The sequence below is a fragment of the Manacus vitellinus genome, unplaced genomic scaffold (genome assembly GCF_001715985.3).
Source record: "Manacus vitellinus isolate BGI_N305 unplaced genomic scaffold, ASM171598v3 scaffold_19_pilon, whole genome shotgun sequence".
NCBI classification, from domain to species: domain Eukaryota; kingdom Metazoa; phylum Chordata; class Aves; order Passeriformes; family Pipridae; genus Manacus; species Manacus vitellinus.
The window spans coordinates 1852689-1923125 of NW_021939395.1; the positions used below are offsets into that span (position 1 = coordinate 1852689).

At 49.4% G+C, this 70437-nt stretch overlaps 1 protein-coding gene across 1 annotated transcript; it reads left to right on the forward strand.

The window, feature by feature from the left end:
- Window positions 1-1741: 1741 nt before the first annotated feature.
- On the forward strand, window positions 1742-60260 carry GABRA3 (gamma-aminobutyric acid type A receptor alpha3 subunit). The gene is made up of 9 exons (XM_008934892.4): window positions 1742-1841; window positions 5898-6019; window positions 30174-30241; window positions 33887-34107; window positions 42037-42119; window positions 45499-45642; window positions 46857-47009; window positions 49708-49919; window positions 57563-60260. Exons 1-9 carry the CDS (start codon window positions 1759-1761, stop codon window positions 57890-57892), a joined length of 1416 nt encoding a protein of 471 aa, XP_008933140.2. The 5' UTR covers window positions 1742-1758; the 3' UTR covers window positions 57893-60260.
- The last annotated feature ends 10177 nt before the right edge of the window (window positions 60261-70437 follow it).

A 70437-nucleotide genomic window follows, 5' to 3' on the forward strand; every position in this document is an offset into this window, starting at 1 on the left:
AGATGTGTAGCTGTGTCTATGCCAGAGGCTCCTGCAGCCTCCTTTGGTGGGAAGGCTGAGCTTCCCTTGGTAGCATCCTGATTAAATAAGGCCTAAGCACACTGGGCCTAAATTGATCCCTGCATTGATATTTGCAGGGATTTTAAATGGGTGGTGGGGAGGAAGATACAGGTGACTGGTGCCCCGTGCTATTTTTCCCCCCTGTGCCTGCTGTTAGTGAATTATCTTGCCAGAAAAAAAGCTGAGGTGGGTGGTAAGGACTGGTAGTGTCTGGCTCTTACCTTCTGCCTGCCTGGCACCTCATGTCCTCCTAGAGCTAAAAAGCAAGGACCAGGCATAGCATGCAGGGAGACTTTAGGGCCAAAATGCTGTGGGGTGGCTGGGGACAGAGATTTAGGCTCTTCTCAATGCAGAAATGTGACATAACACATGGCCCAGCCTGGTCTTGTCACCCTTCTCCTCTTCCAGTTGTCTGTGGCAGGGGTAGCCAGATACACATTTCTGCATAAAGATGACATTTCAGGTATTTCCCTCCTGCTTGGCTGAGCTCCCTCTGCATGGGATTTCTGCTGGGAGTTCCTGTCTCTCATGTCCCTGTGCAGAAACCCCTGCTTCTTGGTGGCACTCACATAGTTCACCTGCCCTCTGCATCCTGGGGCACCCTCCACCAGCTGAGAATTGCCATTCACATGCTGAGGGGGTTGGCTTTCAACCCAGCATCTCCTTCCTTCAGTGCTGGAGGGAGCTGCCCGAGGCTCTGCAATGCTGGTGCCCGTTGAGTGGAGAGATCCAGAGGTCAGATTTGACTGGCACAACGGCATCTTGCCCTGGTTTTCTGCATGCTGGGATTGAAGTTAGCCTCCACTGATGGCTTTGGGGGCCCCCACTGGCCATTTGTGCCTGTCTGGCACAGAGCTGAGCCTCTGCTGGGCTGAATCCCCCCCGTGCCAACAGGAGGTGTCGGGATGGGGAGACGTCACGACAAGCTGTATTTATACAGGCTGTTGCTTGGCAGTGCTGCTCCAAGGTGCATCAACATAATGACATACATAAAAGGGGAAGGCAGTTAAATGTGCAATAACATCACAATAAAAGTAAAACTGAGCATTAATGAAAAATCTGAGCGCACTAAGTGTAGTACAGTCGAACGTTCCCACCACCTTGGGCCGCGGTGCTCAAACTTAATAATAATTTCTGGCAGTGTCATTACCAGAATTAAATGAGGGCCTAACTGTCTAGAAAAATATGTTTGGGGGGAAAAAAAAAACAGGTCTCGAGAGTCTGCAGGTGGCTCTGCTGCATGGATTTCCCCAAGGTAGCACAGGTACCAGGGAACTGGGAACTGCTGCGAGGGGCAGGTGGTGACTGAGACTATAGGGTGAGGTGCAGGAAGGAAAGATTGGAAGAAGAGCCAGTGTGGTCATTTTGGGAGTGGAGCTATGCACCTGGGGAGCTGCTGGATCTGCTGTGAAGGTGGGGTGAGGGTTTGTTTGTGTATTTACAGGCTTGGTTCTGACCTCATGATGTGACTTCCCCAGGGCCAGCAGTGCTCCAGGGGATGCTGCTGCCATTTGTCCCTGGGGTGGTTCTCTGGGATTTCAAACACAGGCCTCCAGAAATACTGCTGGCTAACATGAATGAACTGATGTGAAAAACTGAACTAACAGGATTGCTTTTCCCTAGTAAATAAAATCTCTTTTCTCTCCTCTCCTTCCCCTCTGTGCCTTCCCTGGCAGGTTTTGGAGGCTCACTGGCACCATGGCGCTGAGGCTCCCAGGGGCGGGGTCCTTCTCTCTCGTTGGAGTCCTAGTCCTGGTTCTGGCTCTCCCTGCTGATGCTGGGTAAGGTGGTGAGTGCTGAGGCTGTTGGCCAAGGCTGCAGTCCTCTTGCTGATCTTAAATATGCCGGGGTCAGGACCTGCATGGAGTAGTCCAGGGCAAAGCACTAAAAAGCGTCTCTGCTGTGTTTGACCCTCCCCTTGTCCCTGTCCCTGAGCTTTTCACCCGGGGACTGTTCAGTCCCTCGTGGCTGACATTAGCACTATTTGAGGCACTCTCACTGAGGACAGTTGTCAGCATTTTTTGCAACAAAACCTATTTTCAGATTTGGCCTCTGCACAATTCAGTCTGGGCAGGGACTTGGCTTGCATGAGTTTTAACACGGAAGAGAGATTCTCCCCCCTCCCCAGTTTCATTTTTTAACACTATTTAAAAGAAGAGAAAACTAATCTGCTTCAGCTGTTTGGTTGCTTGGGGTGTAATGACCCATGGGCAGCACACCTGATCCACTGGAGCACTGGGGTTCTCTGCCAGCTCTCCTGGGTTTGCTGCTCTCCCTCTGCCCAGGTTAGTGTTCCGGGATGTGCAGGCTCCAGCTGTCCTGGCACAGGGAATGCTGTTGCCAGCCTCACCTTCCCAGCCTCTGGGAGCTGACAGGAGACAAATCCTGTTAGTCTGTGACAGGCTCTGCAGCCCTCCTCTGCATCCCACCAGAGCCTTTGCTTCGTGAGCTTGGGGAAGCCTTTGAGAAAGGGAGGCAGAGATGCCACCAGCCATGGGGAGGGAGGAGCTCTGCACAGAGGGAGAGAAGTGCAAATAATACATGACTGCTATAAAACATTTAGAAAAGCCTTTAGAGTGCCAGGTATGGACACTGAAGTGATGTTTGCTGAGTTACAAGTCCAGCAGTGATCAAGGATCTTCATGCATGAGATGTCACTGCTGCTGCTCCTCCAGCATCCACACACCCCTCCCACCCTGTCCTGCCTGTTTTGCTTTGCCTGCTTGGATCTGACTTCCCAGAGGCATCCTGAGCGTGCCTTGCCCTGTAAATGCTGACCCTGCCCTGCCTGCAGAGGCACAGACAGCCCTGGGCACCTCCTGCCCCCTGTCCAGCTACTGGGGCTGGGGCTCCCTCCCCATGATGGTTGGGGGGTGTCAGCAGCCCCTGTGCCTCCAGCCCTGCCTCTGCCTTCCTCACTGCTGCTCTTTTCCTTCCCATCACATACTCACTGAAGCCACTGCCATGCTCCCTCACCACCTGCCCCAAGGGGATTGCTCAGAATATTGGTCCACAGGAGGATTTGTTTCCTAAACTGTGTGTGAGGGGACCCTTGTGCAGAGGTTGCTGTGCTGATGTGGCACAGCTCCCCAAAGAGCACGTGCACAGGTGGCAAGGTAATGACTTTTCCTCAAGCCTGTCTTAATTAAATTTGCTGTAAACCTCTGTCCTCCCTGCCTAAAGGCTTTTAATTATTTTAAAACCTTGATCCCCATCCCTCTTTGCAGTTCCTTTATGCCTTGCTAAAGGGCAGCCTTAGCTTTACATTAAGGCCAGTTGAGCCTGCCCAGACCTTGGCTGGAGCGGGGAATTAGCCCAGATCAGGTGCCAGGCAGAGATGCTGCTGCCTCTCCCCTGCCTGCACCTTCCCTCACTCTGCCTGCACCTTCCCTCACTCTGCCTGCACCTTCCCTCACCCTGCCTGCACTGCTCTTTCCCCAGCATCTCCCAAGTGAATCCCACACTGCTCACGTTGAAGTCAAACCCTCAAATGTCAGGCTAAGTAAAACAGCTTTGAAATTTGTAAACTCATTTTTCCCATCACCGCGGAGCCTCCACCAGGAGTTCCTTCACAAAAATCGGTCTTCTCGCTCTTTATATTATGGGTAATTTTTAAAGATAGCCTATAAAACATTAATGAATGAGCTTTCATGAGCATGCTAGCTGTTCATAACTTATAGATGGTTATATACTCATCAGCAGACACTGGTACAGATTACTTTTAACCATGACATCTATTGAAAGCTGGTACAATTGGAACCCCACTAATTACAGTAGTCATTTTTTAAATTTCTCAAAATTCTGCTTACCTGCAGGGAGTTCCAAGTCCAGATGAAAAGCCAAAGTCAGTGCTTTGATTCAAATGGAAATGGGAAGTCTCGAAGGTTGTGGTGCAGTTTGTGCCATCGGGGTGGTTTGATGTTTTGGACCTGACAGGGTGCATTAGGGCAGGGCCAAGTGTTATCCCGACCATGCCTCACCCCCACATCCTCTGGGAACTGCAGTTTAAGCACTGATACCCTCTTTGGGCTCCTGTAGGCTGAGCTTCCTGGCTTGACCATTTCTCCCAGGATAGCAGCTCTTGCTTTGCTAAAAACAGAGGCTGGGTGGTCTTGTGAGAGGTGGGACCCAGCCCCTGGGGAAGTGAACCCCAAACACTTGAAATGCAGTTTCCCTGAGTGTTTGGTCATTGAAGGCAACAAAAATTAGTGTGAGAATTGCCCCAAATGGAATATTTCAATTAACTGCAGCATACTAAATAGTATTGGTTCAACCTGGCTCTAAAAATACCCATATCCTACTCTCAATTCTTCCTGTTTTGCTAGAAAATACCTTTTGCTCTTTTATGTTACAATCTGGGTTTTCTGTTGGGTGAACACTTTGACAGAAAACTCCAAGCCAGCTCTGCTACTTACCACCCACTCTACTGATCCTACACAGTGTATTTACAAATGGACCAGCAGTGTCAAGGGTAACTAGTCCAACCAGATGGGATACAGCAGGACTGAGCTTTGAGCTCCTTAAATTATATTCCTTTTTCTGTTGGTTTTTTTTCCCCCAATTACTTCCTCATGCATGCTTAAACCAGTGGCTGCAAAGAGCAACTGGAACAAAAGGAAATAAGGCTGAGGTGGAGAAGGAAAGGGGCAAACCCCTTAGAAAGCAACTATTTAGGGGCTTCTCTTCCCCCAGCTGTGGGGAGCAGGGCACTGCTCCCTCCACTCCAGCAGCCTTTTCTCCCCTGCCTGGCTGGGCATCCTCAGCCATCCTGCTGCCTCTCTGTGCCTCTTAATCTTTTTTTGGCCTCAGTGGTCTCTCTCTTATTTCCTCTTCCATCTTCCTTGCAATCTCTTCATTTTTATAGATTTTTTTTTTCTTTTGGTTTTCTGTTACTTAATCTTCTGCCTTTCCATTTGTTTGGTCCTAACAGCTATTTCTGCTGGGGAAAGCTGTACTTGAATCCACAGCACTGGTACTCTGTGTTGTCTGAAATCTCTTTTAAAGGCAGGTGGTTTCAGAAGGATTCACAGGCTCTTTTTCTGTTGATTGAAAGGCAGACACAAAACGCAAATGTATTATTTGAGCCCCTTGTGTTTGCAAAACTGCATTGAAGATTTTGTTCAGCAAGATGAGCTTTGTTTGGGAAATTTACTACTTGTTTTATTCCACCTGGGGCAGAATATGTTCTGAGGAAATCATCTTGTTTGGGGACTTCCAGGCTTCTTGTGTTGAGCAGATCTGGGAACGTGAAAAATCATTTGTTTTTATAAATAGGGAAAGTTCAAGAAACTGCAGAAAAGGTTCGTGAGGTGTTTTAATGATGGACTCAGGCTTCAAGCCTGCCTGACGGAATTCCTACTTTTCTGCCTCCCTTCCCTTTTCCCGGGGGCAGAAAACACTGAAATGGCAAATAACTGGCATCACTCCTTCCGTGCTGCCTGCAGGGAGATACTGGCACTTGAATAACTGCGGTGCCCCCAGCCTCTGTTCATCAAATGGCCATGCCTGGGGCAGGGATGGATGCTGGGGCGGGGGAAGGCTCCCTGTTAAAACGGGGCTCCTGAACCACTGTCCATGGTGCTGCTGGCCCTGAGCATGGAAAGGTGGGCAGGGAGCAGCGCGGGTGCCTCAGTGCTGAAGTGTTGATTAGAGATGCCCTGTGGGGCGTCCTGGAAGCACATCACTCTGCCAACAAGTGTGCCCCGTCCTGCAGTTCAGGCTGGAGCAGGAACCAGCATCCCTTCGTTCCCTGGAACTGTTCAGAGCACATCCTCTGAAGGTAGGTTTCTCTTCTGATGATGTCTTTTCCTTTTTTTTTTTCCCCTCCCCCTTGCCAGGCTCTCTCAGAAGCACGTTTCAGACGTCGTTGATGACAGCAAAGATAACATCACCATTTTCACCCGCATCCTGGACAGGCTGTTGGATGGCTACGACAACCGCCTGAGACCTGGACTTGGAGGTCAGTTGGGTGGAGAGATGATGCTTCCCACAGCTGTGCAGCTCTAGAAAGGAGAGGCAGTGCAGATGACTTATTGAAAAGTCTGGTGCTGTCAGGAGGAGAGGCTGGTTCAGTGCCAGAGTCAGTCTGTGGCTGGTTTCCCTCTTTTGAGTCGGTGCTATTTTGTTGGGTTTTATCTTGTGGGATGGGAAGTGCCAGTCTCTGAGTGCTGGGGTCACCTGTGACATTGCAGTGACAGGCCTGTAGATGGAGCAGCTATGAATAAACTTATTGCTACTATTTTCTAGGCATTAGCATTTCAGAAATGCTGATACATTCAGGAATTAAAGAAAGGCATTGAGGTGCTGGAGCTGGTCCAGAGGAAGGGCAATTTCTTCACATAAAGGGTTGTAAAGCACCAGAACAGGCTGCCCAGGAAAATGGTAGAGCCACCATCCCTGCAAGTGTTCAAAAACATCTGGATGTGGCACTTGAGGACATGGTGGTGCTGGGTTGGCAGTTGGACTTGATTCTCCTAAAGGTCTTTTCCAGTGTGAGTGATTCTATGATTCCATACCACCAGTTTGCAGGACCTCCAGCTCGTGTTGGTTTTGCTTTCCAGTCAGTTTGCTTTGCTACAGAGCCTCTATCTTGACACCTGCTCAGTTATTTTTTTATTGTAGCTGTCACCTGGCAAGCTCTTCCCTGTGTGCTGCTCTGGAGATCAGGCAGTCACCCGGGCTTTGCTGCCTCCTGAGCTGCATTTAACACTGCTGCTATCACTGCTGCTGCTGCTGAGGTTCTCTCCAAGCACCTGCAGTTGTTTAAGGGGCTTCAGAAAGCAAAATAATAGTAGCCACCTTCCCACCTAATGCTTATGCCTTCAGTTAGTGTGATATAAGGAGGCAGAAAAAATGGGGAGATGTGTGAGGAAGACAGATGTGAGCTGGGCTGAGGGAGATGTAGACCTGGGTGGTTTATTGGTGTGTTGCTGTGGCAGAGTTGACCCCTCTCAGATGCTGACAGCTCTGTGTCACTGGGGCCTCTGAGGAGATGTCCCTGCCCTGCTCTGAGCTCTCCTGTTTGGCTGCAAAGGTGTGCTGCTGGACTACAATTTCCACCCAAAGCTGGAGTCACCATGTGCTCTCCTGTTTTCCGAAGGTCCCACTGCCAAGGGAGGTTGGGAACAAGCTTTCCTGGGCTCTTGCATGCTAATGGGGGCTCTGGTGTTATAATGCTAGCCTGGAATTGCACTCTCCCTTGCTCAGAGCAGCTTTGTTGTCCCTTCCCAGCCCCATGCTCACCTCTGTGCCACAGCCCTCTGCCCTGCACCTGTCCAGGAGTACTTTGATCCCAAGCAGAGACCATGCAAAGCCTGGGGAAGAAGGGCTTCTGCAGTGAGCATCCTCATCTCTGATGCTCTGCCACACTGCAGGACCCAGGCAGGAAAGAGTTACTGTGTCTGCATAAGCAATCCATCAGTTTTATTGCTTTTGTTGCTTGTTTCTTTCCCCCAGAATTAACTGTGGTCCCACTAATAGCTTTGCTTCCTCAAGTTTCCCCGATGGCTGTATTGATTTAACTGAAATGAGTTCTGAAAGGGGACTGAGGGGGCATTTATGTTCACCGTAGGCTCAATTGCAGACAAACCCATGCAAAGCATTAACAAGAGGACTCCCAGGAGCCCCTTGCTGGGAAAGTTAAAACCTTTCTTGGAACATCTTTCCTCTGTTGCTTTAGATCCTTTAACAACGTGCTTAACATAATAAATTGCCTTTGCCTGAACCAGCCACCGTATGTTTAAAGACTGCTTTCACCTCTGGTTTCCCCTGGCAGAGCAGTCCTGTGGGCCCAGATGGGAGGTTTTGACAAGGGCTAGAGGTTTTGGGAGCTGTTGGCTGGCAATGAGTTGTGTTTGCATACAGGGCAGCCTGGTGAGCCAGGCTCTCCCCACTTTTAGCTGGACCTGTTTTCCCCAAGGCCAAACTTTTGGAGATCTCTCAGGAACAGAAGGACCTTCCCCACTGCTGCTGGTGGCCAGAGAAGCAGAAATGGTCCTGCTGCAGCCTCCACACCTGGGGGCTAATGGAAGAGCCTGGGGAGATAATCAGCAAGAGGTGGGCTCCTGCTGTCCAAGGCTGTGTGAGATCTGGGAGAGGGATTGCTTTGCTCCAAATTAGCAGCTGTGCTGCTCGGTGACTGACAAGGTACATTGGCTTTCCTGTGAGACAGCACTGGGCAGTCCCTGCAGACAGACCCAGCACTGGCTCTCCCCATTTCCCTCAGGAATATCTTCCACTTGCTTTTCTGAAGATGTCAGGTAATGGCATCCATTAGTAGCACTAAAGTCCTGCTTTGGTGCCCGTGGACAGGGCAGCTGTGGTGTCGCTGTGTCCACACACGGGCTGATGGAGAGATGAACTGGCCAAAGCAGGACATGCAACATCCCTCCTTGGCTGGTTTCCCTGCTCTGCATGAGACAGATCCCCCTGCAAAGGGCTGGGACAGGCAGGGCTGGGAGTGCTGCAGCCCCTCTCAGGGCTGTGTGCTCAGTGCCTGTCCCCCACGCTTCCCGTGCGCCAGGAACAGAGCAATGTTTGTTTAGACTTCGGGAAAAGACACTGTGTAAGCAACAGAGTGTTAATGTGGTGACTTCTCCCCTCAAGATAGCCTCTTTGTATTTATTTTCTTATCCCCTCTGTTTTCACCATCTGCTGCCACCCACTCTGATAGCTCCCATGCCAGAGCTCCTCTTCCTACCAGGATGCTGCAGACACAGATTAAAGCAAACCAGTGCTGAGGCTGCCTGGGACTTCCTGGTGCTGCAGAGCCAGGTCCAGGTGAGGGTAATCCTGGGCCCTGCTGCTGCTCCTGCCTCCAGGGGCTGGCTCAGGGCATCCTCTCTAGCTCAGAGTCCTTGCTGTCTTGAGGCAAGTGGAGGTTTATGAGCATAGTCCAGGCTGGCTTAGAAGAGGAAAGGAGGGGGTCAGGGGAAAGAAAGTGATTGTCAGACCCCTCTTTTTGCAACAGCACCCTGTAGCACTGGGGACACAATCACTGGTGTCCCAGAGAAGTCTTCTGTGGCTGGTAGAAGGTTTCTCTCTGTCTCTGCCAGCTGAGCCAGGGCTGGATTCCTCTTAGGAGCAGAGCTGAGCCTTTCCTTTGGCCTCATGACCACTGAAAGACAGTCTGGGCTTGGGGAAGGGGTAGCTACATAAAGGGTTGATGTTATAGGACTCAGAGTGGGGGAGGAGAGGAAGGAACTATCAGCAGACAACCTGTGTTTCCCCTGGGAAAACACGGGGCAGATTGGTTATTAAGTCAGAAGAGGAACAGAAGTGGACCCTGAGGGGATGCAGACATCTGTTGCCATGGCCAACCTTGTAGGATAAGAAAATGTCCCATGGAGAGAGCTTCTGTGGACAGCACTGGCCTCTGCTCCTGCTCTGGAGCTGTGCAGGCACACAGCTCCCAGCCCCGAGGGGCTGCAGTGGGAAGCATCTATTTACAGCTCTCAGGTTCTTCTTGCTGGGGCTCCTGCAGAGCTGGCACACAGGGAGCTGTGCACCTGGAGCTTGCAAGAGTAGGAGAGGGCAGATGTGGCCAGGAAAAAGAGGTAGAACTGGCTGACAAAGGGAGAGACATCCTACACCCCAAAGGAAGAGGTGTTCGAGGAGTGGGATGTAAGTGGTGAGACCATGAGTGATCCTCCAAGACTGGCTGATGAACTAAAATACCCTGTGTGTCCTGGTGCTGCGAGGAGTGATGGAAGTTCTGCAGTCCTTACACAACCAGTGTGATGTCCAGCACAGTGAACACGAGGGGGGATGTGGTGGTTGAGGGTTTGAGGGTCAGTGATGCTCCCTGTGCAGCTGTGCCTCCTGTACCTTATTTCCTAACTGATGAAATTTGGGCCCATTGTGCTGCAACTGAAACAGAGATCTGTGAACTTCTGGGAAGGGACAGGAAGGGACATTTCCAGGCTTTTCCTTCCTTACAGTCTCAAGAATCCTTTTAATATTTGGCAATTGAAAGTTAACAGGGAGCTTGGGGAGGTGTGCGGGACCTTTCCACAGCTGTTTGAAAATCAGGGTAGGGTTTTCTTCCAGCTCAGCCAGAGACTGCCTGCTTCAGAGGGCTGGGGATTCACCTGAGGTACACTTGGTGTAAGGATGAGGAAGCCAGAGGACATCTGGAGCAGTGGTGGACAAAGTCTCTGCACTGGGTGATCAGGAAACCTGCACTCCAGAAAACTGTTGGCCTTTTCCATGTGCTGCCAGGAGGAAAAGGTTTTACCCCAAGGAAGAGGAGGCTAGAGTAGGCTGCTCAGTTTTCTAGAGGATGAGCTGTAAACTTCCTAGATAAGCCGATTTCTCCGACTGCAATTAAAAAGTAATTTGTACCGTGTTAAGCAGGTGGGCTGAGATCGATCTGTGTTATCCCTCCTGGATGCAGTGTTGCTTACAAGGCTCCTCTTCCTCTCCTCCACTGCACTGCTCTTTGTGGCTTGGTGTCAGCATCTCCCTGCCCACACTGGGCTCAGTACAGACAGCCTTGGGGTCGAGCAGGATCTGGTGCAGTCAGGGTCTGCTGCTCACAAAAGGACTCAGCTCAGGGTTGCCTGACATGGGCCTATAGTGCCTTTTATCTGGCCTCACTATGTCAGCTCTGTCTTGCTGATGGTTTTGATCTATAGCCACCTGTTAATATTTATCCTGCTGTCATATTCCCTTTATTCTTCTGTAAGTGAAGAGCACCTCGGTTGAAGCTGTTCTTGTCTCTCCTTTCTGCGGTGCAGTGTTTCTTCCTGCTTTTTTTAATGATGGTGTAGTTTGGCAGGATGGCTTCTGAGCAAGTAAGAAACATCTGTATCCCTGTCTTGCCACCTCTATCTCACCAGTTCAAGTGCTGATGAGCCAGAAGTTTTGGACTTTGGTTCAGAGAGGCTCCCTTTAGGTTGAGACTTTCTGGGGCAATGCCTGCTGTGTTGCACCTCAGTGCATGTGTCACTGTGTCCTGAGCTCCTCCTTGTTTGCTGCTGTGTGAGCATTAAAGCAGAGGGGCTGAAATATTCACAGTAATAAATTCTAGAATTGCCTGTCTGTTCCTGGTCTCTGGGCAGAAGCATTGGGCACTGCCTGTGCTGTGGGGACACCTGAGTGGCAGAGGCAGAATCCTGTCCCACTCCCTGCTGCAGCAGAGCTGGTCCTCAGGTGTCCCTGCCTCGGGCTGCTCTTGAGATCTTCATTTTTTTTCACCTGTGCCTGATGAAGCTGCCTGCAGTCTGTCATAAACATTACCTAGATCTACTGTTTGTGTGAGACAAACATTAGATGACAAACCCAGTGGTCCTTTGTGGTTTGTTATGATTTCTAGGGTTTCAGGACTGTGTTTCATCTGTTATTCTGTCTTAGTGTTCCACTTCTCCCAACTTCTCATCTCTTTTCTCTGATCTGACTTCATTGATTACTCCAGGGAGGAATTTGATCCTTAGAAAAAAAAATAAATCCATAGTCTTATCTCAGATTTTTGTCTTTGTCTGAGATTCCTTGATGAGTTTTAATTTGGAGCTGAGGCATTGCCTGAACAGCATTTTCTTCTATTTACCTTTCTGGGGCAACAGGGACCCTGCTCTGTCTCGTCAGACTTCTGAAGTTATCTGTGAACAAATTAAAAAAAGGTTGTCTTCCCCTCGGGGGCAGCTCTCCAAAGGCAGCTTTGCCATGGATTTGCACAGCCCCGGTGCTCTCGTCTCTGATGCAGAACTCCCAGGTGTGTTGCTGGTTAAACCCGTGGTGCAGAGCCAGAGGAAGCTCCGTGTGGAAAGGCTGGCACACGTCAGGAGGCTCGGCTGCTGTGCCTAAGGGGGAAAGTCTTCTCTTCAATAAGTGATGAATGTGCTTGGGGCAACGAGCCCGTATCAAAGCTTCAGGGATATCACAAACACTCCAGAGGGGTCAGGAATGCACTGTGTAGAGAGATTGATAGCTTTGGGTGTGAAACCAGCCCCTGGGCTTCGGGTCAGCACCGGGTCCCTCGGGGGCACTGCAGTGCCACCGCAGGGCTGTGAGTGGGGCACCACGGTGGGTCCCTGCCCGACCACCCTCCCATGGGCCAGTTGTGTGGCCAAAGTCCATCACCTGCTGTCCTTGTGCCGCTCCTGGGCTCTCCAGAGAGGCCCAACCAAGCCCCCAGGCCGCAGGGTTGTGAAGGGGAAGGTGTTTTTCGTGCTACCTTGGATGCCTTTTATCAGCTGGCACCTTCGTTTGCTGAGTGTGCTCCCAGTGAGGAGCCCCCCCAGCTGCTGAACCAGCCCTGTATCCACACATGTAGGCAAGAAGATTTTTCCCCAAAGGGTGAGAAATTCTTCTAGGAAAGTGAAGCCATCTGGAGGAATTTTTGCCCCAGTAACTTCTACTGGAGTGACACCTCGGAGGTTCAGTGCTTGCTCAGACACCTGCAGTGAACCAGTGCAAATGTTGGGCAGCTGATCCTGCCCGAGGGGAAGCTGGTGGGTGCGTGCTGATGTTTGTTTATAATGACTTTGGAAGGGGAGAGCTGATGTTTCAGCGTGTTGAACATGTGTTAGATGGTTTTAAGAACATTAGTAGATGATGTTATAGATGGCTATAAACTGCTTGTGAGGATGTCTTTATTGATCTGTTGGACTATGGCAGCTACTCATTTATTAGAGTTTCCATTTGTTTAGTCCCACGTAAAGGATTTATAATGTGTCTTTGATATGGATTGTGAAATAAGATTTTTTTTTTTTATTGGGCATTTTAGAGTTTGAAAACAACTTTAATTGGTTTATTCTGGGAAGCTGATGGTGAAACAACTGGTCAAATATTGAGGAAACAGCAGTTCTTTTATTCCTTGAGCTAGAGGATAAAATGTTTGCAGCAGTTTGTGTAGTAATACAGAGGCACTGATTATGTCTGATGAGGCAAAGTCATTGATCGTGTTGGTGCTGAATTTCAGCCCTGATCCATCTGGAAGAAGCAATCACATCTATCTGAGCCCCCTGTGGAGGGGGGATTAATGCTGCTGATTCAGACCTGTTAGCTTGTTAATGCTGTTCCATTTGTTTAAAGGTTATTGTTTGATTAAATAAAAATATTGGAGTGTTCGTGAGGCTCTGGAAGATGCATGGGGCTTTGGGGAGTGAGCTGCTGCAAGACTCTGAGGCTAAATTGTGCAGTCCCTTAACCAATTACTATTAAAAGTCAGGGAGAAATACTCATCTTGTTGCAGTAAATGGCAAAACTCTCACCTGATGGGGCAGGAGTTTCATGTAATGATTTCTTGGTGTACTCACCTGCAGCTTTTTTTAAAGCCTCTGAATGATGTACTGCTAATATTTATTAAAAAAAAAAAAAAAGAGTGCTTCTGGAGTACTGGCAATTGTAGGCACAGAGTATAGCCTAGAGAGAGCTTTTAATCTGCAATTTGCATTGTGAGAAAAGGACACCCCGTTCACTTTACCTTCTGGAAGAACATAATTCAAACCAAACTGTTGAGAACAACAGGCATGGAAAAAGAATATGACTCTTTTTTTTTTTTTTTCTTCCCCTGAAATCTGCTGGAAAATCCTGTTGATGACAAAGCTCAGACTGCATTAGTGGCTGGAATGATTCATGACTGGAGCAAAATAATAAATTGTGTCTCAGGAGTCGAGATGCTATTTCAGCATCGCAAAAACCATTTCAGACGGCCCTGGTTTGGAAGGATCGGTTCTGACACAAATGACTTTGTTCAGGAAAGGATCTGAGGACCAAAATAACGTCCCCCAAACCACAGCCATTTGGTGTGTGCAGCACCAGAGGCTCTGTACAAGGCTCTCTGCATCCTCCTGGGCTCTTGCTGAGGGAATTGTTTGTATCCATACAGGCCAGATCAGATTTCTTGCAGTCCTGCTTACTCACCTGAAGACATATCTCTTGAAAGCTGTGGATGTCACTTTGGCCAGTTAAGGCCACTGTCTTGCAAAAAAGAAAAAAAAAAAAAGGGGAAGGTGCAAAATCTTCCTTCCACAAGTTGTGTTTTCTGTAAAGGGTCTGTGCACATGTGGGAATTGAATTACAGGCTTTTGTGCATGAAAGATTAGAGCTCTTCCCTTTGGAGAGATGCACCTGGTCTCACCTGAGATTTTGAAAGAGCCTTTTCCTAGAAAAGGCAGGACAAAAGTCTTGTCTGCTTTTATGAGGAAGGGTTAAAGAACAAAAGCATGAAATCTCCTTTCTTCTTTCTCGACCAATCTAGCCATCATTATGAGAGAAGCTCTCTGATAGCTTCTCTTTGTCATGTAATGTTAATACCATTAAGTCCACTTTGGCAAGGAAAGTGATGTATAATTAATTTGCAAATCAGTAAAGTGGATGTGATTTTTATACAAAAGAGAAGGTCTTTGACAGCAGCAGGCATTGTGTGGGCACGGCCATGCTCGGGTGGGACCCCTCCTCTGGAGCATCCCCCTGCCAGCAGTGACCTGGCACCCCCAGGTCCCAGGCTGGGCTTGTTCCCCTGTGTGTGTCCTTCTGTGCACACACCTTTAGTGGGTCCCCTTTACTGCCAGCCAGAAAAGGGACTGAATTTAACAACTAAGAGGGGAACCACGTTAGGCAGAGGGGTTTAGGAGTATGAAAGTGCCACTGGATATCTCCAGAGCAAGTTGGTTGAGCCAGCTGAAAATATCTGTAAGCCTCTGCCTCCATCCACTGGTTTTGGTGGTGGTGGTTTGGTAATTTTATTTTTTTTTAAAGCCTTAGGTCTATAGGAATTATTATTATTTTGATGCAGAATGCATTAAAAAGGGAAAAGGAAAAAAATCCAAACACTATCTGGACTGATTTGTTCCCAGAAAGATGTTCAATTTTGTATGTATAATTGAAAGAGTCTAAATATAGCTGTATTAATATTTATGGGCCTTATGTTGGAGTCAATACAAGAGTTGCTGTTCGAGGCAATTAAGCTTTACCTTTTCACATGTAGGATTTCAGCTTTTGGAGATGACATTAGTGGTGTGACCTGCATCCAAGAGAGAAAAAACTAAAAGCATGCCATTATCTGTCAAATATGATACCCTGTATTTAATGCTGTTTGCTGACAGGCAGTTTGTCTCCAGCAAGGGTGATCTCTCTGGAGAATGGCTGCTGTCTTAATAGGGGGGAAATCAGAGGAGTCAGTAGTCTTGGAGGCTTGCAGGAGAACTGTCCCTGCAGTGGATGCTGTGTTTGGGGAGGAACGGGTGACTAGACTGCCTCATGACATCAGAAAGTGGGGATTGCCCACCTCTGCTGCATCAGTAGCTGCTGGGGATGAGGAGAAAATTATTATGGTGACACTTCATGGATTCCTTTTGTCTTCACACCACCCACACCCTGGGGCTGGGACACGAGAGGGAGTGCACAGGGCAGGGAGGGCTGCTCGTGCCCTGCTCCTGGGCTGGGGCTATCTGTGCCTGTCTGCAGGGCCAGTCACAACCTTCATGTCATTAAAGCACGGGGAGAGCAAAGCCTGTCCAGAGATCTGAGCTGCTGTGGGGAGAGCGTGTGCACGGGGAATTAGGTCGAGGCTGTAACGACGAAAACAAGTCGCTTTGCGTTAATAACAAAGGCAAAACGATGATGTGCTTGATTTCTAAAGCTCTGCCTTTCAAGAGCAGGGTATCACTGGGAGAACATGACAGCAATCCTGGCGCTGGGTGAATTGCCCTGCATTGCTGCTTTTTGGAAGCCGCAGCTCCTCGCTGCTCCAGTGAACAAAGAGCTGTTAGATGCTATAAAACCTCTCACTGATAGGGACTGTCTGAACCCCGCCTTCCTCCTAAATTTGATCAATGTGTCAGGTTTTTCCTTCCATCTGGACTCTGATGACTGCCTTTGGGCAGGAGGACAGCAGCAAGGAGCCTCGGCTGGGGCTGCTCCTCAGTCTCCCCGGGGAGCAGGGGGTCAACCTGCCCTCCCCAGGGCTGCAGAGGGAGGTTGTCTCAGTGAGGCTGAGCTTGGTGCTCATCCCTTCTCTGAGGACTCACCAATTTTGAGTGGGTGTGTTTCTGTTCTTTCACTGGTGTGTTGTGTATTTTGGTAGCTTGGAAGCCTTTTAACCCCCTTCAATGAGCACCAGGGGGATGCATTTTCCCAGGGCTTTCGTTAGCTTTGGCTGTTGGAGCACAGTGGCTGCTTGAACGGGGAGAGAACAGCGGATATCAAACAGCACACGTGCCAAGGTAAAAATGGTGGCCACGCTCTTAGTGGTTGAAAATGAGTTTTCAACTCCAAATGGTCCTTTTGAATCCTGTCTGGGGATTTGCTCCAGGCAATGCTGACCCCAGCAGACTGGTATTTCCAATTATGGATGACATTATCCTTGCCCAAAGGTGCTGGCTCAACAGCAAAGGAGTGTTCCTTGGTGTGCCAGCACAGGGCTGAGTCCCACCTCGTCTCTATTCCTGAACAAGGGCAGGCCAAGATATATATTAAGAAAAAAGGAAATTGCACCGTTTAAATTTAAAAAACTCATTTAGCTAAAGCAGTGTAAGCGCCCATGAATATTTATCCGATGCTATGGAAGCGTGTGGACTCCCACCTACTTTATTAAATTGATTTTCAATAAAAATGCAAGTGGAAGACGTTTGATTAATGGCTGGTGGGGCGGTACAATTAATGTGAAGTCTGGAGTCAGCAAGAAGTGTCCCCTGAGCCCGTGTGTCCCTGCTCGAGGCTGGGCTAAGGAAACGTTTGTAAACTTCTCTGAGGGACACCAGCAGTGTTTACCCGTGTGGTTTCCCAGCCGGGGTGAACAGGAGCTGCTGTTTGGTTGCTGCATGGCTTTGCTGAGGGCCACTGTCCTGACCTTGAAGCTGGTGTGTGGTGTTTGCTCCCAGTGTTCTGCCTTCTCCTCTGCTTTTCACACCCCCCGAGCAGGCTGCACCTGAGAATTAAGCACAGCAGGGAGCTCCAGAGATCCTGTCGGGTGTGAGTGAGGCTCCCTGGGTCTTTGCATTTAAACATGCCTGGGATTAGCTCCATCAGCCTCCGGATCTGCTCAGCTCCTACCGATTTACCTGCTCGGATTTGTCTGCTGGAGGAAGGCAATTTGGAGCTGTAATGTTACAGCTCTATTAAAGATCTCCAGCGTGGTTTCCCGCCGGGACCCTCGCTGGGGCTGGTACCGCCTCCTTCCCGGGAGCTGTCGGGAGCTGGGAGATGCTGATCGTGGTGCCGGGGAGGGTCGAGGGCTTTGTGGTACCCGGGGTCCTGCTGGGTGGGGGAGCCTGGGCATCCCTGCAGGCTGCAGGGGCCTCCCTGTTCTCTCCACGCCTGCAGCCTGAAATAGAAACTCTCCCCGCGGGTCCTGTTAAAAAACCTTTGGAAGCTGCCGTGGGTGGGATGTTACATCTCGCTGCGGGGGATTTCTGAGCCAGGGGCGGAGGTTTTTGGGCTGTGATGGTTAGGCAGGGGCTGTGTGGGAGCAGGGGCAGGCAGCATGCCTTGGTGTGGCAGAGAAGGCAGGAGTCAGGCAGGGACACAGCTCCATCTCAGCATCCCTCAGCTCCTGGAGCCCAGAGAGGTACCACAATGCTGTGAGCCACTGAAATGAGGGTGCCCAAATGACACCAGGTAACACCTGGGGCGTGAATCCTTCCCCTAGCCAGGGTGGGAGCCCCAGGCCCAGGCTCCTGTGCTGGGGGCAGGATCAGAGCTGTGATGTGCTCACCCCTTCCCAGAGGGCTCGTGGTGCCCACGGGCTGCAGCCAGATGGCACAGGGAGAGTATCCAGGGGCAGAGATGGTGCAGATGCTCCTGATGCTGCCCTCTGAGAATGGAGAGGCTCTTGCAGTGATGTCTCTTTTGCAATACTTTGGGGGCTTCTCTGCGTGCAAATGTATAATGAGGCTCTCTGCCTACAGGAGAAGGGGGCCTGTGCCAGCAGGCAGGGGATGGGTGCAGATACTTTTGGCATGTGCTGTGTTGGTTGGGCACACCCCTGCTGTGCTTGCACTGCTGGGGAGCTGGGCATGGGCAAGAGTGATGGGAACAGAAAGGAATTAAAGAAAAAAAAGGAGCAGGTGTTGGCTAATATGTATGTGGCAGAAAAAGAGAGGAGACTTCTGGTTGAAAACAGAAGCTGAGAAAAGACAGATTGGCAGGCAGCATATTTCTGGAGACAGCTTTCTCCTCTGTAGGCTGAGTCACCTAAGAAACGTGTCAATAAAACACACTTGCAGGCAGTGTCTCTAATAAATATATATTTAAGAGAGACATTTCTTCAAAACTTCTGCTAGGAGACGTTGAATTCTGAAGGGATGGCATGAGAAATGACATCTCCAGTGGAAGCACGGGGTTGCCATGGGAACTGGAACGCTTTGAACACACATCACTAAAACAAGAAAACATTTTCCCCAGCAAAGGAAATTAAAAACTACATACATCTGGAGGCATCTGCCCTCTGCTTGTCTCTGATGGGAGCATCAGAGTATCATGCAGCATATCGTAATTCATGTAGTGGGCAGGTCTGACAATTCCATGTTGGTTGCTGAATCTTCGTGAGTGACGGTGATAAAAAAGCCTTCCTGTCCCTAGGACAGATAATGCTGGCTGGGGAAGAGGAGATTTAGAGCCATAAAGGAATTTCCTCTGAAATGGTTTTGCTCCCTGGGGGATGAAACAACAGCCTGAGTGCACGACTAAGCTCCTCTTGCCTTGTGGGGAAACCCTGCTCCCAGGGTTTGCTGGCAGCCAGGCACTTCCCTGGGCAGCCTGGGGAAGGCAGGTGAGAGGGATGGAGGGGCACGGGATGTGTTTGGGGATTTATCCTGTGCTTTGGAGACTCTCAGTTTATCCATGCAAGTCTGGGACAGCAAACCCAGGAGGAGTTATTTGCACGTGCCAGTCCATGCATTTCTTTCTTTTCTTTCTTTTCCACATTTATTTGCTTTCCTTTCTTTTCCAGTGCCTTTCCCGGTGCGTGGCAGCCCCGTGGGCAGAGGTGGCAGAGGGGGAGCCCAGGCAGGGAGGAGAGTTTGTCGTGGCACACGACAGCCCTCCAGCATCAGGGGAAATGCTAAATTGCCCGGTGCAAGGCACTGTGAATGAGATCAGTTTATTTGTGCTCTGTATTGGCATTGCTGAGGAGTAAATGAGCACTGACCATGCAGCCAGTGACCCGTGCATGACAGGGGACAGACAGCTCGGAGGAGAGCCGGGCTCTGGCACAGCTCAGCAGCCACACAGGCAGAGAGACCACGTTGGGGTGCATGAAGAAGGGAAAGTGTCTGTGGAGGTGAAGGATGCCAGAAGCATCACCGGAGGCACACTGTCTGAGGAGCTGATTAAGTTCTCCACTGAAGGAAATGCCAGCCAGGAGCTAATGGATAAGGGAACCAGAGTGCAAATTACTCTGTTGCTCCCTGCTATGGTATTCTGTATTCTTGTATCTTTGTCTCAGTACCTGGCGTTGGCCTTAGGGGACAGGCTTGAAAATTAAATGGGCCCTTCCTCTGAGCTGTACAGCAAGCCCCAGGAGTCACTTTCTTTTTCTTTTTTTTTCTTCCCCTTCCCTTTTTTGCACACTACAGTCCATCACGTGGCCCAGCAATCCTCAGCCTGCAAAGCAACCTGGAACAAGATATAGCCAGAGGCACAGGAAGGCAGTGCTGGGGCTAAAAGGCAGATGGGGAAACTTAGGCACAGCAGAACTGCATTCTTTGCATGCTCAGTGCCACGGTGCAGTGGTGGGGCTGGGGCTCAGACCTCAGCCTGCAAATCTCGTGCACTTGGTTGAGACACCTTGTTTATTCTTTCTCCCTCTGCAATGACATAAAATTAATGCAATGCAATGCAGTGTGGCTCGTTTGATTTGGTTGATACTGTGTTCAGTTTTGGGCCTCTGATGACAGGAAAGGTATTGAGGGGCTGGAGTGTGTCAGGAGAAGGGCAGCGGAGCTGGGGAAGGTTCTGGAGCACAAGTGTGATGAGGAGAAGCTGGGGGGGCTCAGCCTGGAGAAAAGGAGGCTCATGGGGGACCTTCTCACTCTCTACAGGGGGGTTGTGCGTCGGGGGGGGTCGGGCTCTGCTCCCAGTTAACAAGTGGCAGGCTGACAGTAAATGGCCTCAAGTTGTGCCAGGGGAGGTTTAGATTGGGTATTAAGGAAAATTTCTTCACTGGAAGGGTGGTCAGGCTTTGGAACAGGCTGCCCAGTGAAGTGGTAGAGTCACCACCCTGAAAGTGTTCAGAAAATGTGTGGATGTGGCACTTGTGGACGTGGCTTAGTGGTGAACACTGGTGGTGGTGCTGGACTGACAGTTGGACTTGATGATCTTTTCCAACCTGAATGCTTTTATGATTTTTCTTTGCAGTTGTTTTCTCCATATCAGTGATTCTCAGGTTGGCAGTAGCAGCTTTGTATTGCACCTTTGTGCTTATCTTCTTCCTGGGGATCTGCCTTGAGCTCTGATGAATTACAGAGCTCAGTAATTGCTTTATAAATGCTTTGGATGTTACTGGCACCGATCTGAAGTTTTTGCAGCTCCTCTTAAAGAAACTGTGGTCTGTTGGGAGGTGATTTCTGTTGAAGAAAGACTTGCTGAGAATGAGTTAACGAAAGGTTCAGTGATTTATTTGTTTTTAAGAGAGGAAGTAAGTGAAAACCTTCCAGGGCCAGTCTGCAATCTCCCTGAGGAAGAAGCTTCAGGGATGCAGTGTCCATGCAGGCTCTGGATAAGCCTGGTCTAATGACTGGCTCTCCCAGCTGAGTCATACACACGTGATGGGATAGAGCAAAGGCAGGAGTCCTGTGGCTGCTTTGTTCTGGTGCCTCATCTCATCTGTGTTTGCAACCTCAGCCACAGCACAGGGGCACGGAACTGGAGTGATTTGCCTGATGCTGAGGTGGCAGTCTGGTGGTTTTGCCCTAATCTCATTGGTGTCTCCAGTGCATACAGCCATGCAGACATCCTGCAGGCCTGTGGTCAGGAAAGTTCTCCTGGCTTTGGTTTTATTGGGGCCACAGCTGTGTGAACCACCTGGCAACACAGTGCTCTCTGAATGCCCTTCCCCTGTCCACAGGGACCAGCAGGGATTCCCTTCCCTGACTGCCTCTGGCTTAGCCATCAAGGACAGTCTTTAAGACTGAATAATGTTAAATTATGCATGCCAATTTACATTCACACATTTTCTCATTGTATTTATAATATATAACAAACATGTTTATGTGGTGTCTCTCTTCCATTACCACAGGGTCTCAAAGCACTGTGGAACCTCTAAAAGCATGCTCCTACATACATATTCCTCCTCTGTCTTTATGGCATCTGAGGGTGTCCTGAGTCCTTAAAATAGTAACAACAGTAGCTTTGTTCATTCTGTCTTAGTTCTGTCTGTAGCAAAAATAGCACAGCTAATTTGTAGTCTCTGTTTGTAGTCTGTATGTGTGAGAATGAGGGGTGTGTGTAAAGCCTTCATGACTGCACACCCTCCAGCAGCTGCTGCTTCTGACTCTTTCTTCTATTCCGCCTGGACTTGATATCAAGAACTTGCACCACATCCTGATTCTAACCTCTGGATGTGGATTTTATGTCACTTAATGTGGTGATAAGAGTATGTGCATGTGGATGCCTGCACGGGGCCATGAGGGAGAGCTAAATTAAGCTGCATGTGCCAAATGCATCATTCTACTGAGTCTCGTAATAGGAGCCCTGGCTAAAAACCTGATGGTGTAAGGCTTATCAGATCCATCTTTCTGCCTTTTGTCTTCTGTAAGCTTTAGAGCCTGTTGGCTGACAGAAGGGTAGATATCTCAGAGATTTTAAGTCCCTGCAAGATTTGTGGAATTATGCAGCTGAGTGGAAAAAGACCCAAAGTAGAGAGAGGTAACTAGGTGGGATCAACTGGTGTTAGGCATCAGAAAAACAGGGAGGAAAAGCTGATCTGCAGGAAGCAGGGTGTGTTGGCCCCACTGCTGGTAAAACAGCATCTCTCCTAAGCTGTTCTGCTGGATAGAGCTCTAACCTGCACCCCCTGCTCTTGACAAATGTGAGAAAATGCCTTTCACCAGCATGGAGGGTGTGTGAAAGCCCTATAGCACCTTCTCCAGCAACATGTGGATTTACCTACTGTGCCAGGTACATCTGGAGCCCCCTTACTCCTCGTGTGTTGAGGCAAAGGGACAGTGCAGCCTGCTCAGTGCAGCAAGGTCAGACCAGAAAATTGGGCTACCCTGGGCTGTTATTGCCAGGGAATAACAGCCTGTGCTAGGGAGGGAATGCAGTTTCTCACCCAAAAGGCACAAGCAGATGCCCTGTGTGCCTCTTGGCACTGTGCTGGAAGCAAGGAGGAACAAGGTGTGTCTGACTCCTCTGCTTCAAGCAGTAGTTGTGCCTTGATCCAAACTCCATAACCAACGTGTTGTGTGGGTGTAGGGAGAGCTCAGACCTGGATCAGAGCCACGAGCACAGGTACAGCACGTTGGCAGACTCCTTAGGGATTTCTCTTCCAAGAACTGAGCTGATCTTCCCTATGGAACCCAAGGAGTTTGAGCCTAGGAATTAGACATCCATCAGTGCATGACAGTGTGCCACAGATCCTAGACAGCCATACTCCAGTGGTGACTGGGTCACTTCTTGGTGCTGCACCCAGTTCCTGCAGAGGACATGGGATGCAGTCATATTAGCACACTGCCTCTGCAGCATGCTGTGTGAGACAGGGAATAAATCTCTCCATTGTTTCAGCTCTCTGTGGCCCTGCTAAGGAAGGGAGCCAGGACAGCGGGCTGTCTTTCTCAGGATTTCACAGACATCATCTCACTTCATCTGCACTGAAGAATTAAGAACATGTAATTGTAGACCACGCTGATCTCTCTCATCACGTGGGAGTGGCTTTGTTGTTGGCTGTCTCTTGAGAGAGCCCCTGAAATTATTTTTGAACTGCTTCCTCTCCCCGTGCTGGAATATCCAAGTTGAGAGGAGAAAGGAAAGAAGCACAGCTGGAAATGCCACCACATGCATATCTGTGTTTACAGATTGGATGACTTCTCACTAGTCTGGCTGGAAGACATGCAATTGTATAGACACTGATGTGCCATCACACCAGAGAGAAGGTAGTAATTAATCACCATGGCTCACAGAGCAGCAACTTGGGAACTGGCTGTACAGCAAATGCAGGCAGTTCCAGGGGATTTAAACAGCAGCAGTGGGTGAAAAGATGCCTTGGCACCCCAGGATTGGGGGAACAGGCTTGCTGCTTCCATGGAGAGCAGCAGACAGCCTTGTTTCCCCTGCAAATGTGATGCCTTTTTGGTCACAACCCTGCAGGAGTCACTGGGAGCGTAACTGAGTGGGTCAGATCTGTTACACAGACCCAGTTACTCTGGAATCAAGCAAATAGCCAAGGAAAACTACGTTAGACAAATAGTTCGTGACATGGCAGAGCTAGAAAAGGATCCGACCCAAAGGTCTTGTTGGCAATCCCCTGCAGGCTCTTACTCACCCCTGCTTTTGCTGAGATGAGACATTTGTTTCAGACATTTATATATTGTTTCTTTCCTTACTATGTGGTTTATTTTGCAGAGTACAAATTTCCCAGTGCTCAGTCCTTGGCTGACCCCACTTTGCAGTGGATGAGCATCCCATCATCTTTAACCACGTTGTCCCAGGTGGGAGCATGAGGCCAAGGCCAGCCTTCATCCTCCATGGGACTGTGGTCATCCTCATCTCTGTGCTCATTAGAGAGAGGCAGGTGCCATCAGAGGCAGTGAGGTCTGGGTGGGCTGAACTACCTGTGGGATTACCCTCCCCCCATAGACAGAACGGGGCCAGTGGGGTCTCAGCTGTGTCTTGATGCTTCTGCCCAAGTGAGTTTTCCTGGAGATGCTTTGGTATTTTAGGTGGTTCAGGGGATTAAAGCTGATGCTGCTGTTAGCTCTGTCTGGCCTGTGAAGGACTGGGCCAGCTGCCAGCCCTCCTGGTGACACTCCTGGCCCTGTTCTCTGCCATTTGGCATTGACAGGACCAAGACACCCTGTGTATGTTCTTGCTGCCTCTTGTAAGAAGAACATGTACACTCTGCTGTCCACTTTTGGGAAAGATGCCCAGGCTGAGCTTGTCAGACCAGGGTGAATGTCTGTGAGAGGAGATTTGGCTTTTGCTTCTGAGCAAGTGATTTCATATACAAGGGTGCTGAGGCACTACAACAGCCAAAGCACGTCTGAAAATATGTATGTTTTCTTTGGGACTGGGAGTTTGAAGAGGTTGACTGTGACTTCTCCACGTGTCAAAAACAGTTGAGGAGAGAGAAGGGGTGGTGTGAGACCTGCCCACACCTCTGCACTCCAGCTCTGCTCTCCCTTCCGTAGAGGTTGGAGGAAATGCCAGTACATTCTTAGGTTTTTTTGCCATCTCTCTTCCCCAGCCTTCCCCTCCTGACCCAAGTAAAGCCTCTGTTCCCAGGATAGCAGGTGTGGGAGCATCCCAGGTGCAGCAGGGATGTTTGTGTTCCTGACATTAGCAGTAGCTTGTGCTGCCTTGTGGGCTTTGTGTGGCAGGAGCTTTGTCAGTGTCCTTGGAGTCAGCTTTGTCCCCTGGCTGGGCTGGACAAGCCCAGGAGGCATTAACAGCACTGCAGTGATGTTCACTGAAATGTTTCCTTCTCTGCTGCTATTTCTGAGCTCCCCAGCAAAAAAAACTGAAAGAAAAGCAACTCTAATGTGTGTGGGAGAGTGTGACTGGCCCCACAGCAGGAGAGCATCAGTGAAGGCTACATTAGGGATTCCTGGTGTGTGGTTGGTGATGTAGATGTCGTGTCTCCATTCCTGCAGCTTGAGGCTGTGGGGGGAGGTCCCTCTCCCCTTGGGCACCCGCCCCTCTGCTTGTGCCTCCCTGTCCTCTCCCAGTACTGGCCTGGCAGTCCCAAGGGCAAAGTCACAGAGAGGGGACCATGTGCCACATCATCCATAGATGTGCCACTCCCTTTCCATGCATCTCTTCCTGCAAGGGGGAACCACTCTGTTCCTACTTCCCAAAACGGGGCAGCACCACAGGTTAAAAGGCCATCTGATAAACCAAGGTAGGGACTGGGAGAGGCAGCAGTCCTGGTGTGAGGGCACTGAAGTTCTCAAGGAGGGGCCCAAGGGTGGAGTTTCTGGCTGGGGGCTCTTGTGTGCCAACTCTGCGGCAGAGGCTGCCAGGGGTTGTGGTGCAGCTCAGTTCCAGTGGGCTCATAGAGCTTGTAGCACAGGTCATAGGAGCCTGTTTTGTTCCAGAAGCTAAAAGTGGAAGGAAAATTAAATTCCTCCAGTGAGAGGCTGAGAAAATGAAGAATGACACACACAAAAATCTTTTGTGTGCAGCTACAAAAATTACCTGCTGCTGCTTATTAATTATCATGGCAAGGATCGGGGAGAAGGCATGAGGTGGAATTTGGGAGCATAAACCAACTATTTCCCTTCCCAGAGATGCTGGGTCGGCTGGAAAGCACTGTCCTGTCCAGTGTGCTCACTGTGGGTTACTTGATGTGGGAAAGAGGGACACAGGAACACCTCTCTTCAAGGTGACACTGCTCTCACCACAGGCTGGTGGGAATCCTTCCCAAGGGATTCTGTATTTTCGAGGGGACACTGGATAAGGAGACCTCATTGAGCTGAGGGTAAATATAGTTGTCTAGGAGGGAGTTAAGGGGCACTATCAGCTTGTTACTGTCCTCCTTAGGTTGTGGGAGGATATTGGGCTAGCTGGAGTCTGGAGCAGTTCATAGGGAGCCCAGTGCAGAAACATCTACCTCCTGGAGCTGGCCTGGAGCAGACTGATGGTTTGAACCCCCGGGGGCAGAAGAGCCTGAACAGCACTGTCCTTTCTACTCTCAGCCATGCCATCCTGCTCAGAGACACCACCACAGGCAGGGTTGTCGCCTCCAGGCTCCCTTAGATGCCAGCACGGCCCGGGGGCAGAGCAGGAGCGCTGCCTCGGGGCGGTCCCCATCCCCTCGCTCATCCCGGTTATCTGCGGGCCGAGGCTGTGCATCCTCGCTGACGTCAGCGCATCAGCCAGGAATCCCCTGCACGAAGCCGCAGTGGCTTCGCCCCCGTTTCCATGGCACGCATCGTTCGGGAGCCCCCAGCGCTCGGATGCAGGCACATCATTTCAGCTGGCTTGCGGCAGCGCCTCTGGGAACCCCCGCCCGGGAAACGGGACCGCGCTCAGCGCAGCCCCAAACCTCCGGAGCCGGTCACGTTCCGGCCGAGATTCCGGAATGAACGGCCCTTGCTGAGTGCGGCGGGATGTTTAACGAGAGGCTGCTCAGCCCCCCTGTGCCCCCCACCTCCCAGAATCGCTCGGCTCTCCAGCCAGCGAGGGGAGAGGCAGCGAGGCGGCGTAATTTGTATTCCAGCTCTGCTGCTGCTCCTGGTGCTTCCAAGAAGCAAGTAAAAATAGCACTCTGTCATTTTGTAAATAACAGCTATCTCCTCACAGGCCCAGGGAGTCATGAGCACTTAAAGAGGGGATTGCAGGAAGGGGGGGTGTGTCTGCCTTGAGCCAGGGCCTGAAAGATGGGGAGTTGGAGGAGGGCACAGGGGAGGGCGAGGGTAGATGGAGTCCCTGAAGCACCTCAGCAGCAGCTGCTACTGCTTTACACCTTCTGCACACCCGGGGAAGCAACAGACCCTGCTGGTGTTGGAGCTGGGGGTCCAGATCTGGCCCCTCCACCCCGGGCTGGGAGGGACCATTGTGGTGTACACGAGCAGCCAGGCCTGGGGTAACAGATTCTTGGAGGAGAGGGGTAGCTTTTAAAGAGCAGGCAGGTGTAGGAAGTGCCATGGTAACACTGTGGGAAGGGATGGTTTGTTTTGCATTTGCATTGCAGATCTGCCCAGCTGTGGGGGATTTCTCCAGGCAAGGCAGCGTGGCCAGGCAGGCAGAGAGCGAGTTCTGTGCCTCGGGGGAGAAGGGGCAGCTTTGGGTGACCTGCAGCACCTTGTTGCTGCTCACACACTTGCTCCAGATGGTTTTAGAAACGTGATTGTGCTGAGGATTGGGAATAAGCTGAGCCAATAAATGGGAAAAGCTCCCAGACCAGGGAACCAGCCTCCAACAAATGGCTTGGGAACGTGGCATGCCACTAGTGTCTCTAAATTCTGCCTGTGTACAAGTGTTGAACCTGAAAATTTCTTGTTCTTCTAGTTTCATGTTGGCTCCAGGGTCTTTTTTTGCTTTCCTGGTCCCCAGCAGGACCTGGGGCACAGTGAGGCTCAGCAGGGTGGCTAGAAGGGGTTTGTGCAGCCCACCAAGAGTAACACTGAACCCTCTTTAGGGCAGTGTTGTGCCATTACTTAGGGCAACCAGGGCTGGTCCGTGCTCTTCTCCAGCTTCCTGCCTGAACCAAGTCTGTCCTTTTTTGTTTATGAACAGGACCAGCAGCATCTTCCTGCCACCCCAGCAGGCTTGAAGGCTTAACTTGTGCATCCAAAGCCCTTTGAATTACAGGGAAGAATGATGCTAGGAAAGGAAAAGTGTAATTTAACATTCTGCAACAGATCTAATGAAAGCACCTAACCCTATGTACAGTCCTTAATTATTAAATCTTTGGTGAGGACTGGGCAAAGCAGCCAAGCAGCAGGGCTTGCTTGTCTGTGGATTGAGGACCAGATAAGGATTTCCCTGCCATGTCTCTAAGAAGAGGCAGGTGATGATCTCTCAGCTTTCTCTTGCTGCAAAAGTAGGCACAGTTTCTTCTCTTCACCCAGGCTGTGGATGGGTAGCTGTGAGGGCAGGGAGAAGGGAGGCTGGGTGAGCAGCTCCTGATTGCTCTGGAGGAGAAGGTCTCGCAGTCACAGAGCCAGTGAGCTCTGGCAGAACTGCAAGCAGTGCAGTTGCTCTTGGGCTACAGGATCATGAAGGAAGTGAGTCTCTGAGGCTGGAACTCGCTCTGTTCTGCTGGTGTTTTACTTATCTCTGGATTTCCCAGCTCTGCTGAAATCCCTACTTGCGTGGCAATGATTTAATTTCAGAAATCCCTCCGGCTCCCAGCCAAATCCTGCCCTTAGGAGCACACATTAACAGGGAAAGTTCAGTCTGGCTTTTGCCATGAAAGGTGCAGGGAGCTTGTTTTCCTGTGTGCTGAGGGACATCAGTAAGCCAGTGGTGAAGCCCCAGCTTGTCCCTGCACCAGGCACTGCACGGCCTGGCCTGAGGAATACATCTGCAGCCTGGAAATGGGAGATCCTCTTCAGCTCTGGGCCATAATTGAGTATTAATATTAATTATTAATTTTAATAAGATAATGCCATTATTTTTGATTGGATTTGCCAGTAGATTGAAGGGAACAGGAAGGGGTCCCTGGAGCTCTGTGGCAGATTGTTTACAGCTTGATAAGGACATAAAGGCTCACGTAAAGATTGCAGGGTCATACCAAAATGCGTCCAAAACTCGTTCTGCCTTTTGTCTTCTCACGACTTACTGAATCCCTTCCTTTGTGCTTGAACCCACCAGAGCACATTGGGAAGCACAGGCCCTTTCATGGACCCCTGTCCCTGAAACATGAACAGGGACACCCTGTTCCCTCTGCACTTCACAGGAGCTGTATCCCCTGGCCATGGGTGGCCGTGGATCCTGATCTGAGATCCGTGGCTGAGAGTCTGTGTTTTCTCTAGAACACAATTAACTTTCCCTCACAGCATGTGGTAGCAGAAGGAGCCTTGCATCACTGTGTATCTCATTTGAGGACTTGTTTGGAGGGAGACAGAGAATGTTTCTGAGTGTTTGCTGCAGAAGTAACTCATTTTGTTTAGACTTCTGGGGTTTCACAAAGTGTGCTGCATACATATTTCTCTTTAACCTTCTTTTTATCACATCAAGAAAAGATCAAGGGTTACTTATATAGCACAATAATACCAGCCATAGGCTGCATCAGAAGCTTTCCAGCCATAATAACAAAAGACATATATATGTATATTTTAGCCATTAAGGAGAAAAGCCTGCCAGAATGCATTATCTTATGTTGGGATGCAAAATTTTGAAGCACAAGACTAAGCTTCATAGTACTGCAAAATAACTGTCAGGGGACAGAAGGATTTCCATAACTTAATTGAGCAATAGGCCATCCAGGCTACTTGCAAAGCTGCTGCAGTGGCCAAAATTGGGTACTGTGCATAAAACATGAACTCTGCTTTGGGGCTTTAAATTGGTTCTTTCATTAGGAGAGCAGCTCTGAGCCAGCTAATGCCATACAATAGCATGATGTATCCCTAAAGTGGTGAGGATTTATGGTAACTGAGTGCTCAACTCAAGGCACCTCATCCATCATTTTTTCAGCACGACCCAGTGGGCAGAGCACAGGGCTGTAAATCTGGCAAATCACTGTGCCTTGATTTCCCTGCAAAACGGGACAGCAGCAGAGATGTCAATCAGGAAACATGCCAAAATCAACTGAAGCCAGGAAGGAGAGCTGTGTGTGCTGCTCAGCACGTGCTGACGGCCGCCTTCTGCGGAGCGCTCCGGATCATCTCCGTCTGAAGGCATGGGATGGAAATGGCCCCTGGGTTTTAGCAGCTGGGGCAGGATCTGGGGCTCAGTGTCTTTTTTGGGGCAGTGAGGCTGTTGTTCAGCATCCACGAGGGCAGCACAGCCTGGGGGCAGGGGAGCATGTGATGTGGGCGAGCAGCAGCTTCGCAAGAATGAGGCACTTAGGAGAACAGCAAGCACGGCGGCAGCAAAAGGCAATCAGAATATTGATTCTCTTTACATACAGATAAGCCTGAAGCTGTAACAAACCCAGGCTTTCCTGAGACTGGTGGAACATTGCTAGGCTGTTTATCAGGCTGGGAGACACAAAGGGATTTCACATTAAAAGGAGTTTCAAAGCACCTCTGTATTGAAAACGTGTGGATCTGCACCACATTATGGATCGTGCAGCCACATGGATTCTGTAAATACGCAGTGTCTGGCCACGTGGGACATATTCATCCTCAGTGTAAGTGTGGGAAGCAGCAGAGCTGTGCTGGAGATGAATTTGCCCAGTTAGGAGTGATAAAATCAGCCGTTGCTTGGGGCACAGAGGATGGTGCAGAGGGTTCAGCAGAGCAGGAAAAAACACCACGTAACAACCCCCAAATCCTTCCCTGTACAAGAAAATTCAGTTCTTTAATTGCTTTTTTTCCCTTCTCTCTTTTTTTTTTTTTTTGTCCCAGACAGTGTAACCGAAGTCAAGACAGACATTTACGTGACAAGTTTCGGCCCTGTCTCGGACACAGACATGGTAGGTGCCTCACGGGGAGGGATGGCTTCTCCTGCAGCCACTGCGGGTGTGTCCCACCCTCGTCCCAGGAATATCTGGACAAAAGCAGGATTTTCCTAAATGGCAAAGCTGGTGGTAGCTCAGTGTGAGTGGTAGAGAGGGGCTGTTTCTCAGGCTTTTGGAAACCAATTGATAATACACCCTTGGAGAGTCAATACCTTTGCACTTCTCAGACACACTGCAAGCTTTAGGGTCTTTTTATTTCCTGCAAGTCCAACCTAATTAAGTGGGGTCTGCCCATGGGACCTGGACATGAACATAGCACGCTCCCCCCGTTACCTGCCTTGACAAGCACCTTTGCTGCAGACACCTTTCCCTGACCTGTCTGTGTGTGGAGGAAGGAAGGTGCTCCCTGGGAAGAGGAGAGGATGCCAGAATCTGGTCTGGTTTGATGGCAATGCCAGAAGAGAATGATTCACCATCAAACTGTCCTCAGCGCTCGAACCGAAAAGGAGGCAAAAGAGGAAAAAAAGAAAAAGCATGAACTGATTGCAGTATTTTGACATGTTCAGGGGAAATTATTAATGAAAAGGCCTGAGGTCTGAATTAAGGCTTGTATTCCCACAACAGTTTGTCTTCTAATTAAAACAGGACTGTGGAGCATAATTAATAGTGAGGTTTCTCAACAGCGTTCCTCGCAGCTCGTGTTCCACAGGCGCCCAGGCGCGCGGAGAAGAGTTGGCTCAGGATGGTTGCTCCACAGTTCAAGGATGCCACGTGAGGACAGCCCTGCATTCAGGACTGAGAGCCTCCTGCACATCCAGCACCGGAGGTGGCCTGGTGCTGACACAGCCCTGGCCAGCAGTGGGCTGTCCTGGCCGTGGAGGAGGAGCAGGCTTTGCTCTCACCAGCCAGGCCAGGCTGGAGCAGTATCCTGTGACTCTCATGGAACCTCTGGAGCTGGAAGGGTTTAATTTTCTGTGCTGACACGGCCTGAACTTCTCTTCAGCTGTCCCACGGACAACCCTGTGCTAGCAGGCAGAGGAGCTGGGGAAGAATAAAACCTCTGTGTTTCATGGAAGTGCTCGTTCAATCCCGCAAACCCCTGTTGCTTTGAGAAGACCACTCCCTCCAGGGTAAGAAGTTAACTTGATGTCAGCCTAGTTGAGACTATTAACCTCATTTGAGTTCTCCCTCCCTCTCTCCCTGCTCTCCTACCGCAGCAGAGACCCATAATATATTCAGCAATCGTAGCCCGTGGGGAGTATCTGATAATTACTTCCAAGGTGGAGCATATTTGATTAAGGGAGTGTGTATAATGAACTGTGAAGAAGAAATATGAGGTATTGAAAAGAGGAAGGTATTCTCCGCGATGTGATTTGACAAAATGAATTTAAAATTAGGAAGACAGTTAAGGAATAATAAATTATTTCCCCTTCCCGTGCTTTCGTTCCGTGTATTTTCCAAACGCACAGCGAACGTGCTTCAGCCCGCTGTTCTGCTGCTGAATGCACCCAGAAACGTGAGGGAGAGAAACATGGGGAGAGCCTGCTCTTCTGCTGTGGTTCCTTTTATCTCGGGAGCGGGGAAGTCCCTCCTTCCCCGCTGGATCTGCCCGGTGATGCGCTCCCATCCCTCCCACAGCCATTACTCACCGCCTGCAGAGCGGCTCCGGCGCGTCCCGCTGCAGACAGAGACTGTAATTATGATGATGGAGGAGAGGCAGGTAAAGCTGCTGTGCAGAGGGGAGGAGAGCAGCTGGTTACAGAGCCTGGAGGAGGACGTGTGGACCTTTTCACTGAGCTGCTCCGAGGGACTTCTCATCTCAGCTTTTAGTTCGGTTTGGAAAGCAGAGCCTGACAGGACCTGACACGCGCCTGGATCTTCGGCACTGAGCTCCTGCAGCTTTGCCTCGGTCCCCGGGAAATTATAGAAAGAAAAGAAAAAAAGAGTTCAAGGGAGATTTTTGTTTCATGGATGGACTCTGAAGGCAGACTCACTCTTGATGTTTTCAGCTGTTTCTATAAGTAGGAGAAAAGCATAACATAGAACTAAGTGTGCTCTTTGGAAGGGGTGACTTGGGAATGATGCTTTTAAGGAAAGAAGTATAGAAAAGAGGGGAAGATTCTCAAAATTATTTCTCTTTTCTTCAGGAATGATTCCTTAGCATAGAAGAAGAAAAACAAGGCCTGGAAAGTTGATAAAAATGTTTTGCCTCTTTGTTTGCTGTTTTTTAACAGGAACAGGGGTTTTGAATAGGAGAGATCTTCTCCTGATAAGGACTTTTCCCAAACCTCCCAGGACACAGGCTCTTTTCTTTGGTTTTATCCATTTACTGAGCTTAAAACCACAAAGATCACTTCCATGAAGGGCCCGAATATCTAGTACATGGCAGAGCCTGTAGGAATGTAGAATCTTCTCTCCCTTTTCTCCAGCCAGGCTCCAGAAGGTTCATATTTGAACAGGGGTGGCTCCATGGCCGGGGAGCAGGGATGAACTTGTTTACTGAGATGCTTTCATTCAGCTGCCATCTGCCACAAAAACCTGTAGGAATTTCTCTGTCCTATAGGAAGCTGATGCACAGCAGTTTTTAAATGCTGCTGAGAAGTGCTGCAGGAAAGAAATCACTCACAATGATAAGTTTAGTTGGTCCTGCGGCCTCCAGGAACACGTAAATAAAGACTATGAGTCTGCAACAGCAGGGGAAGAAGAGTTGGGACTGTTCTTCTTTCTGAAGCCCCCTTCTCTCTCTGAAAGCCTCGTGGCTCTGAAAGCCCTCGTCAGCCAGAGGTGTGTGCTGTAGAGGTGAGCAGTGGTGCAGCCCATGCTGGTGGGCTGAAGACATGAACCTCAAGTGACATGAACCCTCAAAGGACACGGGGACCACTGGGTGCACTGATTTGATTTTGCTTTGGGGTGGCCATGGAGCCACAGTGACCTTGCTGCTTTGATCGAGTGGTTTCTGAGGCTGCAGGCACCGAGCAAGAAGCTGCAGTACTCCAAAGAGATGACTTCTAATTGCCCCAGCTGGAATTTGGCCTAGGAAATGGGTTTCTACACTAACTGAAAAAAATAAAAAAAAAGGGGAGGGAGGAAAAAATACAAAAAAGAAGACAAAAGAAAGTCATAGGATCTAGTAATGCAAGTTTGTGAAGTCCTTGATTCAATGCTTTTCTAGAGGTGGCCTGGGGAACAAAATAACATTGTCAGTGTCATGGAAGTCGATTTCATTATATTTTTTTATGAGCAGGGATACAATTGCCAACATCCTGGCCAAATCCCATCTGCAGGATCTTTAGTTTTGCTTTTTAAAACGCCCATGTAGCTGCACACAATGCACTCCCTCCCCTGAAGCATCTGGGTAAAGGTGATGGTGCAGGAGGGCTACCCCAGAACTGGCTGCTGTGATCTGTGTTGCAGCTTGTCTGCAGTGGTCAGAAACATTGGAATGCACATTTTGACGTCATAGGTGAGTCATTATACAAAATGTGGTAAATGCCATGTATCCTCCACTGCAGTTAATTCCTGCTTCTTGTCGCACCACACTTCACATCACCCAAGGTGTGCCAAAACGCAGTCTGCTCCCTGACTGAAGATACTTCCTGAATCCCCTTGTTTGCAATGAAGAGCTGAGCTGACTCGCTTTTCTCTCCTCTCCCCACAAAGGAATACACCATTGATGTCTTTTTCCGGCAGTCCTGGAGAGATGAAAGGCTGAAGTTTGATGGTCCCATGAAAATACTTCCCCTGAACAACCTGCTGGCCAGTAAGATCTGGACTCCTGACACCTTCTTCCACAACGGGAAGAAATCTGTTGCCCACAACATGACAACACCCAACAAGCTGCTGCGCCTGGTGGACAACGGCACCCTCCTGTACACCATGAGGTAGGTTTGTGTCTCCTGGCCAGGGTATTCCAGGTCCCTGCACACATGCAGGCCAGAATGGGACCTCAGGGTGCATGACAGCAGGATTTATGCAGACTTTCACTAACTCTGTTATCCCACTTGAGCCTTACACTGCTGCTTTCTCTGCTACCCTTGTTTCCTACCTATGTACCATCTCTGATCCTCAGCTTCTGCACATTTTTACAGGTAGCTTTTTCCTCATCATTCATGTTGATATTTTTTTCTTTTATGTGATGAGGTAGAAGTGTTGGGATCTATAATTTGTGAGGTTGATGCTCTAGCTGATATAATTTTGTTCCTGACCTGTGATGGGTTATGAATCAGGTATCCAGTGCTGCTAGGGAACAATAGCATGGGAGGATTTATTATTCTCCAGCAGCTTAAGAACAGACCTAAATTTGTTCAGCATGTTACAGCAGAGCCATTTCAAACATCTAATGAGACTGAGCTTGCTTGTGAGAACGATGGGGTTGTTTTTTTTTTCCTTCTTTGTGGAATCAGAAGTCTGGATCTGGGTGATCAATGCACATCATTAGGAAAAAAACCCCAAACAACAGCTTCTTAAAAACTGTGCTTTGGAGAAGCCGGGTTCTAGGGGCCATCTGAAGTTCCAGGTTTAACCCAGCCTATGCTACCCCCTCCTGGGATGTCAGGGAGAGCCCTGAACAAGAGGCAGCACCTCTTGGGTTGCCCAGCACCAGCCTGGGCAACCTCCCTGTGAGCTCCAGCAACTGGGACCTTCCTCTGAAAGCACCAGTTGCTGTTGGGAAGCTGTGCCTGAGCAGTCCTGTCTGGGTATCTCAAGAGCAGCCCTGGTACATAACATTTTTCATTAAGCTACAACAGTTTGAGAGCAGGAAGAGAAATGCCTTTGGGTTAATGGTATGTTCATTCCAGAACTATTCAGATATTTCTGTACACTTGTAAGCTGTTCACCCACGTCAATAATGTTTGCCCCCCGAGGTTGATGTACTAATTTGCCTTCTGAGGTAAACGGGCTCATAAATGAAACAACAAGTTACTCATAGATGCACACGAAAGGTATTGAGTTGATTTTGGAAAGGTGTAAATCTTTGTTTAAAAAATTTGTTCGCTCTGTCTCCATCTTCAAGCCAATGCTAACTTGTAACAGGCTTCATTGTGGATTCTGTGTGCTGAGATGATGCACTTTCACCTCTGTTTTTGAGGACCAGGCAGAATTTCATCTCTTCATAGTCGAACTGGCTGTGAATCTACGTGGTGTCAGCAAATTTTACAGCCTGCATTGATAAACAATGCTCTGCTTTTGTGCAGCAGTTCTCTAATATGAGCTAATCCTGCCAGTGCCCTGGGGGTTTAGGTCTCCACACATCAGTGATCTCACATTAAGGCAGATGGGGTAAATGAAGGGAGAAGCCCAACTTGACTCAAGGGCTCGATTCTGCTCCCAGCTCTCTGACCTGCATGTAGACAACTTAACACTCCCCCTGTTCGTATCATTGTCTGACTGTGAAGTATTATAGGAGCTGCTGGCATAAATAGCAAAAAAAAAAAAAAAAAAGGACTCAACTTCAGAGCTTTTATATCATTTCACTTCTTCTTTATTCAGCAAACAGCCATTAGCTGCAGCAAGCTTTGTGTGACTAAGAAAGTGTTGGATTTATGTTTCCGTTTAGGGCTGGGCAGGTGCCAGGATGGCAGCATCATGAGACTCTTGGGAATGAGCTTCTGGAAGAAAACAGAGCCATGGGGTTTTTTTAAATAAAATCGAAACATCCTTCATTTTAACTGTATCCTGAAGAACTGGGGGATGAAGGACCTCCTTTTGGGTATGCTCCTGCCCACCTTAGATATACTTTTAAGGCTTTGTAAGAGGTGAAGAGCCCACTCAGAGATACTCAGAAAGGAAGATGCAAGGGCACAGACTGCATGGGCCAGGACCATGCCTCGGGCTCAGAGACCAAATCCTGCCTGGCTTTGCCACTCCTAGGCACTCACACCTTGATTCCTCTGTAAAATCATGACAAGGGTATCACCTTCCCTTTTTAAGTGCTTTGAAACCTCCTTCCAGGCCAGGGTTGGAGGGAGGCTCGTGTTTTATGCCCAAGTGTCACATTTGCTGTCCTCCCCCATACCCAGGGGCAGGCATATGTGTCCCTCTCAAAGGAAAGAGCAGGACCACAAAGCCAATCTCAGCCTCACACAGCTGTCATCCAGCATGGATGGGCAAATCCCAGAGAGGTACAGTCTGTCCTGATGACTATGGAGCAAGTCTGGACTTTCACCAGGTTTCCACTGGCCTGGCAGGACTGCCCAGGTGTTCCCTTGCAGGCTCAGTCTAGACTGGTACCTTGCCATGCAGTTTGACTCCTGAGAACATCCTGCTCCTTTACCTTGTACCTGCCAATATCCTTGAGGCATCAGTTCTGCTGATGTGCAATTAGAGGCATGTCTCCTGCCATTTATCCTGCTGTGAAAGCCAACTTCTCTTAGTCAAGGCTTGCAGTTATAGATGAAGTTGCTCTGGTGGAACAGCAACTCTGTCACACACATCCAGCAAAATTACACCTGTGTGACAATATTTATAGCTCCTGGAGAGAGCCTCTTTATCACTGACCTGAGCTTCAAGGAGTCACACAGCAGCTGTAGCCGAGCTCCCAGAGATCTCCTTTAGTCATGGCACAGTCTCCTCAGGGATTGGTGCAACATCACATCTGACCACGGGCAGGCCTTGGCACCTGGGTGACAGTGTGGCCTGTGTGACCACAGCACAGAACTGCATTTCTCTATTCCCCAGGGTTACTGATCCCTCTGCACCTTCCCTGCCACTCCAGCTGCCTTAGAGGGCACGGGGAACACAGTTTTATTATGTAGCTCTTTTTTGTGGAGCTCCTACAAGATCCAAGTAGTTCACAAAAGCTGGGGTCTCAAAGCTCTGGTGTCAGACCTGAGCACAACAAACTGGGAATTGTGCATGGATTTACATAAGGTAGAGACAAAAGCTGAGCTGCTGCAGCAGTCTCTGGATGTACTCTCTGGTTCGAACTGCGTGGGGCACGTAGATAATGTTCTGGTTTTTCCTGGCCTTGAAGCATACGAAAATAGTGAAAGTTTAATGCTGGGCTGATGGGATTCAGCTTTGTGAATCCGGGCTTTAAAAAAAGCTCTCCTGCTCTTAACAAGGACCGTCAGAATGGCATGTTGAGGCTTTGTGGTTATTGTCAGAGTGGTTCCCAGACAATACGTGCTCAAGTTAGGCACTTAGAGGATGTTTTCTTTACCTGTCAGGCTGACATTCAGCTGCATGTCCAAAGACTTTGCCTTGAGAGCCTGTGTTGCTGAAGAAAACAGAAGTCCTTGGTGGCAGTGCATGAGCACTGAGGAAGGAGGGTTGGGGAACCCTGGGGTGAGTCAGAGGCAGAACAGGAGGGAAAGAACATCTGCAGACATACAGGGGCTGTTGAACCCCACGTAACAAGTCCTCTGCCCATTATAATATGTTCAGGGGGTTGAGCTGCCCATGCTGCTTCTTGAAGGCACAGAGCTTTCCAGGGTCTCCTTCAGCAAAGGCTTTGGGGTGGCTTTACTGCCTGGTTTTTTTTAACGCCCAGACAACCTGTGATTGCCCCAGGCTGGAGGTGGGACACCCTTCCACACAATGGAGGTGCAGCCTCCCTGCAAGAGCAGCAGCTGGAACATCCCAGCACTGTTCTGAGTAGTCTGGACTGGCAGCTATGTGGCTGTGTCCCACATCAGGGCCGATCCCAGACAACAGCACAGACAGATCCAAGCAGACCAGAGGTAGACTGACTGATAAACACACAAGCAGGCAGATAGACTAGATGAGATTTGCTCTTGCTTTTCCCTGCCTTACAGTTTCCAGAGCGGATCCACAGACAGAAATGATCTGTTTTCCAGGCTTGGCTTTGTGCAGGCAGACTTTTATAAGGAAGCTGTCCCAGGAGGGAGAAATCTTCAGAGAACACCTTATCTCACTGCATTTCTGCCATCATGAGCTGAAATCTCCAAGGGCCGGGGGAGGATGCAAAGTGAATTCAGTGCTTTCAGATCCAGCACGCGGATCCTAGAAGCAATTTGGCTTTCAAGCTCAAATCCTGGCAATTAAACCTAACCTAGATTCTCACACAGCCTAAACTGTAAACACTCTTCGGCCTGACTGTGGTTATTAATGAATCTCCTGGAGAAGAAATCAGGACAAAACCCAAGCAGCATCCCTGGCATAAACAAAGTCGGTTCCGCTGTGCAGGGCGCTGTCATGTTTTTCTACCACTCATACACCAAGGGATTATTACATTTGCGTCCCAGAAATTGGACTGAGGTTCTGGCTCATCCTGCAGCACGACGCAGGTAACGACAGGGGCTCTAATGACACATCAAAGGCTTCGCTAAGCTCCCGGTAACCATGAGAACGAAGCTGAAGTGGTTTGTTATCCCGTCAGCCCTGGGAGAGGTGTGTTTAGCCTGATTCACACTCCTTGCCATTGTGCTGCGCAGTTCAAAGGACTTCCCGTTTCTTTAAAGAGAAAAACATGGTTTCTGTCCTGGATGTTCCACTTTTGGTGCCAATTGTGCCAGCAAAGTGAAGAGAAAACACGAGGAGTTTGGGGTTTTACTTCAAGTTAGTTCTGCCTGAGTTGTTGCTGGTTCCTAGGACAGATGAGCCAAAGGATACACTGGCTGGATGATGTGATTGCTGGCAGCCTGGCTATTTTTTACACGCTGTTTAGGCTTTCTAAGGACATTTCAGAGCTCAGATGTCTGGACCTGAATGGGCCATCAGAGCACTGAAGCAAAACCCAGTGGCTATCTGGCCATAAGCTCCCTTGCACCGGGTAAGGGGCACAGATGAGAATTTCTGCAATAAGCTCTTTTACCTAAATGCTGCAGAAGCAGAGGTAATTGTCTGGGAAGTGAGATCCATTCCTTGCCGTTTGACATTTTGATGTTTCATTAAGCAAAGCATATGGTGCTGAGAAGTCCTTCCCCAGCGACAGGAGGTGGGGGGGAGCAGAAGGGGATTGTGGGCACTCTCCACAGCTCACCTAAACACCTCTGCTAATCAAGGCTCTGAAAGATGAGTGTGTGTGCAGCAAAGAGAGGCTGCAGGAGCAGAGTGGAAGGTGGCCAAGGGATGGGGTGGGCAGGAAGGTGCAGCAGCACACCTGCTCTGGTCATAGGGGGAACATCCCAGGAGTCAGCACACCCCCCACACGTGGGGATAAAGCAAAGGGGGAACACCTGGGAAGGGGGAATGCCTGTGTTGCTTCCCCCCTCAGCAGGGAGGCTGACTCCCTTTGTGTGTCGTCTGTGAACGTGCTGACTTCTGGCTGGCTGAAGTTGCTGAATCAGACTCGTCTCGCTGGAGTGATGTGATTTTTTTTCTTTTTTTTATTTAATTTCAGGAGATTTTAAAACTCCTTCAGTTGTAGGTGGAGAAGTAGCAGATTAGGTTGTTTTTTCGGTGGTTTGTTGGTGGATTTATTGTTTCCTTGTTTACTAGCTCAGCTAATAATACAGGGTTTAGATTTAAAATGCAACTGGTGCGTTCCCACAAACATACGGAGTCATCCAGCATCCATATAAAGTTGTCTTCTTCCCTTGACAAAACATGTTCTCTTTGGCCATGACCTGGAGAGGGCAGGAGGGTATGACCAAGGCCAGCTTGTTCTGCAGTCCATTCAGCCTTATTCATAGTGGCTGTTGGTTACAGCCAAGACTTGCAAACAGTACAGTGGATGGAAGAGACTTTTCTGGTTGTTTAGGGTGAGTTCAGGATCAATCAGAGGGGAAACACCGATCAAAGGAGAGGTCCTTTGAATAAGCCAACATTGGAAACTCCCAGCAAAGAGCATTTTGACATAATAAAGAAATTAATGATGTCAGTGCGAAAAAATAGGAAGGTAAAAAGGAAGTGTCTTATGTGGACTGCTGAGGAAGAAAGGGAAAATCCATCCATATTTCCTTGACACAAGTGGCAGTGACAAAATAAGCAAAAAGTTCATTGCAGTTGGAAAGGACACAGAAAGAATTGAATAATAAGCTCTGTGAGGATATGCTTGACAAGCTCACCAACCATGAGCTCCCCCTGTGAGTTTTGAGCTGGCTGAAGAGAACATCACAAAAGATACAGAACAGGAGCAGCAAGGCTGTTGAGTCCCCACCTTGCTGCCAGGTTTTCATACCTGCTTCTTGAAATTCTTATCTTCATCCAGATTGCAAAAGAGAGGCATCAGAGAAAACGAGCAATTTGTTCGTGGTGGCCTTCGGGTGTCCAGGAGAAAATCATTGCAACAATGTGTTTGTAGGGTTGTCAAAATCGCTGCCAGTCTTTCCCTCCACTTCACTGAGTCTTGGTAGAAGCCTAAAGATCAGGTCTTCCTCTCTTTCATGTAAAACAAATGCATTCCATCCAGTGATGAGGGAGAGATCATCAAGTCAGAGAGAGTGATTTGTTTCCAAGAAATTAGATTGGCCACGCAGTGGTTCTTGGCTTGGCTGAGAAAGCCACGCTGGAGCCAGACATAATGCAAGCAGGACAGTCATCATCACCTCTTTGTTAGATCATTACAGGACCCAGTGGTCACTGTCTGTGACATCCCCTGCCTCCCCCCAGCCACACCCATCCTGCTTTGTTTCCCCCACAGGGGTTTTTAGAACAATTTGTCAAGGGTTTGGTTTTGTCCACCGGATTTTATTGTGACAAGTTTTAAAAAACAGTCCTCTTTTGTAGAACCGTTTAAGGTTCGTCCACCTGAAAGAAATAACCTTTATTTTTATTTTTTTTTTTATTCTTTGCTTTTAGCAAATAAAATCCAAAGCCTCTATTTTTTCAGGGTTTATTTAGCATTTGCCTAAGCCTCAGTATTTTCTGTGAAGAATAACTTAGCTGAACATTTTTCTGGTGAAGGAAAATATCTCAATAGAAGCTTCTTGACCTGAGTTTTCCTCTAACCACCATCAGCCTTAGGTCTGTGCACTTGCCCTTTGCATCCACCTGTTACTGCTGTCATGGTTTGTTTCCCGTTTTGCTGAGCCATCAGAAGTGAGTCCTTTCTTCTACAAATGGTTCCATCAGAGGAGATTGTATTAGACATCTCCTGGGAAGCTGTTTGTTCTCTCTCCCCCTCCTCAGCTGCACACTTTGCAGTACTTCAGGAAGGAACACGAGCTCAGAACTAGGGTTTTTTTAGAGCCTTTTATAAGGAATCCTTTTATGCCTGGCCCCATATTCTGCAGCACACTGCTTTTATGGCTGTGCCTCCCTCACAGAACTGCTTCCTGACAAGGTATCCCACGGGGGTTTGGTGCATGTGTGAAGCTCACAGGTTGTCCTGCTCAGCCCCAAGCAGCTCCAGGACATGCAGTTCTGCATCTACCTGCAGTGCCACCAGCGAGGGAGGAGCCAGGGAAGGTGGGATGAGTTGCCCCACATGGAAAGGAATGTGTTTACCCTGGTGAGTTCATGGGTCTGACTGACTTTGTTCAGCCCAGCAGTGCTGTGGCTCTCTGACTGAACAGTCTGCCAGCCCTCAGCTCTTTCCATGCTGCTGTGAAGAACAGGCCTGTTCCATGGAAGCCCTTTCCCTCTGCTTTCCAGCACGGTCCATGAGATGTCCCCTGGCTCCAGGCATTAAGGAGCTCTGTTCACAGTGCATAAGCAAACAGAAGTCCTGGGCTTTGGCAGGTTTTCCAGTTGCACTGAGCGGGTGAAGATGAACTCGGTCAACAGGGTTGAGTTTGTGCAATGGAAAAGGTTTCCAGATCCACGTGCCTGCTGTTCTCTCCCCAGCTTTCTGCCCAGAGACCCAGAGGCTGGTGAGCACGTGAGCTGCTGCTGCTGGATGCAGGAAGGGCCGTGGCAGAAGGGCCAGGGGTGTCTCTGACCGTGCCCTGTGCTTTGTGTTGCAGGCTCACGATCCACGCCGAGTGCCCCATGCACCTCGAGGACTTCCCCATGGACGTGCACGCCTGCCCGCTGAAATTTGGGAGCTGTAAGTACCCTGATAAACCTTCTGCAAGGAGGTGGTTACAGAGCTAAAGAGAAGTCCTTTGTGTGGTTAGTGTTACCCAGTATTCTAGTGACAGTGTTATTAATGATTGATAATGATAATTATCATTAATTAATGACCAAAAATGTTTTCTTGACGTCTCATGGCAGTGATGGGCTGATGGTTCTACTCAGTGATCTTTGCCAACCTTACTGGTTCTATGATTCTAAAACTGAGATATGTTTTTCCTTCATCACAAGATGATCCTGGGGAGACAGATTTGGGAAGATAGCAGTGGTGCCTGCTGCTGGATGTCCTGTCCAGCTTCCCTACATCCCTCCTGCCAGTCTGGGGAGACCCTGAAATACTTGGTTACTCTGGCTCCAGTGGAGCTTACAAACCTCTTCAGTCTGTCAGGCAAGTGGCTCTCAAGTAAAAGGCTTGGAAACTCTGGAAAGCTCAGTCCCAACAGCCAAGGGTTCTGGTTTAGGGAAGATTTGCTGGTGAGTGGAAAGCTGCTCCCAGCCTCCCAGGCTTGCAGCTGCTCAGCTGCTTGGGCTTCCCATACCCTGCCCAGGAACAAGTTTCTTCTTGTCTCCATACATGAGTTAAATTTTATTTGGTTTTGTTCCTAAAAGTGAGTGGGAGCCAAACCCCAAGCCACTGGTTCACCATAATGTCAAAATAAATTTCCTAGTCTGACTGTGCCTGGATTCTTCTCCAGGTCCAACAAACTGAGCACCACTCTCAGTCCGTGTTTGCATTAGATGAAAAGAGTTACCCACCTCCAACTACAGACTGACCCCACGCCAGTAACCTCCAGAAAAATCCCAACTTTCTTAAACTGATACTTCCTTCCTGTAGCCATTTGGGAGCTAACTAAGGACAAAGTTGAAAGGTTTGATTGACAGCAGAAGAAATCGTGTTTATCATGTGCATCTGCTCCTCTGCCTCATGACAAACTGTACCCATGAAACTGGATTATTCAAAACTACTAAAATAAAGCTATTTTGTAGGCAGCACCTAATTAAATGTAGAACTCGTTGCCACAAGACATCACTAAGGCCAGTAAAACAGCAAGCCTTAGAGAAGGATGAATTATTAATGTTAATTGACCTTGTGAGGAGGGATATAAAACCTCATACCTCAGGCCTAAACTCTGGGATTATTACAAGACTTGCAGGAAGGCAGATTACTCCACATCTAATTGCTTATAACGTTTCTTGGTGAGGAAAAGAGATTAATGTGTATATTTCTGCTGGAACACCCTTTGGGTTTTTGTTTTTTTTTTACTGATTTGGCCTCTGAATGATGAGAGTCTTGAGACAAGCAGCTCAGAAAGCTGCCCCTGGTTAACATTAATGTGGCTCTTTCTAAAGCACCATCTGCACGGCATCAGAGCTCACCTCTCCTGTGTTGGAGAAGGATTAAACCAGTGTTTTCACTAAAAAGCCATCAACAGCTGGAAGCTGGAAGCTTCGTTTTCGAGAAGCCTAAAGTGGGTTAGGTTTGTAAGTGGAAGGACAGTGCTGGTAGCAGACACATGTTATTCAAGGGGCAGCTGAATTTGCCTCACAGGCCACTTCCCACAGATCCCCAGAACCTGAACGGCTCATAAGAGGCCTTCTGTCCCTGTGCCACCACGGCAGCCCCCCAGGGAGGGAAGGCAGAGCATTTGCAGAAGAATTGAGGGCATCAGGCCTTCCAGAGAGCTTCAGCTGCCCACCTGCATCATTCCTGGGGCCAAGAGCAGTGAAGGTGATGACCACCATGCTCCCGAGAAGATGAACGTACACTACAGAGAACTGTTCCTAAGCCATCACAGGGCATTTGTGCAGCAGCTGTCTGAGACCAGGGTAGCAGAAGATGTTGCTGAAGTCACCAGCTCCACTAAATGCCCAAGAGCTGTCCTTGTTTGGGCTGGATTGGACAGCATTGCAAACAAGGCGTCGACAGAACCAAAACTGATACGTGGCATTAAAGATGTTCCTCACATCCATGCCACACCTACGTGACACTGGATACCCTTTTGTCTCACACAGCCAGATGTGCAGACAACTGAATTTTCTAGATAAAAATTCAGGAATTTTTATAGACGTTCCTGAATTTTTAGGGACGATGGCAATGAAGCTCTGAGTGGGTTCCCTTTGCAGGCTGGGAGTGGCACTAAGTGAGCTGTGGCTCCTGGAGCAGGAGGTGTTGCCTATCAGGTGAAAGAGCAGTGGCAGAGCTGTACAAGCTCTGAAGGAGGATGGAGCTCTCCAGGAGCATATTGAGAGCTGGAAGGAAGGCTTGGAAAAGCAGAATGTTGCACGTGGAATGAGAGGTGCCAGCCTGCATCATCAGAAGTGCTTGGGCAGCACACTGGCATGCTGAGAAACATTGGCTGATCATCAAAGCCACTCACCCCACTTTGCACAGCTCCTGGTTAATATTTGACAGGTTTGCCAGCACCTACAGTGCAGGGGTAACAGTGGTTGTTTTAAAAAGATCAGAGAAATCTGGTTTTCTCAGGACACAGTCTTCCACAAAGCAGAAGCTGAGACATTTCTGTAGCAGACCTGGCCCATTGCTCGACTTGTCTGCAGTCAAAGAATTCCTTAACGTCTTAATAAGAGGAGCTGGTGGTAAAAATTAGTTCAAAACCTGGTTTAGTGAACTATGTTCTTGCTTAAAAAACTGGTGCAGAGTTGCAGGAACTTCCTGCACAGGAATTTTAGGCATTATGGGGAGAAGTAGCTCCTGGAGAGACTCAGTTTCTGGATAACCATAGGACTGGCAAAGCCAAAAGCATGTGGGCACTGTTGAGAGAGGGATTGGCTATGGGAACAGAGCAGGAGTTTGGTCACAAACACAGGGTCAGGCAGGGAAAAAGCATTTTGGTGGGAGAGCACACCAGCTCCAAAGCTGAGAGAGACTTGCTTCTGAGTCAGGGTAGAGATTTTTAACTTTTTCTCCTCAACCTAAAATTTAACCCCATTTGCGTTTAGCCTTTCTTGCCAGCTGCTGCCAGCATGACATTCCCTGTCCCTGGCATGGCAGGGCTGTGGCTGTCCTGCTGCCCCAGTCTGCTGGCCTGGATGCCTTCCTATCTCATCCTGCTTGGAGCCAACCCTTGCAGAGTCAGCACGTCAAGGGGACAGCATGTCTCTCAACGACAGTGCTCTGCCCCCTCTCCAGCTCCCTTCTGAAAACCCCAGCTCCCTCCTGCTCGTCTGATTTAACAGTTGTTGATCTGCCTTGGTCTCTGGCCATGCTTGGCTGTGCTCAGCCATGTGGTTCTGAGAAATGCACAGCGAAGATTAATTTGGCCACAGGCTAATTTGGGTATATTTTAGGTCAGGCAGAAGCACAAACCTCATTCTTCTTCCCCCCTCTGCAGATGCCTACACGAAGACAGAGGTGATCTACACCTGGACACTGGGGAAGGATAAATCCGTGGAAGTGGCAAAGGGTGGATCTCGCCTGAACCAGTATGACCTGCTGGGCCACGTCGTTGGGACAGAGATGGTTCGATCCAGCACAGGTACTTGTGGGACCATGGTGTGGTGCATGGGCTGAGCACATCCTGACATGAGATGGATCCATGGGCTTGGAATGCCATGACTGTACTTCCACAGCACTTCCCAAGCCGTGTGCTGTTGGAGAAACCGGCTGGTGACATCTATAGCAGTCACCAAGAGGCAGTAAAGAGTTTAGTTTTAAGCGGTTTCCACTGAAAGAGCCTTATCATCCACAGTCTTCAGGAAAGCTGATCTCAAGCATCTCAGTATGATCTGTTGTGTGGAAAATTTGCCCCGCATTGTCCAGCTGGCCCGTGGTACTGTGGGTTCATTTGTCTTGGATTCCTTTCCAGCCCCTCAGGAGAGCGCTGCGGGCAGGGCAGGCGAAAGCAACATAATGTCCAGTGTGATTTTCACTGCATCTGCTTGCACAAATATTAGCATAGCTAATAGAAGATTATCCCAAACAAATGTTTCCTCTGATTAATGACCAATATTAATCATCTTTCTCTCCCATCTGCTGCTCCTCCCTTCCCCTCTGAATCCAGGTACTTATAGCTTCTGTTATCTCATGTGTGTCTCTCATATTTCCTTTTTTTTCTTTTATTTTTTCTTCTGTATGCACCAGTAGTTCTCTCATTTGAGGATATTTCCTCTCTGGTGCACTTGATTTTAATAGTGTCTGTCTGTAACAACTCATTTCGCCTCCCTTGGGGAAATGTGGGGAGCCCAGGGAACTAAATGTCATAATATCTGGCCCATCTCTCTACTTAAGTTGTAGTAAAATGTACAGATGAATAACCTGAAGTGGTAAGAAAGCTGCTAAAGGCTCCTGTGTGTAATGATTTAGCAGAGCCATGCACACAACATGAAGGCACAGTAATCCAACAAAATATCCAAAGCTTTGAGAGGAGGAATAGGACATTGAGGGAAAATAGGGACAGCTGCTTCTTTGGTTCACAGGTCAGACCTTTTAACAACAGAATTTGTCCTGATTTTTGAGATGGTTTAAGTGTGGCAAGGTGGAATATTTTCAGGCTTGTAAAAGAAAACAATATCCTTTGTCCTAAAATCCTGCTGCAGCACTGGAGGGTGCCAGGGCATGCCAGCCAGGAACAGGATTCCATTGCAGAGCTTGGAAGTTTGTTCAGGACAGCCCTTTAGCGGCTCAGAGCTGGACGGGTGGGCAGCTGGAAGGCACGGGGGGCTCAGCATCTCTGACTGGCTGTCTCTGCAGGGGAGTATGTCGTCATGACCACGCACTTCCACCTCAAGAGGAAGATCGGCTACTTCGTGATCCAGACCTACCTGCCCTGCATTATGACTGTCATCCTGTCCCAGGTCTCCTTCTGGCTTAACAGGGAATCAGTTCCTGCCCGGACGGTTTTTGGTGAGTCTGGGAGCTCAGGGGCATCCTCTCATGTTGGGGGAGAAAGGCACCACAAATGAGGGGAAACAGACTTAAATCAGAGCTGGTCTTCTCCAGGCCTTGTCTGGCATCACTGAAGCTGCTGATGATTCCCCAGGATAGCTTTCAGTGTCTTCCCAGTGCCTCTGCTTTCCCCAAATCGCTGTGAAAATACTCCTGTCCCCATTTCTGCTAGAAGCCAAGCCATAAATGTTAACAGTAATCAAGGTATTGACCATCTAATTATATGCATTTGGCTGTGTCTGCTTCTCTGTACTGGCTTTTGAGTTGAGGAGATCATGGGTACATGGAGAGGCATTTGAAGCTCTACCTCTGAAATTGCTGATGTGCCCCTGGTCAAAGCTCCACATAACGAGTTCCTGGGCTGAGGCAGCATAACTGCACGGTGAATATAGTGTTATTATTTCCTTCAGCTGGTTTCAGATCCTCTCTCCAAGGCGAAGTGTCAGGCTGGCATGGCACATATATTAATAGCTTTTACAAACATTTAATAACAGAAGTGCTTTGTGCTTCCCTGTCGAGACCTTTAGCTCGGGATCTGCGCAGAGCAGGTTGTGGTGCTGCAGGACTGTATTTCTTGGAAGTAACACTGCCCAGCAGATTCCACTTAACAGAGAGTATATTGGACAGAAGTCCCCAAGCAGAGAGGGGTTTATATGGTACCACCTGCTTGTGTTTTTTAATAAGACAGAAATCATTTCAAAGATCATGAAGCATTTTCTCTGTGGCAAGAGTTGTGATGGAAGGACTCCCACAAGCCCAGCCAGGCTGATGTCCTCCTCTTTGGAGCCTCTCCACTGGACCTTGTTCCTGTGCTGTGGACTGGAACAGGATGCAGGGAGGATCACAGATAGTTCTGCACCCTCCTAAATGAACTAGAAGGGATTTATTATGTTTTTTTGTGTTCACTGGGGATTGTGAAATGTAGGTCGTGAACAAGCTTTAATATTTACAGGTGACTCCAGCTTCACCCCATTAGCACAGAGTTGCCTTCCCTTGCCCACTAAGGCAAATCCCACAGAGATTCCCAGGGTGGAGGGCAAACCTAGGTTAGTATGGCCAGACTGGTTTGCAAGATCCAGACTGCAAGAGCTTCACTGAACAGTAGTAATGGTGAAGAAGAGGGGGCACGGCCCCTCAGCAAATGTTTTCTGCTGTTTCCATCCAACAGGGTGGAAAAGGGGGAGCTCAGACAGAAATCATGTAGAAAATAGGACCAGCTCAGGCATATAGAGAGTCATTGAGGAAATTTCCTCACTCATCCCTCTGTGAATCCTTTGCAGCTGAACCCCACACCTGGACCCTGTGTCTGCCCAAGTCCCAGGAGGGCTCTTACATCAGCATCTGGAGTATCTGAGCACTCAGGACACCGGGGGCTTGATTCTCTCCTGTGTTATCCTGAGAATTGCAGGGAAATAGGTTTCCTCAAGCAGCAGCTCAGATTGAGCAGCAAAGAGCTGACTGAAAAATTAAAACCTACCTTTGTGAAAAATGTCTTCGCTCCCAAATTGCCTTGCTTTCCTATTAAGAAAATAATGAGAACTCCAATTGTTTTTTCTTTTTTTTTTCCCTCAGAAAGTATTGTCAACAATATTGAATTGAAACTCTTAAATTACCAGGAGTATGGCTTAAGGGAGCTGAAAATTAGTCAATACTTTTATAACATTTTTAATGCATTTTTAATTGAAAAGCACATTATTGGGGAAAATGGATAGCAATGGTTGCTTGCTTTAATGAAAAAAGCTTTAAAAGGCATTTTGCAACAGATCATCTTTTAATAAGTGTCACCCATTGTGACATTTATTCTGGCAGCTTGGGCCACAGCCTGGCTGAGCTGGTGGGACCCAGGATCCCAGCTGTCCATCCATGCAGGTCACAAGACACCATTTCCAAAATGTTGAGAGAGCCACACTGGATGAGTGGCCAGTTTCTGATCCTCCATGAGGTTCCCAACCATCTAGATATAATAACAGTATTTTATTGTTTTGATTTTATTGTAAAAGCAACTAGAGGCTTCTCCGTGGCATTCTGTACATGAGGGAGCTGGCTCTAGGATCATGCAGCTTACCCTGCCAGCAGGCAAGGAATTGAGTGCAGGTGCCTACCTGTGAGCTAGGACTCCTCTATGGTGAGCAGAGATCTTGCCAGTGGAGTTTGGGAAAGGTTAACCTCATCCTATTGAAATGTTTGCCATTGATTATGCCAAAAACCGAAACAGAGACAGCCTTGAGAAACCTGCAGTTGGCTCTGATTTGAGCAGGGTTTGGACTAACTGTTGCCCAGAGAAGCTGTGGCTGCCCCATCCCTGAAGTGTTCAAGGCCAGGCTGGATGGAGCTTTGAGCAGCATGGTCTAGTGGAAGGTGTCCCTGCCCATGGCAAGGGGGTTGTAACTAGGCGATCTTTACGGTCCCTTCCAAACCAAACCATTCTGTAATTCTGTGAAACTTCCTGCCAGCCTGGACTGGTTTGTTACTCCACGAATTGCACCACAGACCTGTGCTGGGTAAGACTCCCTCAACTGCAGCGGGAATGTGGCTCCCATGGCTTGGCAGGAGGCTCCTCATTTTACTGATGTATCAAACCAGCACGAGAGCTGAGAGAAACTGAGATGAGTGTCTGGTCTCACAGCGTCCTCTGTGTCCTGCTGTGCTTCCACAGGTGTCACCACCGTGCTCACCATGACCACACTAAGCATCAGCGCAAGAAACTCGTTACCCAAAGTGGCGTACGCGACGGCCATGGACTGGTTCATAGCCGTCTGTTATGCCTTTGTGTTTTCTGCGCTGATCGAATTCGCCACCGTCAACTACTTCACCAAGCGCAGCTGGGCCTGGGATGGCAAGAAGGTGCTGGAGGCCCAAGAGATGAAGGTCAGCCTGTGGCCAAGGCCAGGGGTGGGGAGGGGGCGGTGAAGAAGCGCTGCAGGAGGGGGCTGTGCCGGGCACAGCAGTGGGTAACGTGCAGCCCCGCAGCACTCGGGGGGCTGGATGCTACTCACTGCCCTTCCCAGCCCAGGTCCCAGCTGGAGCGGTTCTTGAGGGTCGGGCGAGGGGGGGCTTGGGGGGCTTAGCTGTGTTTAGCTGGAGAGAAACCCCCAGGCATGGCTGCTTGCTTTTCTCCCTGTCCCCTGCACAGCCATTTGCCAGTGGAAACATGGATGTGTGCATGTTCTGGGCTTGCTCTGCTGGTGGTCTTGTCTCTCTTTCCTTCCCCCTCTAGCCCCAAACCAAACCCAACCCAACCCTCCAAGCCCATTCTTTGTTGCTAGCATGCCACACAAACCCCAGTATGCCACAGGACAGCAGCCCCACCGGTGGGGACAGTCCTTATCCGCTGTGTCCCCTGGCTGTCCCCACCCTGGCTGGTGCAGCAGTGGGCAGGTCTGATGCTTGTGCTGTTGCCCACAGCTGCCAGCAGCTGCTGCCTCGTGAGCTCGGGCAAAGAGGGTGGGTGGGAAGCAAGCAATCACAAACAGCAACTGGCAGCAAATTAGTGCCTGGCATCACCCACGTTTTCCCTCCTCGCTGGGGATCAGCCTCTCTGGCAGCTTCCTTCCCGACAGCCACTGCTACCCCTGCTCGTGCCCCCTCCCTCTGAGCTGATTTAATCTTGGCTGTGCAGAGAAATCGCTTACTGTAGCATGCTGCTCCTTGCTTATATTTATTGAATCAATTTGAAAATCAGCTTTGTCCTTGTTCTTGGTTCTGGAGCCTTTATGTTTTTTCTCCTTCGCATTTTGATGTGTTGCTTGAAATCGTCGTGGGGCTGTATGTAAATACCTGACAGAACTGCAGTAACTTTCTGGAAGACAGCAGCCAGTCATCTCTCTGGTGTGGAGGTCAAAGAAGGTGAACAGAAGCCTTATAGAGAGCCATCACTGGGTGTTGAATGCCTCTCTCTTGTCTTTCTTGGATTCTCTATCTGTTTGCTTTTGCAGCTGTGGTCTGAGCAACAGACCCATGGCAGAAAGCCTCCAGAGGAGGCCAGGTGATGGTCTTCCACTTCCATCATGAACAGTAATGCTAACCTGGGCTCTAGAGAAGAGAGAAGCCTTTCCTGAGTCACTGGCATGAGTGAAGAGTCAGAACAGGTCCTCAAAGCAACTGTATCCCTTTCAGGGATGGGCAAACAAGCACAAAATTAGGATTCAAACAGCCTTGGGCAATTATGTGAACTGGGCTCAGCAGAAAAAGCAGTAAAGGCTCAAAAGTTCAGTTTGTCTGAAAAGAAGCGTGTTTATCAATTTATTCATTGACCCAGCACTGCAAGACTAACAGTGCTGAAACAATAGGGTAAGAGAATGCAGAATGTTTGTGCACATGGTAATCAAATGAGAAAACAAAGCAGGACCAGGAATGCTTCAGAGGGGGTGCTCTTTGTGAGCTTGCTGCAATTGGCATCAGCCTGGATGATCAGTAAGGACTCCAGAGTTGTGGATGCTTTTTCAAGCTAACTCTAATCTCTGCTGTTGAAGGCAAACCCACTCCCAGTCTCTGCAGCTCACAGAGCTCCCCAAACAGTGATGGGCTTTCAGGGAGCTTAGGAATATGATGTGTCAACCTATTTGTTTTTCATCTTTATTCCAGTATTTCCAAGCAGTGAATTTGCTACGCAATGGAGGTGCCTCGTTGGCTCAGTTTCAGCCTTTAATTAGCTCTTCTTGAAACAATTGACAAGCCAGGTGGTTGAAGGCACAAAAGAAAGAGGAGGCAGAAGAATAACTATTGGCATTTTAAAGTGTTTGCATCAGGAGTAAAACTACCAGTGACAAGCCCAGGCTGGTCTCTGGAGATCCTTCTCCCCAGCCAAAAGCAATGCTCTTTATTGATGTGATGGCAAGGATCCTCACTCCAGGTTTGATTGTTCCCTTGCACAAACATGAAAAAAAAACAACCAAAACAACATAGGCAGCAGTGAGGCTTCCCATCCCATTTGAGAGAAATCACTACTGTGCAAAAGGTGCTGGTTGCTGACAGACACTCCCAGTGTGCTCATTCTCCCTGGGCTGGGTTCATTCTTTCTTTCTCCCCTTCAGCCAAACCACTGGTTTAGGTGGGGACACCATGTTTTTTTGCAGGTATAATCTGACATGGTGGGCTAATATTGGTGAATCACTGCTCTCTGCATCATAAAATCATGATGATGTTCTGGCTTTAGCCACAGTTGGGTTCTGGTTTTAGCTGGGAGTGACTCTGCATGTTCTCTGCAGTTCTCCTCTAATAAAAGGCAGGCAGATATCACTATAGATGTCACCAAAAGCTCTCTTTAGCATGCACTCTGATAAGATTTGCCTAATGTTTCTTGGACCCAAAGATTTTCCAAGCCTTTCTTGCCTGCCACCAGTACTTGCTAATTGTAGATGAAGGATCTATTTTCTTTTGTGTGGTAAACTGGCTGCAACCAACCTAGAGGTGCAGATTAAACTGGAGAGAGGCATCTGGATCCAATGTGGAAAACTTGTCAGTAAAGATGATTTTTTAAAAAACATCATGAGGAGGAAAGTGTGAGATGGCAGTAATGGGAGGAGATGAGTGAGGGGACAAAGAAATTGTGAAAGGTGAGTGGTTTCAGTGGCCAGCAAAGCTCCCTATCTTGGGCATTCTCAAAATATCTTGTTAAAGGGATCCACTTCAGGACAGAAGGGCTGTGTCTGAACAGAGTGAGATCCATCCCTCCCATCCATCATCCCTTCCATAGGGGTGACCATCTCTGGAGCCAACAAGGTCACTTCTTGGGTGGCAGTGAGGATTCAAAGAGACAGCAATTAATGATGACTTTGTCACTGGGAAGCTGCAAGGATGACATGTACCAGTGAGTTTACCACAAAAAAGGTGTTGTCTGTTCCTCAGGATGGAAGGTGCTTTGGATCTTTGGAAGATGATTCCTTTAACCCACTTTTGCCTGCTATGCCACTTCTGTGCATCAAATCTGATCTAGCTCTGTATCTGTGCTTGTCTGACATTGCCCTGAAATTCTGGGTGGCAAAAAGCAACAAAAACATACAAGTAGCTTCAGTCAGACACATGGAAACAAGGAAGAACACACTTTGGATGGAGGAATAATCCTGGATCTTAGTCCTTATCTTAAGACAATAATTCTTTAGTGCATGGTGAGGTTACATCCAGGCTTTTTATGTACTTCTCACATGTCTTTTCACTAAGAGAAAGCCACCAAAAGCATCCTCCAAACCTCTCTATTGATGGTCATCATGATTTTCTTTTTTTTGCATTTTGGAAGTGATGGGCATGATCCTCATCTGCATGAGGTGCCTTTTCTACTGACTGAGTAAAGCCTTGCTTTTTGTCCAACCCAGTCTTCAGCAATTCTCAGGTTTGTCCCTTGATCCAGGTCCCTTGGGAATCATTCTTCTTTCTCCTCTGTTTCTTTACATTTGTGGCATCTTTGTTACGACCCTCTCCTTGCCAGCAGAATGGAACTGGAACCAACCTTGACAGGCCACCATTTTCAGCCAGTTTGAAGTCTTTCAGACCCATCTCTTATTTTTTCTGCCTCACTGTGGTAAATATGTTTTTGCTGGGACTTTCCCTTGCTGGCCGTGCTCTGCAGTCTGTGTGTCCTTTGTTCTGCTGCACTTACAATCACCTCCATGATTTCCATCATGATCTCAGAGGTCTTTTCCAACCTAATTTGTCGTGTGATAGCACTGCAAGTGATTTATGTTCTCAGCACCTTCACTACAGTCCATGAATCAATCTTCAACAGCATTTCATCCTCTTACTCTCAACACTGTGTGGCATGTTGGGCTGATTATTAACTCTATCCAACCTCTGAGTCTTTCTCTGGTGATCCAGGGAGCACAAGATCATTGGACTCAGTCCCATGTAATCTAAATGAAGATATGGGAGGGATGAGGGATGCCAAAAGTTGCACCAGCAGCTGACAGTAACCTGGCATTGGCCTGCTGGTTCGTGCAAGGCTGTGTTTTTCAGAGCCTTTGACTCTGCTCAGGGTCCAGGGCTCTTGGTGTAAAACACTTGGCTGCTGTTCCACGGTAGGAGCAAGTCTCTGCAGGGCAGAACTTTGGCTGGAGTGAGGAAGGAGTGACATGTTTGCTGGAACAGCAACTGCACTTGCTGGGCTTTGAATTATGGGATACAAGTATGTCAGAGACTAGAGCTGCTTTGAGGTCATTAAAGTGACTTTTCTGTAGAATGACAAGTGGCAGCCACTTGGATTTCTCAAGTTCTGCAGATATTGGTGACCTTCAGAATTCAGATGGACAGTGCTTCCAACCCAGATTTCTAGCCAAGGAGCAGGTACAGAGAATGGAATCTCATGCAGACCATAGGCAGAACCAGTTGTTTCCATAATTTAGGGGTTCAGTCATTAGTTCCTCAATAGAGAGGCTTGAAGACAAGAATATTCAGCAAAAGTACTATTATTTTCCAGCATGTGTGTTGTTGAAGAACTGTCAGACTGCAATATCCAGGGAGCAGATTTCTCTCTAGACCCCTTTCACAGCTCTTTCCTAAGGAGAGCAGCACAGGGATATCTCTGTGCAGCAGTTCAGTCTCCCTGTGCCTAAACTGGGCCATAAATACAGGAGTTGCTTTGGAAACTAGATGTTTTAAATGGGACAAGTTTTCAAAGCAAATGTGGAGTTTCCTTCTGTTTATCCACTCTTGTTCCTGTTTCAGTAACTCCTCACAGATGAAAGGTGCAGGGTGGAGGCTGGAGGCTACTTTGCAGCTGACAGCAACAAGCACGTTTTGCTTTGTTTGATTGTCAAAATCTTGCCTGAAACATTTATTTATGAAGCACAGCCCAGCAAACAGCCTGAACCATTTCTTCTGACATCTCAGGAGCAGAACACAGCCAGAGCACACGTGTGCCTTGGTGTAGGCAGTGTGTGTTCTGGGTGCTTCCAGCTCTGACCAGGGCAGAAGACTCCATAGGTGGTTGGGAAAAGGCCCTGGCTATAACTCACCTGAACAGCCTGATCTGAGGTCCAGAAAAGCCCAAATGGATGCTTAGGGGCTCTGGATCACACTAATAGGAGCAGTAGCACACTGTCACCACCCACAGTGTTCAGATTTGCCTGACTTCACTGTTTCATCCAGCTGTTTTCAGGTGCCTTTAGCCAGGCACGATGGATCCACTCTAGGGCAGAAAAGCTGACCAGGTTGAAAATGTCATGTCACTTGGATTCATCCTATTCCTCTAATGAATAACATGGCTGATTAATACTAAGATAATCACAGTGCACTTCCAATTACATTCTGCAAACAACAATCTGTTTTTCATTTCATTACTGATTATTAATTATTTTATTACCTCCTCTAGCTGTGTTAATAAGTAATCATACTTAAGCATATTTTAATGTTTTAGAAGGTGAAACATCTTTAGCCCTTCATATGCTTCTTGTCAGCTCTTTAGCAGGAAAAGTTCACCCACTGTGCAGGGGGTACATGTCCACGTGTCTCTAATGACTGAGAATCAGTCACTCAGTTAATTGTTAAAGATCACAACAACCTCCCCCATAAAAGACCATGAATATGGTCCGATCAGTGGTTTGGTCTGATCTGGAGCTTGAAGATATTTAGACCTTCTCCTAACAGCAACTTAATTTCTGTAATTGCTGGCATTACTACAAGGCTGCAGGCCTGCTGTGGTGTTATTGGAGAGAGGTTTAAAGATTGCACAGGAGTCTGCTTTTAGTGTCTCTCTGAAAATCACCGTGGAAAATTCATTTCCGAAGGTAACCAGAAATATCCATGGTGATTGTAGTCACATTTAAAATGGAAGTGCAGCACTGAAAGCTAAAGTCCTGGGAGTATCTCTGCAGAGCAGGCTGGGTGAATCTGGCCTTTCCAGCTCCCAGTGCTACCCATGATGGTGCCTGCCACCAGTTCCCAGGCCCTGGTGGGGAGCTGGACAGGTCCTGCTGGCTGCACATGCTGCCCTTCTCCTGACGTGCTCCCCTCGTAGGTACCTTGCCAAGCAGCCCTGGAAAATGCCTGGATGAGCCCTACCTTGTGTTTCAGTTGCTTTGGAATAGAAAATGAGATCCAAAGGCACACCCTGTTCTGAGTTCAGATATCAGTCCCCCCACGAGTTGTTGCTGTGTCTGGTGCTGGCTCTGGGTGTCATTGCAGTGGACACCCATGGAGTGCCAGGATGAGGAGGGTGCCTGGTGCCTGAATGTGAATACATTTCGTTCAGTGGCCTTCTCCTTGTAGACCTGGATTGCTTTACACATTATGGCCTGCAGTGCAGCTGGTCTCAGGTCCTTGACAGCAACAGGAAGACCCCCAGAGTGGGGGCAACACCTATCATGACTTCCTAGGTCCGTCCTCCTGTCCCTTCATCCTCATTAACATCTGAGCTGTCTCCAGCACTTTCCATCATCCTTCAGTACATCACCTCTGACACATAAGGGCCTCTCTTGCCGTTTGCTCTGCAAGTTTTCCTCCCTGCAGCATGGACAGCACAGTTTTTGGGAGGGGTGCACTCACCTTCTGTGATTTGTAGCAACCCTTAGGTATGAAGGCAAGATGAGAGGCTTCCCTCTGCCCTGTAGCACTGTGTCGAGCATTCCCGAAATCCAGGGCTTGTGCAAATGCCTTCCATCTGTTCTGTATCTTACCTGGGTAAGCCAGGAGGTGCTCTAAAGAGTTCCAGGAGCATTTTGAGCACCATGGTGTTAAATTGTGAGGTGTTCCTGTGAGGAACTCAGGGCACTGAGGCAGTGTATGAAATGGTGCAAAAATATTGCAGTGCTGTCATCCACATTCTTAAAGCCAGTGGCTGTCTGACACCAAAAAAAAATTAAAAAATCAACCTGTAATCCTCTGTGCTGTCTCCTGCTCTCACCTGACCCAGGAATCAGGTCAGCCAAGCAGAAAACCCAGTTCTTCCCCCAGGATGACCATGCAGGGTGTCATTCTTTTTTCTAAAGAGTACGTTCCTGCATCGCCTCTCCACGGCTGAACCTTACATGCAGCAAAAGCCACAGGTGAGACAGAAAACAAGGAGTCTGCTCAGTTTGAGCCTGCATTCCTTTACACTGACCTTGCAGCTCTCAGCCAGGCTTGGAGTCACCTGACTGGGGCAGCTACTGCTCAGGTGCAGCAGCACACACCTTGTTACACCACTCCTCTGATCCCAGGGGCTGCTGAGACACGAGCCCAGTTACGTGGCTTCAGTTCTTTGACTTCCAGCAGGACCTGGGTGCCAGGCCAGGACCCCTCTGTGTTACATGCTGTATGCCAGGCTTACATGGACTAGCTGGTCCACCCTAGGCCAGCACATTCTTTTGCTCCAGCACCCCTCAAGCACCGGTGGTTATGGGTTCTGGCCATCTTCTCACCTCATCTTCCTTCCCTTCCACAATGCTGCCTTGGTCTCTTGCTCCTCACACCTTTTCCCACCTTCTCACCCGGACAAGCAGGTAAACTCAGAGGACAAAATGTTCTCCATGCAATTTCCAGTCACTTTATCTCTATCATGTTGTGTCTTTTTTGTTTTTTTTTTTCCCTTCCACCTTCCCTAGAAAAAAGAGCCGGTGGCACTAGCGAAGAAAACCAACAACACCTACAACATTGTTGGCACCACCTATGCCCTCAACATTGCCAAGGACCCCGGCCTGCCCACCATCTCCAAGAGTGCTGCTGCCACTGCTACTGCCACCAACGTGCCCCCGAAGATGCCCCGCCTGGAGGAGAAGCTCCTGGAGAGTAAGAAGACGTACAACAGCGTCAGCAAGGTAGACAAGATGTCCCGCATCGTCTTTCCAGTCCTCTTTGCCATTTTCAACTTAGTCTACTGGGCCACGTATGTAAACCGGGAGTCAGCTATCAAAGGGATGATCCCCAAACAATAAAACCAGTCACACAAACCTTCCATCAGTGAGCATCATCCAAGCAGGAATTCTCCAGGGCTTTCTTCTTTTCTCGTTTTGTTTAATTATTATTGTTCATTTGGTATTATTATTATTATTATTATTATTATTATTATTATTCCTATTAGATCACTCTTTTATAATGTCAACAAAACTGTGATTTTAATTTAATCTCTATATACTTTAGTTTCGTTTACTTTGCCTCTGATGATGGGAGTTTAAAAAAAAAAACAAACAACAAAGGGATCATAACAAGTTGTGCCTCTAACATCGTAAGTCTGCTGTCCCCCAAGTCACCCTGTGCTTCCATCTCTCCTCTGCCACCTCCTGTGGTCTCCACAGTCTTCATGCCACTGCCATTCCACATTTCACTGCTGTCCCCAGGGGCTGCTGCTCTGGGCCATCCCCCCCTCCTCTCCTGCCATGGACTGCCCTAGCATGGGGGATGCTCCTGGTGGCCTGGGCTCCAGGATGTGCCATCACTTGGCTGGGCTCCTTTCAGGGCCTGGCACTTTGTGTGAGGTGACACACCTGGGCTGGGAATGCAGGTGAGCTGGTCACCTGTGGGACCAGGGGAGCCCTGGGACAGGAGGGAGAGGTGTGGCATGGGCCAGCTTGTAGCCCAGTGCCTGCTGGGGGCAAACCTAGCACTGCTGTGCTCCCTGGAGCCATTGCAGGGGTGGAACAGGGTGGCAGCATCTTGTAGGTGGTGGACAGGACTTCTTGCTCTCTGTCTTCACCAAACCCAGCTGCTGGTTTCCTCCAAGTCTCTCTCCAGACAGGAACAGGTGAGAAAGGTCCTGTCTGTCTGCCATCCTGCACTCCTGGGGCAATTCAGCTTAGCAGGTGGTGTGGTTCTTGCCAGAGAAATAATTTTTCTCAGGGTCAGTCAGGGAATCAAGAGAGGAGCTTTACAAAGCCTTTGAGGTGATAGTAGCTGTGAGGCTGCATGAGTTCAGCATCAGGACTGGAAACCAGAGAGTTCACATTCAGGTGGGTGGTTTATCGCTTTCTCTTGGCCCCATCCACCTATCCTTCTTGGCACCTCCTCTCTGTCCCAGCCCCTTCTTCCAGCTTCCCATTCATCTTCCTTTGGCTGTTCAGAGTCCTTGGTAGTATCTCACTGCTCACACATGGATTTAGGCAGAGAAGCCCCTGCCTCTCAGGTAAGCCACACTGATGGGGAGGAGCACAGCCCAGGGCAGTGGGATCATGGTGCATCCCTGCTCCAGTGCACCAGTGGCAGCGATGCTGGGTCACATCTGCCACGTGCAGGGTCCCTGTGGGACCCACCCCAGGCCATCCTGCAGCCTGTGGGGATGAGACAGGGGGCAGGTGATCCCCGGGAGTCTCCCTGCCCCTGTGAACTGGTGCACCTGAGGATCCTCGTCACCATGGGAGAACAGCAGAAGGGGCTCTTGGAGACAGCATGGTGGTCCTGCTGTCCTGCAGAGCCACGTGAGCCAGGTGCCATCCCACAAAGCCACTGAGGTAAGACCCAACTCCAACACCTGCACACTCCTCCAGGGAAAGCCCTCCAGCACCTCGGAGAGGGGCTTTTTCTCCCTTCCTGACCACCACAGTAAAGGTCTAAAACCAGTGGTTGTCCCTTTCCCAGAAGCAGCACAAGATGGTGGCATCCAAGCCATCTGTCCCTGCTCCCTGGTGCCTGGACCCATGGACACACTGTCCTGCTACAAGGAAGGACATCCTGTGCCTGGTGGTGTATCGTCCCCAGCCCGTGGGCAGCACTCATCCTGCCAGCAGTCCTGCTCCTGCAGTGGGATTCACCCCTTCTCTCTTTGGACTTCCCTCTGCCCCTCCAGTTGCCCCCCCAGAGCTGCTCCCAACACATTTTGGGCACATGCAGCCAGGCCAAAGCCCCAACACCCCCAAGGTGATGCCTGCAGCTCTGCTTTGAGCCGCTGTGCCGGGCTCAGCTTCCCTCCTGTCTGTGCAGGAGCTGGGCTGAGCACAAGGCACAGGATTTGCCCCACCTGGAATATCCATGGAGGCGGCAGGATGGAGTGAGGAAGGCCAGGGCACTTTGTCCTGCAGTGTGAGTGGCATTGGTGCGTGTCCTGCCTGTCCTTTACCAATCTCACTGGCTCAGCAGCAGTGCAGTCACTCCCCCTGCCCACAGCTGCAATTTGGAGAGGAGTTCGGAGACATTTAGCCCAGCCCCCGGTGTGGTGGGTCCACAAGCACCTCCACAGGCTAATGCTGAGGAAACCAGCTCTCTCCCTGTCCTCCCTCACAGCATCCACACCCCAAACCATGACATTTCCACAGTGCCTTTCATCCCCAAAGGCTGCCCGCTGGGTGGGAAGCCCCAGGAACTCTCCCCATTTGCACACAGCATCAGAGAGGAAGAGAGGGAGGGTGCACTGTCCCCAGCCCTTCTGCCAGGCAGGGAGGGCATCCTGGCTTTGGCACCTGGTTCCTCTTGGCGTGGGCCTCCTGCACAGCTGCAGCCACCCCGCTGCCACAGCCCTGGCCTTACCCTCTCACCCACCCCCTTGTGCTCCCTCCACACCAGCAGTGTCCCCTCTGCCACTGCTGCCACCCTTCTGCTCCCCAGGCTCCCCAGCAGGAAGGCCATGCTGGCCCTGGTGCAGAGGTGGCCTCCTCTGCTAGCCTGGGCATTCCCAAAAATCCCTTCTACCCCAAGAGCCACATCCTACCACGTGTTGCCTCGCTGTCTGTTGGTGCCTGCTTTGTAGAGGTCTCCATAAATTGTCAGGTCTCACCATCAGCTTCTCAGCAGCCCAAGCACCCACAGCACTGCCTTTGCTGCCTGCCCAGGGCCATGTGGGCTCAGTGCCATGGGGTGATGCTCAGGGTGTCAGGGCTGGGTCTCTTTGCAGTGCTGGACACAGAACTGGGGCAGCCCCTGAGCCTCCTCCCTTCCTGTGGGTGATCTGATCTGTCTCACTGAACTGTCAGGGTGATTCTCCTGCCTGTCTCTTCCCTCCCTGCAATGCTGAGACTCTTGTCCCTCCCCAGGACACTGCCTGCCCATCTGGCTTACCCGTGACACCCGTCTGCTGGCTCATCTTTGCTCTTCCTGACTCCCAAAACTTTGCTCTCTGCCTGATAAAAGGCCGCCTTCCTGTGTCTGTGTGAGCACGCCTTGAAAGCCAAGCCTATTCCCAACCAAAGCCTGGCATGGGCTCCAAGTCTTTCTGCCAGCTGGAAGCAGAAACACCGGCATCCTTTGGTTAAAGACAACAAACCAAACAGGATTTCTAGTTTGGCTTCCAAGCAGGAAAGCATTTTGGGAAGATAGTTATAAATAAGTGGTTTAACATCTCCTGCCAGCAGACATCACAGAGGAGATAATGTTCTTTTTTTATAAAACTGTCAGCAACTCAAATTGGGACGTTTCCTTCCCAGTTAACACGAGGCTGTTGATGGGGGCTTCTTCTAAGTGCTTGCCAGGCCAGAGCCAATCTAGCATCACTTACTGGAGTTTACTGCTTGCTGTGATAGCATCTAAGGGCTCCATTTTTATAATTGATCCTGTGTAGAAATATATGTGTATATGACCACTGATAGTCTAATCCACAGTTGTGCACAGTGGGCACATCATTTTGCTGCGAACCTCAATGCTCCAGTATTTCTTTTCTTCTGGCAAGACCCAAAGCTCCCCTGACTTGATGAGAGTCTCCCAGGCAGGAATTAGAAGTCTTTGAGGGTCATAAAAATGATCTGTTCAGTCTGGGCTCCTGTTTTGCAGCTTGCACCACCTGGGAAACACACAGTGCAGTCCAAGCCTGCAGTTGCATTCCTGCTGGAAATGTCAGAGGGACATTTTGGCACTGGCAGCTCTTCCCTCCTCTGAAGCTGCCCATGGGCACAGCAGTGTGGATGTGAGGAACTCAGAGCTCCAGGGAGGTGGGGGCAGTTCCTCTGGGGTGCCCTCGATGGGGAAGAGTTGCTGCCAGCTCCATGTTATGTTAGCATGGAGAACATTCCTGCAGGGTGACATGAGAGGGCTGGGGAAAAGGTGGTCCCTCAGTGCCACCCACCCTTCTAAGGGGCTGATGAAGTTACCCACACAGAACACCTCAGAAGCTTCTGGAACATCACTCAGCAGAACCACGGCACTCAAGACAGAGCTTGCTGGTTCTCCTCTGTGCACTGAGCTCAGCATAAGCAGAACTGGCCTTGCCACTCCCAGGGTTTTACAGACAAGTGCTGTGGCCAACACAGTCACTCTGTCCTGATCCCTGCCAGCTCAGTGGCACTGTCAGGGTCCTGTGTGACACCCCCTGTGCAAGCAGACCCCAAGTCTGCTGTTTCCAGACAGCAGCCATGCATGTGAACAGCCTGTTCCTGCAAACCCATCCTATGGGCACGAGGTGCATCCATCCCTCACCTGCAGCCTTGATGTCTCCTGTCCATATCTTGGATCCCTTTCAGCCATCTCTTGGGAAGGATTACAGGGCTGCATCACACACCAGGAAGGGATTTCCCCTGTTGCAGATCACCTCACACGGGGAGACCCTCTGTCCAGCTAAGAACATCTCAGGCCTCGAAAAACCTGGCGCTGTTGCCTCTTGCAGAGGAGAGAAGAGAGTTCTACAGCAGAGGGTGCTCTCCCAACAGGCTCACGTGGGGAAGGGTTTGTCAGGGATGTGCTAGGGCCCCCCTTCCATATTCTTGGTCCTGGGGTTGGTGGAGAGCTGGCGTGGGGCCGTGGGGCTGGGTTGTCACAGCATGCAGTGTCAGACCAGCCCCTCTTCCCCAGATTGTGTCTCCCTGGGGCCACACTTTAACCCACCCCACCAGATATCTGTGTGGATCTTGCAGACTGGAGAGAAACAACATTTCCATGAGTCCTGTTGGGGGTGGGGAGGGCTTAACCAGGGCGAAGAGCTCATTCATGGAAACATGAATGCTCTATTAATATCAAAGTAGAGAGAAAAAAAATCCAAACAATTCACCAATCCTCTTTCTACATCAAGCTAAACTACTTCTGAAGGTCTTTTTGGCAAGAAGCCACAGCACAGATGAGATTGATGGCTTCCAGGTATAAATATTTACTGTTTGACCTTGTTATTGTTCCATCAGCCAAAGGTTTTTACATATATATGAGCGTGTGTATATTTATGCTCACATACTCTTTATATATAAACATCAAACCTCCTTGTCTTTGAAAGATAAAATGGCCACTTTCAATTATTTTACTTCCCTCTCATTCCCTTTGCCTAATCTTCTAGAATGAGGTGCATCCCTCTCTGCTGGTCCTCAGGTGGCTTTGGGAGGCACAGGGAACAAAGGGAGCAAGGGAGAAGAGCCTCTCCCTGCTCTGGGGGCTCGGTGCAGGCTTGCTGCCTGGACCAAGGGCACTGCTGGCAGTGCTGCCCAGCATCTTTATGGAAAACTTAGTCCCTGAGGTCACAGCTGCTCCAACACAGGCCTTGTCCTGCCCTGGGCACCAGGATGTTCCCAAGATGGCTTTTCAACAGCTGAATGCTCCAAGCAATTGGTCCTCCTCCCATAGCAGCATCAGGGAATGTGCAGCCAAGCATTGTGAACACATGTGAGGTGTCCACCCTCAGCCTGCTTCAGGAGGGAGCACAAAACCTGGTGGGATCCACTCCAGCTGTCCCCGGCCAGAGGAACACCAAAGGTAGGGGCTGTGCTTCACCTTGATCTCTTCTGCACAGCACAGGGCAGTGCTGGCACTTGGCCACTGCTTGCTGCTCATCCAGGTGGGATGGGCTGATACCTGACCATGTGCTGATGGTGGGAGGGGTCAGCAGAAGCACAGACTTTTGCTTCTGCTGTGTCCTGGGCCTGTACTCGATCTCAGCACGAGCAGAGCCATGGGCAGGTTCTGGGCAGCCCCTGAGTGGTGAGCGAGCAGGTACCCACTGTCTGCTCCTTCAGTGTCACCCCTGCCTCACCCCCTGGCTTAGAGAAACACTCAGGCAGTGATGCTGCAGTTGCACTCGTGGCTCCTCTGTCCCCTCCCCTGCTGCTGGAGAGAGGCTGTTGTGGTCAGCCTGTGCCTTGTGGTGTCCCAGCCGGGGTAATGAAGGATGGATCTGCCCCAGCTGGTTCTCGCTCTGGGTCTATGCCTGCCTCCCATCACTGGAATCTGTGCTGCTTTAACCAGCAGAGAGCCTTAGGCTTGGATTAGTCCCAGTGCTGGACCTGTCATCCTTCACCACCAACCAGCATTTATGTTGTTTTTCGCTCGTGAAGCTTTAGGACAAAACATGATGTTCTAGCTACTCTGTCCTATTCCCACTGTCCCAGTGCAGATCTCTTCTGCACAAAACTTTAACAATCCCATCTGCCTAGAGAGGGAAGCCTGGTCCCAGGTTTGCTGCGTGAGCCAGGATGCTCCCACAGTCTTTGAAGGCTCTTGGCTCTTCTCTTCAGTGCTGCTTGAAGGACCTGTCAGCTTGATGAGACCATTGGCTCGTGTTACACTGCTAGCAGCACTCTGTTTCCCCTGAAAAGTCTGTCTATACCTCCTGTCTTTTTGTAGGGCACCCAGCAAATGTAACAGGAATCATACATTGAATCATTTGATTTTTGCAACCACAAAAAGGAGGGGCAGAGTTGGGAAACCTGAGTCGCTGCCACACTGCCTTTGCCAGGCTGCATTTAGGGTTGAAGGGTTCCTCTCCTCTGTCACGAGGGAGTTTCTCAGCCCACCAAACCTGGTCAGGTGGCCCCAAGTATCCCTTCATCAACTAGATTATCACTGTCAACTGACTTGGGGATAGCTGCAGGCAAATGTCCTGCCTGAAGGTGAGGCCACCAGCTGCTCCTTTAGCTGCAGCCCTGGTGCCCAGGGTTTGGAAAGTGGCATTGGCATCATGCTGGGGCAGCCCATCCCGGGAAGGAGCAAATCACCAGAGAACATGCCCATCTCCACTGCCTCAGGTTCAGTCTGAGCCCCAGTACGTCCTCTACTTTGTTTTCCATCTCGTGAGACTCTCTTTACTCCACTATGAGATAGGATCTAGCTGGCAGCAGTTTAATGCATGACAATCCTGTTACTACATCTGTAAATAATTAACAACTAGGAAAAAAAAAAGGCATTTTTAAAATTTTTTGTTGACTTTATTTTCATTATTGACTAACTGGTAGCCACTTTCTTAAGGGATTTCTCATGGAAACTGTGACCTTTCTTCTCTCTATTTCTCTCTCTTTCCTTCTGAGGTTTGTGTTTCAGATGCTTTTTGGTGCAATGTTCAATGCCTGTTTGTATTTTTGAATCGTATTTTTCAACCTTTGCTGGAAAAAAAAAATAAAATTGCCCATTCTAATTGGCAGGATTTTGAGTCCTGCCATTTTTTTCAGCTTTTAGCTTTTTCACTAAGTTAAAGCAACAGAAAAATGCCTCAAAAAATTACAGTGAAGTTCTGAAGAGAGATTAGAAAAGCATCAGAAACAAGAACTAAATGAAAAAGATCAGCAAGCTGAGTGGAGGAGGAGGACTCTTCTGACACCTACTAACCTCCTAATCTAACACACAAGGCGGGACTAGACCTCTTCACTGAATTAAATCACTCCGCTTCTCCACTCTGCCCACTCTCTCGAACTCCAATCAAAACAAATAAAAATTCATATTTTAAAAAAAAACCCCGTGTCGTTTTTTCCCCCCCATGTTTCTCAAAGGCAAATGATGTTGATACACGTAGGGATGGGGAGTCCAGGCAGCCAGTCCTCTGGGCTTTGGGCTACCTGCACATTAAGAATAATAGTCTGTGGGAAAGTAAAGGTACTTGAAAATATTCTCTGCTTGCCATTGTGTCTGGCTGGGGAGTTTGGGAACCAGCTCAAAGACAGACTGGCAGGGGTGTGAGTGGTGGCAAAAAGGAGACCCTGAGGTGTTCTTTTTTCTTGCAGTGTGTGGCTCATGGTCAGACTTTGCTTTTCCAGTGGAGCTCTTGGGCATTTCTCTGTGCACAGCATGGATGGAGCTTTCTGCTGCTCTGGGGACAGCGAGAAGAGGCCGTGGCCAAGACCTACCCTGAAACCTACCCTGAAAAAGGGCAGGTTCAGATTAGATATTGGGAAGAAATTCTTCCCTGTGAGGGTGCTGAGACCCTGGCACAGGCTGCCCAGAGAAGCTGTGGCTGCCCCATCCCTGAAGGTGTCCAAGGCCAGGTTGGACGGGGCTTGGAGCAACCTGGGCTGGTGGAAGGTGTCCCTGCCCTGTCCGTGCCAGGAGTGGAATGAGATGGGCTTTAAGGTCCCTTCCAGCCCAAACCATTCTGTGATTCTATAAGACACTGGCTTATCCAACCCACCACACACACTTCTCCAGCTGAGTCACACCTTCAAGACACCCTGGTGTGGAGAAGGACATGGGGGCTCTCAGCCCAAATGTCTTAAGCCATATGTAGATGGAATTTGTACCAAGGAAGGCTGTGGGCCTTCAACCCCCCCTGCTATGCTGTTCAGATGCCATAATGACACTCCCTCTCACTTTGGGCCACCAAAAGATCTTCCAGGCATGACTGGGGTTGACCATCATCCAGAGACCTTTCCTGCAGGGAGTTTTGATTGTGGCTACCCTGTAGACAACAAAGTGGAGATTTAATAGCACACAGACACATCCACGACACATCCCCTGGTGTGACATGTGTCCAGTGTGTGGTCTGCTGGGTAAGAAGTCCAAGGTGTAGGGGCTTCATTTGGATGCTCCACTGCATCTCCTTGGAGGCATGAGAAGTTATATTTAGCAACTAGTAGAAAGAAGGATTTTTTTTCTCACTTGGTAGAAAGATCTGAAATGAAGCAAATCTCTTCAAATGCAAAAGAAGGAGAAAAATCACCTGCAAGAAACACAGAAGTTCTCCCTATTGCGTTAAGCTTGAAATGTTTGCTGTTCCCCCGGGGCCTTTTTCTGCATTTTTGGTTACTTTTTAGTTTAAAAATATTGATGATTTACCCAAATCTTGCATATTCCCCCTCCCCCCGGTTACCACTGGGAAATAGCAGGAGAAGAAAATAACTCCAATGACAGCATCAGTTGTTTTCCACGCCTGAAGAAGGAACGCAAAGCCCTCCCCTCTCCCCGGATTCCCTGAGCACCATCTGTATGCTGCACCAGGGACTTGCTGGCGGGACAATATCTCCAAACATATTGCAACCTCGGACAAAAAAAAAAAAAGTTAGGCGTTTGAATTTGCTGCATTCAGCTGAATCCTCCCCCTTCCTCCGAGGTTCGGATGACAGGAGAGGCTCGGGAGCGCTGGGGCTCGCAGCTGCTGTGGCAGATGGAGAGTTACCATGGGTCTCAGCAGCACAGGCTGCATACTTATGTCTTCCCGAGGAAGGAGCAGAGCTTGTGACCTCGGCAGGAGCAGGCAGGGAAGGAGCCCACCACTGTTTCAAACCATAAAAGCTGGGACCTGAAGTTTTCCCCGCTTTCCCTGCCAGCCCTCTGCCACTCCACACCCCCCCCAGCCTCAGTCCTTGCTCAATCAAAACTGCACAGAGTTGGTCCCAGCCTGAAAAGATCTTCCTGACTCAGAAGACAAAAATAAACAGCGATGTGAAATGCTTCCCTGCATTATCACTTCTCTATTTGAACCTAGAACAAGGGCCCTGAAGAGGAACAGAGTGTAATTGCAGTGTCCACAGAAAAGAAATTCTAATGAAAACAGGCAGAGCCGGGAGAATTGGCAGAGAAGAGGCAGAACTGAACAAGTATTTATTACCCCAGCACTTACTGCTCAGGCTGACAGGTGTCTTAGGAATGCAATAGCTGGGTTTTATTATTAGGTGCTCATAACACAGCAGTGCTCGGGGTGAGGGGAGGGCAGCACTGCTGATGTGGCTCCTGAGGTGCCAGGACTTGGGGAGCAGATAATGTCTCCCCCATGCCAGGCTGTAATGTGGCCAGGGGGGATGGCTCAGCCCCACAGCCCCATGAAGGAAAGGGCCCCCTGGGGCACAGTGTTCATCTTCTGCCTTCAAAGGGTCACCGTTTCAGAACCTTCTTCTTTGAACAAACCCCCCCATGAGGTGGGGTGAGAGCCCCAAAGCCAGCCCTGAGCTGACCCTCATGATTTTGGGGTGGTGTGATCAAAAATCCCAGCATCAAGGAAGGATTCCTCCTGCAGGAGGAACTCTCTTCTCTGCTTCCTTCATCCTCTAAGACAAGTAAGTCTAACATGGCATGACTCCCATTTGCAGGGCTCTTCCCAGGCTGTGCTGGGTGCCTTGTAAGCAAACAGTGCTTTCTTCTGAAATTCCTCCTGAACGAACTCATCCGTCAGCAGATTGTCAGAAGGAACATGGTTTGAGACTTTGTGGTCTCCCCACTGCATGGAGAACCCCTTCTCCTGGCAGGTTTGTGGCTTCCCAGGATTCATTCTCCCTTACACTTCCTCGCCCTGGCAGGCTGCAGTGGCTCTGTGGGAGATCCCAATGCTTTCCCCTCACAGGCACACACTCTCTGCCATCAGAGGTGGGAAAAGCCCCCACCACCTTCCCTTTCCACACTCATCAGATGGGTGATGTGTGAACAGCAGCCAGAGCAGCAAGGGGGGCTGCTTCCCAGCACGGATGTGCTCAGCTCCTTCTGGGAATCCTCAGTGTCCTTCACAGGCATGAAAATGTCCTCTTCTCCTCCACCCCTAAGGCAGCAGCAAGCGATGGGCCATGGAGGGGAGCAGGTGATGTGCCTGGAGCCCTGGGGGTGGGTGCCAAGCACAGCACAGCCCCTTCACCCCACAGCAACAGGGAATGTGCCAGAGCGGGGCTTCAGGGCAGGCAGGAGAAGGAGCTCTGGCCCCAGGGAAAGGATGACATCTCCTGTGTGGGAACTGTGGGGCTCCTTGGGTCTCCTTGGACAACCCTGCAGCGTCACCAGCAAAGCAGGTGCCTACCCCGTGTGCTCCCACCGTCCCTGGTCCAACCACAGGTTGGATTCAGTCCTTCCCCACAGCCTCGTGGGGCTATAGGGAGGGTTTTGCAGTGGAGGGTTTGGAATATCTGAGTGTAGGGCACTCAGGTGGGACAGGGGAGTCAACCAGCCTGGGAACAGCAGGGACCCTGAGAGAACAGGGCTGTGCCATCCCCACGACCACCCGTTTGGCAGGCAGAGAGAAAAATAGCTCTGAAAAACAGCACCAGCTGATTTTCTTCAGAAGGGGGGAGTTGCAGGAGCTAACTGAGCATTAGGTACTTTATAAAAGCACTTTGAGATCCCCCATAAATAGCAGTGGAGGCATTTGCAGCAGTGGCTTTGGCAGAGGAGAAACTGCAGCCATGATAGTCTAAGGATGTAAGTGAGGACAGGCTGGTAGGAAAAAGCAGTATGTGTTTATTACACAGCACAGCTGGGGGAAAGAAGCCAAGCTTTCAAGTCTATAAACTCTCCTTTGGATGTGATGCCATAAACTGGAATCTTAGGGCTGAGAAGGACTGGTCTGGGATAACTCTGTTAATGAGGCAGTCAGAAGGCAAAGGCTCCCAGCTCCCAGCAGAGTGGCAAGTTTTTTATAAGGGGAAAGGTACTTGGCTTTTTGTGAAGAATAGGAGACAAAATAGTATGGCTGAGCTTATTCAGAAAAGAAAGAAAAGCAGGCAGTGATAGGGATTAAAAAAAAAAAAAAAAGAAAGAAATCAATATAATATGGACAGAAAGCTCTTCTAAAGTCAATGCACAATTTTCCCAGCATGTGTGGGTTTTACACTTGTCCAAGAAGCCTGGGAGCAGTAAGTCTCTGGCCTGACCCCAGCTCAGCTATCCATCAGCCCAGGCCTGTAGTGGAAGTGACCATCACTCAGCAGCCCATCTCCCAGCATCCAAGAGAAGCTGCTTAGGCTCCTCTTACAATTTCTCTTTGAATTTTTCAATATCTACACCAGACTGTAATCCCCAGTTTGACTGTAAAACCAGCCTTTGCCTTCATACTGCCTTATTACAACCCAGCATAAATCATGAGGGGTAGTGAGACAGGATTGATAAGGACGATTTATTATGCTTGAATAACCATCTATAACAACTCATTGCTGAGTGACTCCCCCTCCCTCCTCTGGAGAACAGCTGCTGCCAGAATATAGTTGTTTTCAAGTGTGAACACTGAATCAACTGGGACTGGAGAACATCACTCACGTCCTCACTGGGAGGACAGGGTTGGGTTATCACAGAATCACAGAATGGTTTGGGTTGGAAGGGACCTTAAAGATCATTTTGTTCCAACCCCCTGCCACGGGCAGGGACACCTTCCACTAGACCAGGTTGCTCAGAGCTCCATCCAGCCTGGCCTTGAACACTTCAGGGATGGAAGTGATATAAAGGGAAGCATCTCTTAGCAACTGTCCAGAGATGTGGAGGCTGACCTTCACTGGTCCTGGGCAAGGGAAGCCCTGAGGAGAGGGTGTGCCCTCACACATCGATGTTGATGTCCTGGGTGAGGAGTAGAGACATCCAGAGTTCCCTGCCTTAGGGTAAGGATGCTCCAGGTGTTGGGGGAAGGAGCCCTGGGCTGGCCATGGGGAGCTCAGTGTGGCCAGAAATTGCATTTCACCCATGGAAACAA

What these genes read in the sequence shown, in the direction of transcription:
- GABRA3 (XM_008934892.4), top strand. Translation starts at nt 1,759, where the DNA reads ATGGCGCTGAGGCTCCCAGGGGCGGGGTCCTTCTCTCTCGTTGGAGTC. An exon ending in GCTCTCCCTGCTGATGCTGG is followed by an intron (nt 1,842 to 5,897) that starts GTAAGGTGGTGA and finishes CCCCCTTGCCAG; the next exon opens with GCTCTCTCAGAAGCACGTTT. An exon ending in CTGTCTCGGACACAGACATG is followed by an intron (nt 30,242 to 33,886) that starts GTAGGTGCCTCA and finishes CTCCCCACAAAG; the next exon opens with GAATACACCATTGATGTCTT.